Raw genomic sequence first — 72,089 nt, forward strand, 5'->3', positions numbered from 1 at the left:
TTGTGGCAAAATTCTTCTCACTTTGAGTTGGATCCTTTGGTAGCTACATGCTTGATAATTTAAGGTTCCTTTCCAAGCTTAGTATTCTCTAGCTAGTCTCTTGCGTGAAATATGAAGAGTCACACAGTTTTTAGTTCAATGAGAATATGTTCTCAAGTACTATTTTAACCTTCTCAACTTTCTTAGCTAGTTCCACTTGTGATAGTGCTATTTCACTAGATATATTCTCATTCACCTTCATTTGAAATTTCTTCTTAGACCATTCTAGTAATTTGACATTATTATTTAGGTCTTCATTTTGTACCTGGTCCATTATGTTGGACAATTGCTCCATAATGGGCTTCGTTTCATTAGGTACTAGCAGGCTGAATGCATCAAGAAAGATGTCTTTGATTTCTATTAATTCTTGCCTCTACCTATACTCATTCTTAAGTATTTCTTGCTTCTTCTTCCTCTCTAGTGTCACTTGCACTTCATTAATCTATGCTAAGTTCATTGTCTTGTAGTCATAACTTGGTATGACTATTTCTTCATCAAGTGTAGGGTCTCCATAATGAAGTACCCTTGCTACCTCGGTGGAGCTCGAGCCTAGTGTTGATATCTATAGTGGTACTGCATCAGTGCTCGACTGCTTAGTAGGAGTCCCTATAGTAGGAAAATTAACCAATGTTTGTATTGCCTCTTGCTCTCTCTCTCTAGGGGTTTTCTCCTCTTCCTTTTCTTCTTCTCTTACATCTTGATCAATTATGGTGATAAGAGGAGGTGCACCATGGCTTTGTGTTGTAGGATCAGAGGTATCCTTCTATCCTATCTTCTCCTCAACTTGCTCCTCGGTAGTTATTGTGAATGTAGTGTCAACCTTAGCAAATATGTCTTATGCTACTTTCTCTTGTGGTTGATCACTTGTAGCTGTAGGAGGTTGTGAAGGTGGTTCTTGTGTGTTCACCTTTTCCTTAGTATTTTTAGCTACGCCTTTTGAAGTTCCTCTACACTCACCAAAATAGGATTTGTACACAATTGTAATTGTAAAGTTATTTAATGAAGGATCTTTCTGAGATCCTCTACAATTAATGGATTGATGTTCTGACGTGAGGTATCAAGAACATCCTTCACAATTACCTTCTTTGTAGATGTAGGTGTAGCATGTGGAGGACCAGGTGGTTGTCATGTCCCCTTTTCAAATAATTAAAAATAATAAACTTTGCTAAGGTAGGCAGGCTCCAAAAAAGGTGAAGTTTTGGAAAAAGGGGCTAATCTTTGGAAACCAATGGAATAATAAATAAAAATTATTATTAAATTATATTTTATTAACCCCTCTTGGATGTGAGTTAGGGTTATGCCCTCTTTTAAGGGGTTTGGAGGCATTTTGGGCTCATTCCAGAACTTGATTTTTACTCATTTATTTGTTGTTCTTCAAAGGCTGCCAAACTTGTGGAGAAGGAGACCCAAGAATGGGAATTTGTAGGTTTTGAAGAAGGCTAAGGATGGGAGTTTGAATCCATTCCATGTGCATGCTCATACAAAGTTTTCCTTTGTGCTGAACAGTGTAGATTTGTGAGTTTTCGGGTTTGTTTTTTGTAAGAGTTTGGTGTTTCAAGTTGAGTATTTCATATCAGTTTGGGTTTTTGTTGTATTTTAGACTTTAAGATGTTAAAATAAAGCTAAATATATGTATGGGGATGTGGTTAAACTTTTGAGATAGATTATTAGTGTTTTTGTGGTGTTTCTAAGCATTTTTGTGCTAATTTCGGGAGCCTGATGAGCATGGTTTTTGTCCTACATTTGGGAGCTGTTGTGTAAATTCTATATAGATCTAGAAATTTAATTTTTTAGGCTGTTATGCTTCTAAAATTTCTGTAAAAATGTCCATTTTCAGATTTATTAATAATATGTGAAGTTGTGAAGTTTTTGGCACTATTTCGGACATACCCGATTTGGGGTTTATTGAGAAATTGGTAGATCTTTGTAATATTGGTTGTTTGATTTTGAAAATCTGATTAGAGGTTTGAAATATCATATAAAATCAGAGGAAGGAACATTTCATTGGTATCAGAGACATGATCTTGCTAGCTTGAGGGTTTGTAAAAGTTTGCATGTCAGTTTTGACAACTACCCAAATCTTGCATGTCATAATTTATGGTTGCATGTTGCTTCTGATCAGTTGCATGTCAAAATTTATGGTTGCATGCTACTTCTAATCATTTGCATATTTTTTCTTGGTGAATTTGGTGGTTTCATGTTGCTTCTAATCAGTTGCATGTCAAAATTTATGGTCGCATGCAACTAAGTGAAAGAGAAAAAAGATATTTGCAGCGAGAAAAGAATAAAGAAATTTTGATCAAACCTCCAGTTGAAAGTAAAAGTACAAAATCCAAGGAAGGGAAAAGTATGGGTGATCCAGATGAGATGGCAAAGAAATTCTTTCAAGACATCCAAAATACTCAGAAGCAAACAGTGGATAGTTTGGCAGAAACTAGAGAGGCTTTGCGAATATTGACAGAAAAACTACAGGGAGTTACATCTATTAATGAGAAAGGGAGCACTTAAGAGGAGTCAAGAAATCTGAAATCCACACCATCTAAATCAACCAAAACTATTTTCTTGCCTGCAGATGAGCCACCAGTACCGAATCCAACTATTAATCCCATAGAAGAGGTTACAGGTAACTTGATTGCATTAAGAGCTACTTACAATGGCTTAGATGATGACTTTCGTAGTTCAGTTCCTTTTAGAGAATATGTGGATATGATGAACACTTTGATGCCCAAAAAAGAGAACAGGAGGGAGCATGACATAAGTGGAAGAGAGCTCAAAAATAAAATAAGAAAGTTTACAGCACCTACTTTTGATGGAACAAATAAAATTTCAGCTAGAGCATGGCTACAAAAATTATAGACTTTCTTCACACTTAACCCCATGAAGGAGAGTGATGTTGTTCAATTTGCAAGTCTACACTTGGAAGATGTAGCCTATGATTGGTGGTATCATGGAATGACTACTCAAGGTCATGATCAGGTAACTACATTTGATGATTTCAATCAAAGAGTGATAGATAGATTTGACCTCAAGGATGATGAAGAGTACTTTAAAGAATTGTCAAAGTTGAAGCAAACCAAATCAGTTAATGAGTATATAGAAGAGTTTCAAAAAGTGGCTATTATGGTACTTGATATGAGTGAAAAGAGGATTGTTTATCTTTTTCTTGATGGTTTAGAAGATTCTGTTAAGGGTTTGGTTAAGGCTTTCTCACCCTCAACCTTACAGGAAGCTATCAAAAGAAGCTTGCAACTTGAAACTTGCGTGCCTATGAAACTAGTCACTAATCAAAAACTCCCAAATCTTTGGCAACATAAGGGAAATTTTTAGAAAAAGACTTTCCCAACACTACCACCAAAAGATGTGATAAATGTGGCAAAAAAGAAGGTAGATGAAGAGACTAGGAGTGAATTACGAAGGAAAAAGCTTTGTTTTACTTGTAGATAACCATGGGTTCTAGGACACAGATGTTTGGGGAAAGGTCAAGTGCACTATATTGAAGTTGCTTCAGAATCTGATTCAGATGAGCATGAGGAATTTCATGACACTAAGGAGGAAGTAGAAGAAGAGAAAGAAAAATAAATCAGCAAGGATGGCACTTTAGCAGCATTGTCAGGAGTCCCAAGATACCATCCCTTTCGAATTCGAGGGGTACTAGCAGGGAAAAGGTTGACAGTTCTTCTTGATAGTGGGGCAACTCACAATTTTATTGATGAGGGATTTGTCATGAAAAGAGGGCTTAAAGCAGAAGATTTTGAGGGATTCAATGTTACTGTAGCTGATGGATTCACTATGCCTTGCACACAGGTGGTGAAACAACTCAAGATGTCCTTAGAAGATTATGAGTTATGTGATGACTTCTATGTGGTTGGTATTGGGGAGACAGATCTAGTATTAGGTGTCTAATGGTTGCACTCTATTGGAGGCTATTACATGAACCATCAAACTATGGAGTTTAAATTTCATTCCAATGAGAAAGAAGTCATATTGAGAGGCTTATCGAATGGAGCACCTAAGGCGGTCTCTGCAAAGAGGATGGAGAGGACTTTTTGAAGACGACAAGTAGCATGGGTAGTAGGAGTCATAATATATCCAACAAGCTCTCCAAAGAATCAAGGTAATTTCCATTTTGAAATTCAAAATATTCTTGATAAGCATAGTATAGTTTTCAATGACTTGCCTCCAAGATTACCACCAGATAGAGGTTTTGAGCATGTTATAGAGTTAGAATAGGGTGCCAAACTAGTTATAACAACCCCATATCACCATCCAAGAGGTTATAAGGAAAAAATTGAAAAAACTATTAAAGAACTCCTAGACATGGGATTCATAAGGCCTAGCTCTAGTCCATTTGCATCATCTGTGGTACTTGTCAAGAAAAAGGATGGTACAATGAGAATGTGTATAGACTACAGGGCTCTAAACAAGAAGACCATAAAAAATAGGTATCCCATACCACGCATAGATGAACTCATTGATGAGTTACATGGTGTTGTATACTTCTCAAAAATTGACTTAAGATTAGGGTACCATCAAATCTGAATGAGGAGTGAAGATGTGGAAAAGACTGCTTTCAGATGTCACTATGGGCACTTTCAATTTCTTGTTATGCCATTTGGCCTCACTAATGCACTTGCAACATTCCAATCTTGTATGAATAAGGTATTCAACCAGCATCTTCAAAAAAAATTTTTGGTGTTTTTTGATGATATCTTGATTTATAGTAAAACATGGGAAGAGCATCTAAAGCACATAGACACTATTTTGGGAATCCTGGAGCAGCAATCCTTCTATGCTAAGATATCTAAATGTGAGTTTGGTTTGACAAAGATCCTATATTTGGGACATATTATAAGTTCTAAAGGAGTACAGTTTGATCAACAAAAAATTCAGGCAATTTTGGATTGGCCTCCACTCACTAATCTTACACAGTTGAGAGGTTTCTTCGGGTTGTGTAGCTACTATGGGAGATTTGCCAAGGGATTTTCTCAGCTTGCTGCCCCCTTGACTGATTTGACAAAGAAAGGAGCTTTCGTTTGGACATAAGAGGCACAAAAAATATTTGATAAGCTTAAGGAGGTAATGAGTTCATGCCCTGTGCTTGCAATTTCAGATTTCTCTTTACCTTTTGTTGTTGAATGTGATGCTTCTGGAGAAGGTATAGGGGCTGTCCTAACTCAAAGGGGACATCCAATAGAATTTGAGAGTAGAAAATTAAATCAATCAGAGAAAGGTTACTCCATCTATGATAAAGAAATGTTGGCAATCATGCATGCACTTCATAAGTTTAGGCAATATTTGGTATGTGGGAGATTCATTGTAAAGACAGACCATAATAGCCTCTGATTCTTCTTGAACCAAAGGGATTTGAATGATCATCAAAAAAAATGGGTAAGTAAATTTCAAGCTTATGATTTTGATATTGAATACATGAAAGGAAAGAATAATGTGGTTGTTGATGCTCTTTCAAGAAAGCCCACTTTGTGTTCCTTAACATCTATCTCTGCTAATTGGAAAGTCTCCATAATTTCAGAGTATGCTAAAGATTCCTTTGCCACCAAGATTTTGGATAAGTTAGTGGATGATAATAGGTACAAGGTTGTTGATGAATTGATTTATTACAAGAACAAGATCTTCTTAGTGCCAGGATCAAAAACTAAGGAGAGGATATTGAGGGCCTTTCATGACACACCTTTGGCTAGTCATCAGGGATACTTCAAGACATACAAGAAAATTCGAGAGAGGTTTTCATGAAAGCGTATGAAGGAGGATGTGCTTAAACACATTAAGGAATGTATGGTATGCCAACATAGCAAGAGTGAGCAAAATTTTTTTGTAGGGTTGTTGCAGCCACTTCCTATTCCTGAAAAAAATGGGAAATTATTTCCATGGACTTCATCACCGGGTTGCCCAAGGTTCAAGGTAAGGATTGCATATATGTGGTGGTAGATAGACTAACTAAGTATGCACATTTCTTTCCTATCACATCTGATTTCAAGGCATCACAAGTGGCCGAATTGTTCTTCAAGGAAATTTTTAGATTACATGGCTTGCCTAGAAACATTGTTAGTGACTGGGACAGTAGATTCCTCAGCTCTTTTTGGAAGGAGCTCTTTCATTTAGCAGGAACTGAACTCACTCCTAGTACTAGCTATCACCCTCAAACAGATGGACAAACAGAGATAGTTAACAAATGGATAGAGGGATATTTGAGGAACTATGTTTCAAATCAACAACATGCTTGAGTGAAATGGTTGCACCTAGGGGAGTATTGTTACAATACATCTCATCACATGTCTATTGGTATGCCTCCTTTTCATGCTCTTTATGGTTATGGTGCCCTTTCCTTTGTTGAACTAATACTTTCTGATAGCAGAGTACCTGCAGCAAGTGATTTTGTCAAGCAAAGCCAAGACATAATAAGGTCCCTCAAGGATAATATACAACATGCACAGAACCAACAAAAGTTATATGCTGATAGGAAAAGGATTGAAAGATCTTTTGAGGTGGGAGATTTGGTATTTGTTAGGTTGCAGCCATATAAGCAAAGCACCTTGAAGAGGAGTGGGGCAGAGAAACTCAAGCCAAGGTTCTATGGGCCTTATAAGATCATCAAGAAGGTAGGAGAGGTAGCTTGTGAATTGGAGCTCCCACCAAATAGAAAAATACATAATATTTTCCATGTATCTTGCCTGAAGAAGGTTCTAGGATAGAAAACCATAGTATCTACAAAATTACCACCTCTTGATGATGAAGGGAAATTAGTTTTGATACCAGAAGAGATTTTGGATACAAGAGAGAAAAGATTGAGAAACAGGAGCGTCATAGAGCATTTGGTCAAATGAAAAGGATTAACACTAGAGGATGCAACATGGGAAGGAGGACACGTTCTTGAGAATTCCAAATTTCATTTCTTGAGGACAAGCAATATTTGGGAGGGGAGGACTTGTCATGTCCCCTTTTCAAATAATTAAAAATAATAAACTTTGCTAAGGTAGGCAGGCTCCAAAAAAGGTGAAGTTTCAGCAAAAGGGGCTAATCTTTGGAAAACAATGGACTAATAAATACAAATTATTATTAAATTATATTTTATTAACCCCTCTTGGATGTGAGTTAGGGTTATGCCCTCTTTTAAGGGGTTTGGAGGCATTTTGGGCTCATTCCAGAACTTGGATTTTCCTCATTTCTTTGTTGTTCTTCAGAGGCTGCCAAATCTGTGGAGAAGGAGAATCAAGAACGAGAGTTTGCAAGTTTCTAGGAAGGATAAGTATGGGATTTTGAAGCCATTCCATGTGCATGCTCATACAGAGTTTGCCTTTATGCTGAACAGTGCAGATTTGTGGGTTTTCGGGTGTGTTTTTTGTAAGAGTTTGGTGTTTTAGGTTGAGTATTTCATATCAGTTTGGGTTGCTACTATATTTTAGAATTTAAGATGTTAAAATAAATTTGAATATATGTATGGGTATGTGGTTAAACTTCTGAGATAGATTATTAGTGTTTTTGTGGTGTTTTCGAGCATTTTTGTGCTAATTTCGGGAGCCCGATGAGCATGGTTTTTGTCCTACATTTGGGAGTTCTTGTGTAAATTATATATAGATCTATAAATTTCATTTTTTAGGCTGTTATGCTGCTGAAATTTCTGTAAAAATTTCCATTTTCAGATTTATTAATAATATGTGAAGTTGTGAAGTTTTTGGCACTATTTCGGACATACTCGATTTGGGGTTTATTGAGAAATTGGTAGATCTTTGTAATATTGGTTGTTTGATTTTGAAAATCTAATTAGAGGTTTGAAATATCATATAAAATCAGAGGAAGGAACATTTCAGTGGTGGCAATTGCCATGTCACCCTTCTATGTTTCCTTCTCGACTGTTACCTCTTCTCTTTCTCTCCTACTTCCTCCTTTTCATTTTCCTTTTCTTCTTCATTTTCATTTCTTCCGTCAAAGGGATCTTCTTGTCCTTATTTCATTTTATTTATCCCATAAATCAATTTCCACATTTTTGTGGATTTTTTCACAACATCTTCTATTTGTTTTGCAAAATACTAAAGGCTCTATATTTGGGTGCAAACTTTCTCCCATGTTTCTTACTAGCCTTACTTATTTGACCTTTTGTAAGGTCAAACATTACATGAGCCAATGTTGACTCCCTTATTTCCTTCTCCATTTTTAGGCAATAATGCCATTTATTTTCAACAATTAAACTTAGCTCCTTAGGCATAGAATTATCCAGTTCAAGTGAAGTAGTCTTGAACTTGGCCATCATAGTGTAGATAGATTCTTCCACTATGTTCTGCTCTTCTCTACTCAACCTATTAAAATCAATGGTCTTTAAACCTATTAAATTTTCATTATCCCTAATGTTATCACAAAAATTTTCAAGATTAGACTTGGTGGTGTGACTTACCACTCTAAATTGCTCATTGTCAGATTTTGTTCTCTCTTATTCTGACTCTGGGGATGCCACATATTTTCTTCTTTTCTTTTCTGCTAGCCCTCCTTGCTCTATGGCTTTTTTCTTATCTTGTTCCTTAACCACTTTTTTTGTTGCCCTTGTGTCTACCCTTGTGGTAGGCATTGTTGGGCTTGGCTTGGTTGCTTTCTTCTTGCCTTTTGGCTATGCTGCAAGCTATTTTTGTGTTTTCCTCTTTTTGGGTTTAGCCTTAGGAGCATCTTGCTCGACACCTTCTTCTTCTTCTACATCTTCATCCATCCCTTAGGCTAAATCTAATGGTCCTTGAACTTGTTCATCTTCATCATCATTAGCTTCTTCATCTTCTTCTACCTCATCTGCCTCTACTGTGCCTTCTCCAAATTTGGCCTTTAGCTTCTTCACTAGTTTTTCCTTTTTCTTCAATGTAGAAGCTATCTTTAACTCCATGTCTACTTTTTATCTTACCACATCATAAGTCCCAAAATGTGGTGCACTCTTATCCACTTCCTCTAGTAGTAATGTTGTTATAGCTGAAAATGCCTCATCTATGTTAATTTCATAGCCAAGAATTCTTAGCCATCTAACCCTTGGTATGGCTACTTGTATGTAAGTATAATCAATATCTACAAGAAAATGTACATCATTTACATGTTTCTCAACCAATGAAATAGGTATCCTTAGTCTCTATTTTATGGACTTCTTCAAATCTTCAAAATAGTTGGTCATAAGTGTCTCAAAATTAGCTCCCATTTGTTCAATATATTCATTAACCTGAGCTACAATGGACCTATTTGTTTTCTAGCTAACTTTAACAAAAGATGGAAATTTATTTTGTACATAGAAAAATATAAAAATCAAAATTGCACCAAATTTACATGGGGCTCCCTTGGTTCTCCTTATAGCTCCTAAATTTTAATTGATTTGTTGCAATTGCAATTTTGCAAGATCATAAGTATGATCCTTATAAACCAATTTATAACCAACATCTACTGCAATGCATGGAACACTATTGAGTCTACTAGATTGATAAAATTTGTGTGAAATGACTCTAACAAAAAATTCAACAAGAGGATCCTGTATAGTATCTATGGTCATGCCTCTCTTGTTTCATTTTTCTCCTGTATTTTTCTCAATTGCTTCCTTAGAGTCACTTCTGAGAGTCTTAGGCTGATCTAGGGTTGGATAACCTATTACTCTATGTACAATACTCTTTTTTATTTTCCCTTGTCCATCTTATAACCATAAACTTCAATCATGAATCCTACTGAGCAAATTTCTAAGCCATTCGGTCTTGAAGACGATGGGGAATTCTAGGGCATGAGTTAAACCCTTCTTCTCAATGATTTGGTATTCTTCCTTCACGACTCCATTTTCACACAACTTGTCATAAGCTTCCCTCATCTCCATGTCTCATATGGCTCCAATCTTACAGTTGTAACATCTCCTAATATCCTGGACCATAACTACCTTAGGAGGAATTATAGATAGGGCTTTGACTAGGTCATTTTATAAGTAACTTCAGGGATTGGCCAAAAATTTAGTTGTTTAACTTTGTTTGACATTAGTTGGACCTCAATTAGATCTTTCTCCCGAGGTTTCCTAGAACTAGAGGCCATTTGTGCAATCTAGGGTTTAAACATGAAGAAAATATAAGACTGCATAGCTTGGCACTAGTGTAAATATCTCAGAATCAATGAAACTATGTTGAATCATTGTTGAAATTGGGTCAAACACTAGATTCTTTGCTTGGAAATTGTTTTGCACTCTTCTTCATATTTTCTCTTTGTTTGTGATGAGAAAAAATGGTTCAAAATGCAATCATATACCCTTATTTTGTAGCATTAAATGCTTAGTGCATTTACAGCTATCCACTCAGCTTCTTAAGCATTTCTACATAACTTGGCTTCCATTTATTTTCAAACACTCAGCATCCACTGAAGTATTTTCTTACTCAGCTTCAACTAAAATTTCCATTTCCTTGACTTCCACTACCAACTTGGCTGCAACTAATCATTTGGCTTCTATTGATTTTGCCAATCAATTCGACATGTACTGGGATTTTACTCGACATCTAAAGGAAACTTTTCTCACTCAAAAATGCTAGTAAAAACTTGAAGTTCTAGCTTTGCATCTCTATTCATGTTGATCTATCCTCTTCAATATTTTCTTCTCTAGGAACTGATGTATGATAAAGCTTTGTATATCAGTTCCACATGTCTTCTTTTGCTTAGTTGGATGAAGTGTGACCACTTGACCTTTTAGGTGAAGTGATCCCTCCATTGGATGTACAACTTCCATCTTTCTTCTTCCATGTCTTATTCATTTCTCCTCTGATGTGTTCAACATCTACTATTCCTTTTCCTTTGTTGATCTTTGAGTTGGGTGCCTTTGACTTTGTTGGGCAATTTCTACTGATTTGACCAGTCTTTAAACAACCAAAGCATGTGGTTTGGCTCAACCATCTATTGTAGTTTCCACTAAAATGTGTTCTTATGAAATTTTTAGGGATGTGTCCATATTCTTGATAGTAGTGATAGTTATACTTGGTGTTGTAGTCCCAATTTTAGTGATGTCCATGATTATTTCCCCTTACTGGTTGATTAGGTGTCCACATAGGCTTTGATTTGCACTCAAAATCTCTATGTCCATACTTCTTGCAATTGTAGTAGTGACCTTCAAATCTTGGTGTCCTGATAGTCCCAATCCTATAGTTATGTGCTTGATGTCCTTGCTTGTTACACTTGTGATAGTGACCCATATTTTTAGGTTTGTCATGTTGATGGACATTTTTTCTCCTGCACACATTAGAGGTATGTCCTTTTTTACCACAAAAATAACAAGTAGGTTTAGTATTCTTACCTTTCTCACTTCTTTCTTCTATAGTCTTGGATGACTCTCCTCTTTTAGTGCTAGTGTATCCTAGTCTTGAAGTATTATTGTTGGCTCCTAGTGATTTTAGTAGCTGTTCAAAGTACTTGATGGCCTCATTGGGTTTGTTGAAGCTCTCTGCAATCTCTTTCTCTCTTTTTAGGTCATTTTACAGTTGTTCATTTTTCATCTTCAATGTGGAGATCTCGATGTCCTTCATATTTAGTTCATGATGTGCATTCATCATCTAACTTAGGGTGTCCAACTACATGTTGGAAATTCTTACAATCTCAATTGACTTTTTCTCCAATCTGTTGGCAAGGTTTCTCTTATCTTCTTCTAGCATAGCCTTATCTTCGGTGGCTCTTTTCTTCTATTCAGTCACTTCACAAATTATCATGGCTTGTGATTCTTGTTCAAGCTTGAGTGTTCTAATCTCTTCTGCTTGGGATCCATTCTTCTCCATTAGATCTACTATTTCTGCACCAAACTCCTTGTAATCTCCATTTTCAAACACTTTTGAGGTGTCAATCTCCTTGTGTTGTGTATCGTTCTCAGCTATGGCAATCTCTCTTCTTCTCTTTAAGAATTTCCTTAATTCTTCTCTGGCTTCTTCCAAAGTATGTAGAGTGAGTTGTATATCCATCACTTGATTTTCTATGAGCTTACCAAGTTTGTAGACTTCCATTTCTAGAGTTGTAAGGCTTCTCCTTATGAGAATTAGGCTCTAATACCAATTGTTGGAATTTTACAAGTGAGAAGATTTATTGCTTCTCCTTGTGAGAACTAGTCTCTGATACTAATGGTTGGAATTTTACAAGTGGGAAGATTTACTTCTAAGGGGGGGTGGGATGAATAAGAAGTAACTAACTTTAACCTCTAAAAATTTTAACTGAGATCATTCACATGCATCTACCTTATCTAATTAGCATTAAAGTAAAGACATGCATGAAAATAGATAACACAAGATTTGATCACCCAGAAACCCCCCAAAATGAGAAGGTAAAACTGGGTGGGGATGACACCCACAAATTATCACTATAGCAATATGTAATTATTTAAGGTTACAAAGTTTGACCACTTCCAATGGTTTTCCCTGTTAAAGGCTTTACACATTATTAAAAGTAACCTATTTAAAGGATTTACAAACACTTAGTTGGAATGTTACCCTATTAAACCAACCTATCTCTATAGAATTTTCATTCCTAATACAATGGCTAGAGAGTATTAGAATGGATTGACCTAATGACTTACAATCTTCAATTTTTGATTCCAGATCCTTATTTTTCTCAATTTGTTCTGATCCTTCTTGATTTGATATGTCTCTCGTCAAAGTTATGATGCTTTGTTCTGATCAATTAGATTTTGCAATGTTGCTCTTCCTTTTCTAAGTCCTTATACCCCTCTATATTTCACTAGCATTCTCCCATATAAATTTATTACTCACATAAATTATAGGGTTTTGATCTCCTTATAAAGGCTTTGAAGACTTAGGGTTAGGTATGAATCTACAATTAGTATTCATCCATCTTTTCCTACTCAATTCTTTCACTATTCCTATTGGGTGCATGCTTTCCCCATTTTTTTGATTGGCTACATGTTGATTATAGAGGGAATGTAAAATATTTGATCTTATCTTTAAGATCCTTTGAGATTCATCTTGAGCTAGCTCAAAAATGGTTTACATATGAGTTTGTGAAGGCACAAACTCATATGTTGATTTTGTGTTACTTAGAACTTACTGTTTGCTGATGCTCAACACATATAATATTTTTGTCTCGCTTGGCTTCTATAGTAACTCTATCTTTCTCAGCACCTATAGTGACTCGACATCACTTATCACTCAACAATTGATATTTACTCGATGCTTGAAGTTTACTCAACACCTGTTGTATTACTTTCTTGGTACTTACTATAGCTCAACATCTATATCATACTCGGCATCATCTTCGAAATTGGTTAAGTGTGTTGCCACTCAATTGTCAAAATCAATCTAAGACCAACATAAAAGGCCATAAAAATATTCAACACAAGTTTAACACTAGGATTTAACATGGAAACTCAATTTGGGAAAAATCACTAACAACATGTCACTACTTTTTCACTCTTCTGAAGTAAGCCCTATTAGGAGTCAATTGTGTTAAAGGTTATAATAAACACTGTTAAATATGACCTAGTTAGGATTTAATAACCCTATTAAGAGTGTCCTTGTCAAAGGACTTTAGAATATTCCATTAGAATGTCACCTAATCAAAGGATTTAGACAAACTATTAAGTCCTTAATGATTGTTAGGAAAACCTTGATTAAAAGGATTTCAATACAAACTATTTACAATGATCAGAAAGAAAACAATAGGGTTTTATCTGTATGATTACAACTCACTTTTTAATTTTAGATCTCTATTTAGTTCATGTGTTGATTCCTTGATAAGCCTTCTTTGTCATCTTTTTCCTTGATTTACTTGGTAACCCTTCAAAAAATCACCCTTTTGTTAAGTCATCATTTTGCACGATGCTAAACGATAGGAATCCTTTCAAATCCTTCTTTTGAAATTATAATCGATGATCAAATCCAAGGTTCTTGGTAGTCTTAAAACCTACCAAAATCTTCTCAATTGAAGATAAATGTTTATGTTCACGAGGAGGCCTTTGTTGGTTCAAACCAATTTCAAATAATATGTTTGATCTGTTGTTGTTTGAAAAGTAACCACAAAAGAAATATATTTGTTGGTATTTTCTATTTTTATGATGAATGCAATTTATTGATGAAACTATATGAATTCCTATTTAACCAAGTTTTATAAAAAAAGATAAGTTAATAAGCGTCTAAAGAAAATAACTAAAACAAAAATTCCTAAAGAACATAAACCATGACAACAACACATCTGCAAATTAAATCGTCAAAAGGATCGGGTAAGAAACCAATGAAATTAGAAGAAACTCTTCCTTAACTCCACTAATTCAATCTTTGATTGGAACTCAATATAAACTTAATGATGTATCACATTTCATCAAATCAAAAGGCCATGGAAAGTGTGCTAATGCGAGACAAGACACTGTGCAAGAACAAAGATTATCCTTTCTCCAATTTGTAATGTCAGTGGAATTCATTAACATAAGGAAAATACCAGAGCTAAAAGATCACAAAATCATAAAAATAAAATAAAACCTTTAGCTCTATTAGTATTCATGAACATGCATTCACAAAAATAACACACTCCAGCAAGAATAACTACCCTTAGAATGAAAGCACTGATAGCATATATTATTCCATCAAATTGATAGCTTGGAGTACATATTACATCCATGTATATATAAGAAAAAATATCCCCCCTTTGTGTTAGGAGTGAGAACTCTTAAAATGAAAACTCATGATAAAAACTAATAAAACAAATATACAAATTGAATCTCTAAATGGTGCTAAGTGTGCCTCCACCCTTGTTTATATCCATTAATGGGTGCATGAGGTGCATGAGGCTTTACATGAAAAAAATGAATGAAAGAATGAGAAGATAAGAAGAATGCAACTATAAGTTGATCTAGGAGTCTCTCAAAGCTCTAAAAATGGAAGCTTGACCTTCTCTAGGCCTTTCTAGAAGTTGAACTACCATTAAAATGTGTTTTTGGTGCATGAAATGCTCTAAAATAACAACTAACAATTAACTATTAGTGCACTATTTATTCTTTAAAACTATTGGCACACCTCTATAAAAAGAAAACCTATACACCTACACACCTTGGTAATAGGTTTTGAAAATCCAAAAAAATTTGAAGTGTCAAAACTTGATTTCTATCATTTGGTTTTTTTTCCCTCGTTACACCAAAATGATGTCTAGATGTTTATTCTTGAGCTTCTCTATTATCTTAGCCATGAAACTAGCTTCTAATAGATCCAAAGCATCACTTTTATTCTTTACTACTTGCCAATAATTACTAACTTCAATCCTTGTCTCTGAAAAATCTTCAAGCTTGGTGCCAAGTTCCAACAGTGCTTCTTCAATTTTGAAAGCTTGTCTAATGTCATCTTCTAATGAAGCATCTTCAAATGAACCTCTGAACTATTGGACTACTAATTGCACTACAAAGGCTTTATTTTAGACTCATCCTCAAAAATATCAAGGCAGGTGGTTTTATAATACCTTTCCACTTCCACAATCTACTCTTGTGCTTTATCCTTAATCTACTGGATCTCTTTGGGAAATCCCTTGATTACTTTATTACCTTTCAATATCTTCTCAATCCAATCATCAATATTATCTAACTTGTTCATAGCATATACCTCCATTAGCATTTTATACCTTTGGCCTTTTATTGATTTTAACACATGTAAGTCTTTATCATAGGTATATACTTCATCTATTAGCCCAGAATCTTGATTCATTATAGAAACCAACTTATTAAAACTTTATTGGATGTGGTGCAATAGACTCATATTTCATTGTATGACTACACTCCTTTCTCTTCAAACTATCATTCCATTGTTGACATGCTTCCAAAATTGGATCCAACTATGTTCCTATCCCTTTTTTCCTAGTGTCATTACAAGAGCGATCTTTGGTTTTCTAGGTCAATGGGACCCACTAGTTCATTCAAGTAGCCTCTCAGTAGCTCATTCTTCTTTTGCAATGTTATTAGCCCTGATTGGTCCCAATCCATGTGCCTAAGCACCTCTTCCATTCGTATGGTGATCATCACTTTAGTTGTGTCCTCCGTGGGCCTTCCCAACATGACACCCTTGATTTGATAATATTTTAGATTTAGTTCTTTTGCATAGTTCTTTAGCATCGGCATGAGGATGAGGAATAACAATATGTACAAGAAGGTTTTGATCTTTGTTCTTTATTATGAAGGCCAATATTCTCACATCACCCTTACATGCCTAAGGCCTCTTCACTAATTTAATTATTTCCTTTACTTCTTCCTCTACTATTAGGTCTAGCTATCTTTTTTGATGAAACATAACCTCTTTGTTCAACCATGGTGGTGTAGTGCCCATGGGTGACATGTACTTAGCTAAAGAGGTTGGTTTTCCAACAAGATCCTTACCCTTGTCACTTCTCTCTCGAGTCTTCTCATTTCAAAGATCTTTAGTAGGAGTCTTTGCACTCTATTGGGTTAAGAATCTAGCCTCTATATATTGAGGAGCTTGCTAAATTTCTTCGGGTATTTGTACCTCCTTAGATACTTCATAGACATGAAGCTATTGGAACTCCCCTTCCTTATTTTTTTGTTCTTCTACCTCTTCCTAAGTGTCTAGAGGAATTTGAGTTAATGAGACTTTGCCTAGAATGATCATATCCTATAGTGGGGGTAGTGGAATGCCCAAAGGTCCTTGAGGTAGATGAGGTGATTAATTCCAATCCTCTCCTAATGGTTCACTAGTGGGTTTGTCTCTAATATTCTCATCTACCAACTTAGTAACCATTGTTCATCTTTTGAAGTTGACACTTAGATAGGCTATCTTGGAGTAGATAGAGGTATCAATGGAGCTTATTCTCCTCTCTTCCTATATGGCTTTGGCCGACCGAGTTCTTTGGCTCAAGGAGAAAAATTCTATTTGTTCCCCTTCTTCTTCATCCTTAGCTTCTAGGATGGTCTCAAGAACCTATGAGAATATAGTTTTTTTCTTTAGACTCCTCCTCCATGTTCCCACCATAGTTATTTCAATTATTTCTTTCTTTGGAGCCAAGGGGGAGGCTACTCCCTCTACAATTATTACTAGTGAAACCCTCTACTCCTCTACTTGTTCCCGCTCTAGCTATTCTAACTGTACTTACTCTGGAGGCTCTTATGTAGGCTCTTGTGCTTGAGACTCAACTTGTGCCTATTTAGGTTTATCCTTTTGTGGAGGTGCTTGAGCTTGAGCTTCTTGTTTCTTTGCCCTAGGAGGTTCTGTCTTCCTTTCCATTCCTCTATCATCCTCAAACTACTCAACCTCCTACTGATGTTGATGAACCTTCCAACATTACTAGGGATATAGAGGGGTAGGTTGGCACTGTAACCTTAGTATCAGTTCCTTTGATTGGCTTGGTTGTGGCTTGTAGGGGTATGGCCCGAGGAACTGGATCCATTCTAAATGGCTTCTTGGTCCATTCCTTTTTCAATTCAACTACATGCCTAGCCCAATGAGCTATGTCATCATTTTCATCCTAACCTATCTCAACATTAATAATCAGCCAATCATGGATTTTATCTCTATTATATAAAGGATCCATGACTTCTTTGGCATCCTTTTCCATGACCTTCAGAGGAATCTTGATTTTCAACACATTCTCTTCTAAATATAGGCTCTTCCTACAATAATCTTTTTTTATGGATATTGTAGTCATCTATTACATTCATCCAATAATATTCTAAGGCATCAAAATGTACAAATTGTTTCCCTACTAAATGTTGCATCATCCCAATATTGTCAAAGAAAGGGTGAGGGGAGTTGTATTCTTCTAAGGGATATTCATCCCACTCAAAATATAAGGTGGAAATATCCTACTTCTACTTCATCTTGAAGGCACCAATTGTGATGGGCTAGACCCATATCTTCTTATGTTGTTTTCTCACTATGTCATATGCAAAAGTGGGTTGGTGGGCTATCTCTGGGAGTATCAATCTATCTGATGGGTATCTTGGGAGCTTCTTGGCAATTCAAGAGTACCAACTACCCAAAGATATGTGAAGGTTTTTAACTAAATGTAGTAAGCCCCAATCTCCTTGCTTCTAGAAATTACCTCTACTGATATTCTCTTTACATTGTCACCTTCAATAAACCTAATAATTGCAAAGATAGACCCTTCATTCACCACTCTATATTCCACACTTTGTAGTGGGAGATTCTTCTTGTTAAAAATAGACTGATACAAGTATGATAAATTTATTTTAATCATTTTTTTGTCAGTGATGTCAAACCTGCTATTTGGTGGTAAGAAAACTACTTATATGATTTAAGTACTATCATTTATTTTATTGATGAAGAGGTTTTGATCAAATGATATAACAATAACACCTAGAGGAAAGGTTGAGTTATGATATGGAAAAGGAGTACAAGAATCAGATAAGATAGTGATATCATAGTGCATTGATAATCTACTTAAGGTTGAAAAGGTTGGTTACACTAAGAAAGTTTAGAAGAACAAGTTAAACAAAGTTTGTTTGCCAAGCTTGACCGAGTGGAAAATAGGTGCCAAGTAGAAAATTAGTTGGAGCTAAGTAAAAGTCTATTTTAGTGTAAGCCGAGTGAAATAGTTGATGCTGAGTAAAGTTTAGTTGATGTTAAATACCAATAAACTTTAGTTCATGCTGAGTGATTTTACAGTGGATGTTGAGGAATGTAGTATGTGTCAAGCATTAGAAGCTAGTTAATGTTGAGTGTTAGCATTATTAAAAAGATCATGAGTTTGATGGATATTAGTTGTCAAAGTTGATTTCTTGGATTATGTGAACCATGTGAAAGATAAGATTGATGAGCTAATGGCACAAAATTCATGGTAAACCATTTTGAGGTGAATTCAAAGAGGATTGACGGATAATTTTCTAGAAGGGAATGAAATGAAATAAGGAGTCGATTTATTAAATCCTACCTAATATGTCCTAATCCTAAATTGGACGATGGAGGATGAATGTCAAAATATATTAATTCTTTATTTATAGATATGGCTAGTTAGAAGCAAAGGTTGTCATGTTTGAGAACATAAGGAAGACAAGGAGTCTAGGGTATTGCTTCATTTAGTGACCTAAGTAAAGAGTCTAGATTGACAAGTTAAGCAAGAAGGATTAAGGGTATGGATACTTGAAGGGTGAATAAGCTATCAGAGTTGAAGTGTGTGAAAGCCAAGAAGAATGGAGGACTAAAATAGAAATCTATAATCTGCAAATGAAGTTGTAAGTTGTTATTAGATCAAGCCTTACTATTACTCTCTAATAATTGTATCAATCTAGGGTAAATCCTTTGGATTAAGGTTGACCTAATAGTCATTTGTAAATTCTTTGACCAAGTGACATTCCAAGTGAATGGTCTAAAGTCCTCTAACAAGGCTCACTCCTAACAAGGAGATTGAAATCCTTTAATAGGGTCACATTTAACAATGTGTATTGTAACCTTTAACAGGGTTGGCTTTTCATAGGACATCACTTTAGATGAGTGACAAAGAGTAGCATGTTACTAGTGGTTTTTTCCAAATTGAGTTTCCATATAAATCATTGTGTCAAGTGTGTTATTGAATCTGTTATGTTTCATATTTACATTTTTGAGAATTGATTTGATAGTAACCTACAAGTTTAAAGTGATTGCATAATCTTATGGATGCATGCATGATGATAAATGTTTTATGGGTTCACTAAGCTATGAAAATTTTTAATAGTACATCTCAACCTTGGATAACTAATTCACCCCCCACTCTCAGTTATTCTAAAGAATTTCAACAATTGGTATTAGAGCCATCTACTTAAGAGGACTAGTTTGAAGGTACTAGAAGCACAAAGATCAAGATGTCAAAAAGAGAAGTACCCAAGCTTAATAGAGATAATTTTCCTGCATGGAAAAGTCTGGTGAAGCTACACCTTGGAGGACTTGGAGATCATGCACAATATACCATTTCTATTGGGCATGTTGATCCTATTGGAGCCCTAACTACTAAAGAACTAAAAAAGAAGAAATAACACAACCAGACAATGTTGGAGATTGCAACTTCCCTAAGCTATTCTAAGTTTGATGATATCAAAGGATGTGATAATGCAAAGAGAATATGGGATGCTCTACACACCCTCTATGGAGGTGACAAGAATGTTTTAAGAGCCAAAGCTGAAAGTCTTAGAGGTAGGTTCAATGATATGGGAATGCAAGAAGGTTAGAATGTTGCTCAATATTGCTCAAGGATAAAAGATGTTATTAATCCAATAAGAGGAGCTACTAGTAAAATAGATGATGATATTCTACTAAGAAAAGTTTTGAGAACACTGCTACCCATCTATGCTATTAGAGTTTTTACAATACAAGAACTAAGATGTGTACTAGGGAATGTTCTAACTCTTGAAGGTCTGGTAGGTAGGCTGACTAATTTTGAGCAATCTAATTTTGATAATTACAAACCTAAAAATATTGAACCTTCTTTCAAAGCTAAGCTATCTTTGAAGGAACCTAATGAGAAGAAGAAGAAAAAGACAAAATATGTGTCCAGTGACAGTGAGATAGATGAGGAGGATGTAGATCAACTTGAAGCACTTTTAGCAAGGAGATTTCACAAAGGTAAAAACAAGTTTAAAGGTAAACTACCTATCATTTGTTTCAACTGCAATGAGGTTGGTCATATTGTTGCTAGATGTCTATAGAAGAAGAATTATAGAGGTGTTGACAAGTATAAAAGTATAAAAGATGAAGATAGAAAAGATTACAAAGACAAAGGCAAGAAGTCTTACTACATTTTTGAAGAGGAAACAAGAGATGAATTTGATGATCATGATGATGAAGTGGTGTATGTTGCAATAAAGGAAAAATATGATGAAGATGAGGAAACTACACTTGTGTCTTGTGTGAACAAGAATGATAGATGTATCATTGATGGTGGGTGTTCACATCATATGACTATAGATAAAAGTAATTTGATTACCTTGAATTATTATGATGGAAATAGTGAAAGATTTGGCAATGATACACCATGTTTGATAAAAGGAAAAATTCCTATCAAACTCATAGAAAATATTTTATGTGACAATGCTTACTATGTTGAAGGACTTAACTATAATCTATTGAGTGTGTCACAACTGAATAATTCAGGATGCAAGGTTGAGTTTGAAAACAATATTGCTAAGATATATGATACTAATGGAAAATTGATTGGAAAGGGTGATCAAACTTGAAGTAATCTATTCTACCTTGATATAGAGGATGCTACATGTTTAGTTGTAGAATTTGATGATGTGTGGCTATGACACAAGAGGTTATGTGATGTTAATTTTGATAACTTGGTTAGTATCAATAACATGAGAAAAGTTAGAGATTTGGCTAAGTTGAAGAAGCCTGACAATATAATGTACAAATAATGTTAGTTAGGCAAAATGACAAAGTCAAGTTTTAAAAGTAAGACTAATACCTCTAAAGGAATACTAGAGATTGTTCATACTGACTTGTGTGGACCAATTGAAGTGCAAAGGTACAAAAGAGATAAGTACATTATGTTGTTTTTTGATAATTATTTTAGAATTATGATAGTTATGTTCTGAAATAAAAATCTGATGCTTTCCAAATGTTTAAGTGGTACTTAGAAAGAGTTGAGAAAGAAATAGGTAGAAGTCTAAAATGTTTGAGATTCGACAGAGGAGGAGAATTTACATCAAATGAGTTTGAGATGTTCTAACATGACAAAGGAATCAAAAGATAGACATCTGCTCCTAGAACCCCTCCACAAAACGGAATTGCTAAAAGGAGGAACAACTCTATAATAGACTGTGCTAGGAAACTCATGATGGATAAAATGTTACTTTAAAATACTAGAGAGAAGCTATAACCATAGCTATCTATACCTTGAATCATGTGCAAATTACGAAAGGTACTCATTCAACATCTTTTAAACTATGGTATGGATACTCACCCAATGTAAAATATTTTAAGGTATTTGGAAGCAAATGCTATATTCTTAAAGATTTTAGGAATGGTAAACTAGATGCAAAAAGTGAAGAAGGTATATTTCTAGGTTATACCATAAGAAGTAAAGCTTATAAGTGTTTAAATACTAACACTAACAAAGTTGTGGAAAGTGCAAATGTGAAATTTGATGAATATATAGAAGTATATAAGGATGAACCTATGAAGGAAGTAGAAGAATACAAATCATTTGTATACTTTTGTGAAGGTATGCCTACTAAAGAAGATGTTGCAAATCAAGTTACAAACCAACAATAAATTTTAGTGACTACTAAGTCACATACTATGAATGTTAAGCTGCATTCAAGAACTGAATTACATTCAATTGTTGAGTTTTAGAATGAATTTTAGACACATTCTTATTATGAAATTAGTGTACATAAAAGAGATGTTGAACTACCTAACAGAGAATCACATAGTGATTTAAAAATTGAAGGACAAAATAAAAAAATGAGAGTTAAACCAAGATTGTCTAAATATGTCAAGAGACATCATCCTGCTGCACAAATCATTGGAGATAAAGATGACAGACAGATGACAAGGAAAAAATTGAGAAATTATACATGTTTTCTAAGCATGAAAGATCCCAAAATAGTGAAAGATGCCTTAGAAGATTTGGACTAGAGTAAAGCCATGGAAGAAGAGATTGAACAAATTGAGAAAAACAAATCATGGACTCTAGTTCCTAGACCAAAAGACAAAAATGTGATTGGTACAAGTGGGTATATAGAAGTCACAAGGAACAAGGAAAGATTAGTTTTCAAAGGATATGCACAAGAAGAAGGGATTGAATATGGAGAAACATTTTCCCTTGTTGCTAGATTGGAAAGAGTAAGAACTCTGTTTGCTTCTTCTACATACAAAGGTTTCAAAGTTTATCAAAAGGATAATAAGTCTACATTTATTAATGGTATATTAGAGGAAGAATTTTATATAGAACATACAAAGCTTTCAAAGTTTATCAAATGGATGTTAAGTCTACATTTCTAAATGGTATCTTAGAGGAAGAAGTTTATATAGAATAGCCAGAAGGATTTGTTGATGTTAACAATAAAAATATGAAATGTGGATTACACCAAGCTTTATATGGTTTGAAGAAAGCACCAAGAACATGGTATGAGAGAATTCATAATTATCTTGTGAAGATTGGATTTGAAAGGATTGATGATAAGAACAATCTGTACTTGAAGATAGAGAAAGACAAAGGTATTTTGTTATTTAAATTTTTTGTTGATAATATCATATTTGGAGGTCAAGATACTTTATTCAAGGCTTTTGCAAATCAAATGAAGCAAGAATTTGAGATGTCTATTTTTGGAGAGATCAATTTCTCTATGGGTTTTCAAGTACACCAAATGAAATATGGTATATACATTACTCAGTCAAAGTATGTTAAGGAGATACTGAAAACTTTTGGATTGGAAGATTCTAAAACCAATGAGTATACCTATGGTGATAGGACATAAATTGTCAAAGAATGATGATTCAACAAAGGTGAATCAAACATTATATAGGTCTATGATTGAGAAATTACAATATGTAGTACATAGCAGACCTGATATATCATTATCTGTAGGGATAGTTACAAGATTCTCTACTAATCCCAAGGAGAATCATTTGATGGTTGTAAAGAGAATAATGAGATATCTACAAGGAACAGAGGACTATGGTCTATACTACAAGAAAAATGGAAAATTTGAATTAAGAGCCTATACTGATGTTGATTGGGATGGAAATATTGATGATAGAAAGAGGACCAGTGGAGGAGCATTTTTCTTAGGTAAGAGTCTGGTTACATGGACTAGTAAGAAATAGAACTACACTTCTCAATCTACTATTGAAGTTGAATATGTTGTTGCTATAGTAAATTGTACAAACATTGTATGGATCAAAAAACTACTCAAAGGTATGAAGGAAGAGATCAATAAACTAATGATACCTTATTGTGATAATACAAATGCTATAAATATATCAAAGAATCCTATGATGCCTACAAAGCCTAAGCACATTGCAATCAAGTATCATTACTTGAGGTAATTAGTTCAAGATAAAGAGGTGAAGATGGAATATGTTAACACAAAAAAGAAAATTGCTGATATCTTCACAAAAGGATTACCCAAGGATGCTCATTAGTATCTAGGAGGTAAACAAGGGGTGTTACCCCTATCATAGGATATCTAAAGAAACAAGAGGAGTGCATTGCATCAAACAAGTTGATTGCCATATGTCAATAGATCATACTTTAGGAGCTACCTAAAGTAATCAAAGAGCCAAAACTACAAATCAATCACAAGCAAGGTGATAGAGGGAGAAAATGAAGATGTTTATATTTGCATATTAAGATGATGAGTCTTTGGCATTTTTGTCAAAGATGGAGATAGTAAGGAAATTGATGAAAGGAGATATTGAAGAAAGAGGAAAATCCCATGAGGGAGATAGATATTGTTAACAACACTTAAAGGAATTGAACAAAGAGGGAGAAATCTTAACACATGGTATGAGGGAGAAATTTTGACTACTAAGAGAGAAAGTGTATCTTTTGATTACATCTACCTAGTAAGAGGAAGATAATGTAGAGGGAAATATAAGAAGTAATTCAAAGGGAGTCATAAGGATGAGTTGAGAGTCTGTTTATTAGAATTGAAGAAAATTTTGTAACCTATTTAGAAGATGAAAGTTGTTGGTAGAGGAAAATATTTCAATACAAGGATTTTTCTTTTTTTGGTATTTTGTTGGTCTTACTATTTAAACCTAGTCAGTTTGGTTTACCATGAATGCTATAGAGGGAAATTCATGAAAATAGATTGATACAAGTATGATAAATGTGTTTTAATCATTGTTTTGTCACTAATGTAAAAGCTACTATTCGCTAGTAAAAAAATTTCTTATATGATTTAAGTACTATCATTTATTTGATTGGTGAAGAGGATTTGGTCAAATGATGTAACAATAGCGCCTAGAAGAAAGGTTGAGTTATGATATGGAAAAGGACTACAAGAATCAACTAAGATAATGATATCATAGTGCATTGATAATCTACTTAAGGTTGCAAAGGTTTTTTATACTAAGCAAGTTTAGAAGAACAAGTTAAACAAAGTTTTTCTATCAAGCTTGATCGAGTGGATGGTGCTGAGCAATGTCTATTTTAGTTTAAGACAAGTGAAACAATTGATGCCTTGTAAAGTTTAATTGATTCCAAGCACCAGTAAACTTTAGTTTGTGCCAAGTGATTTTATAGTGGATGTTTAAGAACGTAATATGTGTCGAGCATCTAAATCTAGTTAATGTTTAGTGTCAACATTATTAGAAAGATCATGAATTCAATGGATCTAAGTTGTCAAAGTTGATTTCTTGGATTATGTGAACCATGTGGAAGATAAGACTAATGAGATAGTGGTATAGAATTCATGGTAAACCATTTTGAGGTGAATTCAAAGAGGATTAAAGGAGAAGTTTCTAGAAGGGAATGAAATGAAATAGGATGTAGATTCATTGAATCCTGCCTAATATGTCCTAACCCTAAATTGGATAATGGAGGATAAACAAAGAAAGATCTTAATTAAGTATTTATAGAGATGTCTTGTTAGAAGAAAATGTTTTCATGTTTGAGAATCTAAGGAAGACAAGGAGTCTAGCATATTGCTTCATTTAGTGACCTAAGTGAAGAGTCTACATTGGCAAGTTAAGTAAGAAGGCTTAAGGGTATGGATGCTTGAAGGGTGAAGAAGTTATCAGATTTGAAGAATTTAAAAGCCAAGAAAAATGGAAGACTGAAATAGACATCTATAATTTAAAAATGGAGTTGTAAGTTGTTATCAAATCAAGCATTACTATCACTCTCTAATAATTGTATTAGTCTAGGGTAAATACTTTGAATTAAGGTTGACCAAATAGTCATTTGTAAATCCTTTAACTGAGTGACATTCTGAGTGAATGGTCTAAAATCCTCTAACAAGGCTCACTCTGAATAGGTGTTAAGAATAAGGTGTCTCAACCTTGGATAATTCCTATTCTTATTATTTGTTTTGTAAATGTATTGTTTGGAAAATAATGCAATTAAGTGTGAGTGTACATGTCTAATTGGCATGTTGATGTGTCACTCCACTTGCATGTGTCGACATCTTGAATTTTGTGTAAGGAGATCATGACTAGAATAGTTATGACAGATTCCTATGATGTGTAAGAGCTATCTTTGGAAGATTTGATGATGGGTGAAGATGTGAAGAGGTGTGGCAATTGATAATTGAGTACTATATACTTGAGTCTCCATCTAATGCACGAAGTTTGGGGCATCACCTTGAAAAAAATTTGGGTTACTACTTTTCTAGAGAATGGTAAAACCCTAATATGGTTGTTCTTTGAAAGTTGCCTTGAAATGGAAAGCGCATGATATAAGCATTTTTTAGGGTTGCAAATAGGAGAGAGTAAAAAGTGGATTTTTGATTGCTATTGGATAAGTCTTCCATGTCCTTAAAGAACTTGCATTATAAGTGTGTTATAACCTTTGTATTGAAGATAATACATTGTGTAGGTTTTGGAGGAGTGGGGTTGTTTTATCAAAAGGTTTTCCCCCATCGACATATCTTTGTGTTTATGTATTTTCTTTCTCTGTCTATTTTTTATATTCTTGGTTGACTGCAATATTACTATTTACATAATATCAAATCTAAAATTTTAAGGATTTAATAGAAATTTGCACAATACTTTCCTTAAGGGATTAGTGTAGGAAGTTATTTTGGCACCTGAGTTTCCTTAAAACAGGGTGATTGAAATGCTTTAATAGGGTCAGATATAATAGTGTGTATTATAACCTTTAGTAAGGTTGGCCTTTCACATGGCATCACTTTAGAAGAGTGAGAATGAGTAGCATGTTACTAGCGGTTTTTTCTAAATTGGGATTCCACATAAATCATTGTGTCAAGTGTGTTATTGAATCTATTATGTTTCATGTTTACATTTTTATGAATTGATTTGATAGTAACCTACAAGTTTTAAGTGATTACATAATCCTATGAATACATGCATGATGATAAATGTTTTATGGGTTCACTATGCTGTGAAAAGTCTTAATAGTACATTTGGACCTTGGATAACTGATTCACCCCCCTCTTAGTTATTCTAAAGAATTACAAAACTTCTTTACCAATTATGGGTATACCAAGTAGGGCCAAGAAATTTGCATCCTGCATGCTTTCTTTTCTATAAAGGCCTGGGTAAAGTATGGTTCTTGTTGCCAGTAAGTACACCATATATGATGTCATGTAGAATTGTGGATCTTCTTTGATGGCTACTAGTTGCTCATCCAAGTTGTCACTTTGGATGGTAGCCCAATAAATTAGCATCTTTTCCATTCTAATGGTCTCAATGAAATGAACCATCCAAATCTGAAGGTGGCCTGTCATTTGGAGACCCATGACTCTACTCAATAGGATCATTCATGTTTCCCCTTTTCATAACAAATTTTTCCACTGTATGACCCATGGATGTTCTATTAATCAAAAAAGAGGATTGCACTATTTCCTTTGCCTATTTCTCATTCTCCATGTACCATCTCTCTGATCCATCATACAAGATTTGTAAGAATTAATCCACCCTTGGGAGGTGAAATACCTTTTCTAAGCTCTAGGGTTGGAGGTCTAGGACTATCTCTCTTGTGATACTCTTTACGACCTTATCTTCGGTCACATTGTGCTCAACTAAGGTCATTATCATTTTTGAGGATTGAACTGACATTGGGTGAGATGTTGTATTCACAAGCCTAGATCAAATGTGTGCAAAAGCCATTGCCAACATTTCCTTTAGTTTATTGTAGATTGTGAGGAATGCATTCTAGTTTGTGTCCCAGCTCTATGTCTCTAATCTCTGTGTGTCCATCTTGGAATTGAGATTTCTTCGAGACTCCTTGATACTTGAATGTGACATGTTTTGGAGCCATTTTCTCTATCATGGAAGAGGATGAGGATGCCATCTAATCTACACAAGAGAGGAAAACATTAATCAATAGGTTATCAAAATGAAAAACTAGGACTATATGGTACATAAAATACTATCAAAAAAACTAATCAAAATCAGTGAAAACAAGTCAAAACTTAATAAAAAAGAAAACCTACCCAAAAGGCCTTGATATGCATTTTGGCACACCCTTATAGGTGTGTTAGTGTACTAGATTAGCCTTGAAAAGGGCTAAGTGTGTAGTTGTGCACATTCACACATGCACACATAGGCAAGGTGCACACATGTGTGGTGCATTTTTCCTTGGTGCAAAATGTTGGGAGGGTGTGTGGGTGGGGGGTGCAGGTCTAAGCTTAGCCTCTTTTTAAATTCATTTTAAAGTGTGGAGGTGTGCATGTGTGGACCTCTCATGGGGTCTCTTAATCTTGTTAAGTTTTGTCACATTTGTAGTTTGAATTTTTCGTGAAAGGTGCAAGGGTGCGCACTTGTGCACTACTTAGGGGTGCGAATGTGTGCAACCTTAGTCTAACCTTAGCACTTATGTTGGGTGTAGGTGACCAAGAAAATGAAGTTTCCAGAGGAGTGGAGTGTGGAGATGCATGATTGGAGGAGGTGTGGAAACAAGTGAATAGACAAAGGGGAGTTTGAGGTCTTATATAGACCCTAGGTTCCAAGTACACATCCTACAGGTATGCACCTATTAAGTTGTGTACCCTCCAAGGGTGTGCACATACATAGGTGCACATGTATGTATCCCTAAAGTGGGGTGTAGTTCGCAGAAGTGCACTAAGTGCACATGTGCATGTGTGTAAGTGTGCACTTAAAGCCAATGAGAGCCCAAAACATAGCTTTTTCCTCTTCTCTAGTTTCTTGACTCTCCCTGGTCAGAGATTGGGATTTGACCTAGACCTAGGGTAGTGTCCAAAATGACTAGGACTCTAGACTAGGAGCATGGTACATAAATTTCAACTAGGGGGTCCCCATTTCTATGAGAAATAGGGCATGCATTGTGAAACCACATAAAATAACCCCAACAAAATGGGAAGAAATGACAAAGGCATTTCATCATTAATAATTCCTTTGACATGCGTCAAATGATAACTAGATTCCAAACATTTCAAGAAGCTTTCAAGTCCCTTAGTAATCAAAACTTCATAATCTTGAATCTTCAAGCCCAATGTGGGTTCACTGTATTCATTTCCTTTAATGTCTCATGGTGTAGTCTATCATGAGTATCTAACAACTTAGAGAGAATCTTTTTCTCCACTAGTTCATTCATTGAGAATCCTCATAAAACCTATTTATCAATCACTGTCTAACTAGATGAGAGAATCCATTCTAAGGGCTCTTTGATGAGTCATCAATTATTTCATCTTAAGTCTTTGGTAATCTCTTTTGATTTTTGTGTTTCCATTTGATTCTTCCTTGAAGCATTTTTGCATAGAATAAGATAGCCATTTTGGAGTGCATATCCCTTTTTATCTAACTACCCTTTTGAATTATCTGAAATCTTTAGATTCAACACCACTTGTAATTAAACATTTGTTTCTTTTGTACCCTAAACTATGTGGAAAAGCTATTGGTGTTGTTTTCTAGTTCTGTTCTTTATTTTGATAACTATTGTATTCCTCTTTTAATGAGATTTTGGGAAACTCTCACACCAAATAATGATCTTAGTAGTTCATTTGAAGAGATCCTTTGTCTAAAGTAGCAAGTTTTGGATTATCCCTTTCTACTCATGCCAACCTAGATTCAAAAATCACCCAGATAGTCAATTCTTAAATTTATAAAATGTTGAGAGTTATCAATTTGAGATTCTAATTTTAAGACTAGAAGTCCTCTATAACTGCAAACAACATCTATTTTCTATTGGTACAAAAAACAAAATAATCTGAATCCTTTGACAAAGAAATATCTATTCTCTAAAGTCAAAACCAAAAGGAGTGATCTATTGAATGCATCAAGAAAGATTCTTGATTTTACCTAACCCCCAGATTGATAAGAAAAGATAGACACAAGCTTTGAAGAAATTACACAACTGAAAAAAAAGACACAATTGAAAGCAAACATACTTGCATGAAATAAACACATGACTAAAAGTAAAAACACATGTAGAAAGTAATTTATTGATTTATTTTAAAAAAAATTTCCACTTTTTGGCCTTGAAATAAAGTTTTAGAAACTAGCCATTGAATTCCAATGGGACCAATTCCCCTTGTACAAAACTTAACCTAAAAGTATTTCTCCCAAAATTTTCACAATCTAATAATGACCAAGCTACAAGAGTTTAAACTTTGTGTGATTGACTGGCTTTTCTTTTAGCTTGCCCCACAAGAGGACAAGGTTAGAGATTCTGAAAGATTTGATAGTGGCTCACTTGTCAAACCAACATTTTATAACAACCTAATGTTTCTCCACATGATCTAAAGTAGGTGTTCTTTTCTTATCCAATTCCAAGAGATTCATTAATTTTATATGAACTTTGTCAACATCCTTAATATACCCTCTCATGAATTTGAAAACTAGAATCCTAAGATTGAGTGGGAATACTAGTTCCTATTTGTGGATGAATAGATATGGAGATGTTCCCAAAGAATTTTTTATCCTAACTATGTCCATCCATAATGCATATTTTAGCTAAGTGTGCCAATCCTTTGTGTTTTTGTTTATCAAACACTTTATTACTGTGATTAAGTTCTTATTAGTGGACTCAACCACACCATTCCCTTGGGGATTGTAATTAGATGAGAATATGATTATAACTCAATTTTCTAATTCTCATTAAGTAAGGAAGATTAACACAAAAGATGACCCATTATCACATACCAAGAAGAATGGCATTCCAAACCTAGTGATTCTTGACATTTCAATCATGTTTGTTATTAGTGACATACATTTATTTAGATTGTGTCTACCAAGAACATTGTATAGTTAACAATGTTAACAAAGCATTTCAATATCTACCGAGTTCTACAGTTGCTATGGATTCCAAGGGATAGTATTCAGTTTGTGTTGAGCAATAACTACAAAGGTGTTGATTGGTAGTATAAATTGAGCATCTTAGTTTATGTCAAGTTTATTAGTGCAAACTAAGTTGTGAAGTGCTTACCTAGTTTGCAATTAATGTGATGTGAGTAGTGTTAACTAATCTACTCAGTGTTAACCAAGTGACTCAGTTTATACTGAGCTCATAGTGATAGAATTGATAGAGCTATGTAGTGTGAATCAAGTGATTTAGTTTATATGCCAAGTTTCACAATATTCATTGAGTCACTAGTGTAGATTGAGATCAAGACTACTTGGAAGTGATCACTATGGACCGAGCTTCTATGTCTATTGAGTGCAAGATGATGCAAAGCATTGATAGTGGATGTCGAGTATCAAAACCTCATTGAGCCAGTCTTCAAAACTCGAGTTCCTATAGTTGGGCCAACTTTGTGGTTTTTGTGTAAACTTGTATTGTGACCAACTTTGTAATTTTTAAATTGGATTGGTATACATGTAATGTATTGTTTCACATCCAATGAGTGATATATGAAGGTAATATAATAAGTAGAGAAGAGCAAAAGTGTAGTGCCTCTCCCATTTGACTTCTGTAAGTCATCCTGATGGATGCAACCTTGCTGATTTTTTTTGTGATGGGAATCATGATTGTGACCCTGAGTGGTCTACACCATTGAGGTGTTTGGATTTATGTTTCTTTATCAGTTGCTTTGATTATGCTTTGTGATTTTTGGTTCACTAAGGTTTGTGCCAGTGGTTACCAAGATCAATGTGGTATCATGAGGTTGTTCCATGATTACCCTGAGATGTGTGTAGAGATTACACTATGTTCTATTACCATGCTACATTGGACTAGGTTCCTGTAGCAGTGGTTAGTCATGTTTATGACTGCATTTGCTTATGTGTTTTAAGTGCCTTTTTTATGCAGAGTAATCAATCATTATTAAATGCGTAAGTAATTAAATGGATTGTTCATGTAAGATTATTTGATTATGTGCTGCAGACATTACCTTGTTATATTTCTGATTAGAGAGATAATTGTTACTCATGTTATGTTTACATTTGAGAGAACCTGAGGGTCAGATGTTACACCTTGATTCCAGTATCATAGATTTTAGACTACTATGCTGTGCAGTTGATCATATTGCATGACAATGCTTTTTTTTGAGATGACAGTGTGTTTTATGATGATATCTGGTTATCTGGTATTTGGACATACCTCTGATTTTGTTATGTGATGGAATTAATGCTATGGTTATTTACTTCATTCTTATGTTGTTATGCTTTATGTGAACGTAAGTGATGTAAATAGATTATTTAATATAATTAAATAAATGGTTAAATTCAGTGATTTAACACATTATTGCTTCGGCTATGTTATTATATGCAATTGCACTTGATCGTGTTGTTTAGTGTGCAAGATTTATATCCCTGGCAGTGGCACATGGAGTTAGTGACTCATCCTTTCATATTTTACTAATGTCATCTTGGTATGGTTGACATATCCTTAATTAAGTGTTTAAATTAAACCTTTTGGTGATTATTAAATCCGAACTCATTTGCATTATGTGATTAGACCAGTAAGCATGTCTATGCATTTAGAGGTTCGCATTGTCGCAAAAGTTATTAAGGACATTTATGTGTTTTTGGGTTTTTGAGCTTTCTAATTAATTTATTTTAATTTCTGGCAGCTTTTCCATAGATGAATTCCTATTCATAGGAATAGACTATTTTCGTTTGGGTCGATTCAGAGTTTAACTAGGTTGGCTGGTTATTTGTCCTAATCGATTATTCACTTGAAAAGTGAATAAGTATCCAAAGAGGAATTAAATTCCTCACTTCTCACTTTCAAAATGGAAAGTTGGAGAGTAAAACCCAAAATCCTCTTCATAAGGATTTACTATTTTGTTCATTTTGGGAGCTATGCTCATGGGATTGTCACGAGGTTGGGCTCGTTGGATCCAACTCGGGGAAACCTTGGATTGCCGCGATTTTTAGCTACTTCTACGAGATATTTATTTTATGATTCAGATTCTCATTTTGCCCTTTTGGCTCTGAGGTAGGGCTTTCTTGTTTTATTGTTTCTACTCTGTTTCTGCTTTTTTTTGGGTAGCCATTTGTTTGGAGGCTGAGAACTAGTGTTCCACTCTATTTCTGCATGCTAGTTCTACCCGGTTGGGCAGGTATGAACATTTCCCTATTTTTTGGGATGAGGGTTTGGGATTTTACGCTGTTATGCTAGCCATTTTTGCATATGGTGTCTGATTCCATTTATTTTTAAATTTTTGGGGTTTTTGAACCCAAAGGTCAAATGGGTTTTAATTTTGGAATTTTTCTAAATTTTAGAATTTTTACCTCATTTTGCGTGTCGCCCTATTTTCTCAAGTTTTCTTAGCACAATGTGGGTCATGGACTTGGATGATCCATTTGGATATCAGTCAGACCACTTCTGTACTTTTATGTTGCATTGGGATGCGTGTTGCATCTGTACCCCCCGACATTGTGTTCAGTTGAGTGATTTTTTACTTGTTATTGTTTCTTTTGGACCTTTGCTTTTGTTTTGTGAACGCTAGGATTCATGTAGAATCCATACTCTCAGATTGAGGTCGATTGAGTGGGTTCATGATGTTTGGTCTCGTTACATCATTGAGATTCGTGTAGAATCCAAACTCTCGAATTGAGGCGAGTTGAGTGTGTATATGAGCAATGTTAGTATGCTAATAGAAACCAAATTTAAATAAAGCTTCTACAAACTAAAAAAAATTCATAAACTTCAAGATAGACTAAGATGAACTCTCAATTGAGAATATGAGCCATTAATGGGCTCTCTCAATGAGAAGCTCTCTTGTTTTGTAGCTTTGTCTAAATAGATAGGATGTATGCTCAAGCTTATGCTTCAAAAAGGGCTTCAAATGGAGTTGGAATTTGGGTGTGAGTGTATGATTTTGATGTAAAATGGCTTCTCAAAATGGCATTATGACTTTACTTCATGGATTGTGTTAAAATGGCTTGGGAGAGGATTCCTTAAATAGGCAAAGGGCTTGAGGGATCAAGGGCTAGGATGCAAGGATGGGAAAAAGCTCATGGAGGGCTTAGATTGCATGAGAGGAGAGCACATGGATTGTGCTTCCTTACAACCAATCAGGGAGTGACACATGTCACAGGGTGAGAGGATGGAGGAAAGGGCAAGGATGAGTCAACAAAGGAGGCTCAAGAGATAAAATCTTCATAAAGACCCTTCATAAGTGCTTTGTAAGAACATTTATGACTTTGTGGGCTTTATAAAGTTTTGTGGTTGACGATATTTGTGAGAGATACCATGAAATTCAAATTTGAGGGTTTAGGGAGGTTTTAAGCTTGCTTAGGGTTGAAAAAATGATTAGAGGAAGGGTTAGAGATGGCTTAGGACTAGGCAAGTGGATGGCAAGTGGATTGCAATTAATGAGGGTGGGTGAAGGAGGAGATATTTGTTAACTTTGCCTTGAGTTAGCAAGTCTTAACCCATGTTTAGGGAATGTGACAAGGTTAGGAGGGGATTAGGATTAAGGTTAAAGACATCTTCTAGAAGAGTCTAGGCTTTGGATGAGGATGAAGACTTTCTAGAAGAGTCTAGAACTTCCTAGGATAAGATTTTATGAAATAAATAAAGTTTTATTTATTTCAAGGGTTTGGGTTGAGGAGATATTTATTAAAATATTTTTAATAAACATGAGGATTAATATTTAATCTTGATTAAATATTTTGAGTTGGGATTAGGGGTAGGAAATGATGGGATTAGCCTTTAATTAAAATTAAAGAAGGATTAGAAGATTTTGGAAGAGGTTAGTGGTCTTCAGGAAATTGGCCAAGTTTTGGGCAAAAATTTTTTTTTTTATTTATTTTGGGTTTTTTGGTCAATTTATTAATTAAATAATTAATAAATAAGGAAATAATGTTTAAATAAGATCTAAACATTTTTGGGAGGGATTCCTTAATTAAATATTTTTAATTAAGATAAAGGGATTTAATGGCATAAAAATAAATAAATTAATTAATTAATAAATGATGATGTCATTAGGACTTTTTCAGAAAATAAAAATACTTTATTTTCGAAAGGATTTTTGGTCAATTTATTAATTAAATAATTAATAAATAAGGAAATAATGTTTAAATAAGATTTAAACATTTTTGGGAGGGATTCCTTAATTAAATATTTTTAATTAAGATAAAAGGATTTAATGGCATAAAAATCAATTAATTAATTAATAAATGATGATGTCATCAAGACTTTTTCATAAAATAAAAATACTTTATTTTCTAAAGGATTTTTAGGTGTCTACATTTTGCCCCTCTTTGATGTGATGCCGCAAGTGGCATGGCATCAAAGATAAGAAAATAAGATGCCCAAGGCTAGAGCAGAAGAGGAGAGAATGGACTGTGAGATGCCCCCTCAAGAAGGCGGTGGGGAGAGAAAGCGAGGCTCGATGACTTCTTCAAAAGTACAAGAATCTGAGATGAGCAAGAAGACTCAGATTTGCTTAAGAGAAGAGGTTTGGTTAGCTCAAACTCTCACTACGGGAGAATAATAAAGGGAGAATCAAAGGCACAAGAGGAAGCAATCTTAAGATCTCAGGGATTGCAGAGGATGAAGGAGCAGAGCACTATAAAAGGAATCTAGGATGGGGAGATGGATGAGGGGATTAAAAAAGATGATGCAACAGGATTTCAAAGAGTCAGATTGGCGGAAGATGGGTTTCGGAGATCCCTAGGACTAGGATTGTGGATCTCGAAAGATGAGGCTTGGTGGATTGATTTAGATTAGTGGATCCCTAAGACTAGGATTGTGGATCCCTAAAGCTAAAGGTGAGGAGTGATTCAAAGAGATACTGATGCATAAGGTGGGGTAGGAGAGACAGATGCTGGATATGGATGGGGGATAATGGAGATGAAGGAAAACCATTGAAGCTTTTTGAGCAGGGGGGATACTTCAAAGAGAAGTACCACCACGTAGTTGAGCACTAGATTTTCTATAGGACTGTTGGTTAATTGCCAAGGTTACCAAGAACATCAAGGCCTTTTCACCAACTGTCCAAAGGACTGACAGACTGACTCAAAACAAACATGCAAGGATTGTCCTAGTATCACACATGAATCCCAGAGGAAGCAGTGTGGAAACGACACTGGGTAACCCACAAGCAAAAAAGAAAACAAGCAAAAGACATGATCAAGACCTTACGCTCTGATTGCCCCATTCACAGTATACCATGATATGGAAGATCGTGGCAACCTTGAGGAGGGAACAAGGAGATTGCTTGGAAAAGATACTTCAAGACCCAAAAGGGAAGATCCCGAATCAAAAGAAATTGAAAATCCAAAAGAGAGCCGTAGGCCAACGAGATGGGTAGGACAAGGTACTAATGGACCAAGATCAAACATGAGGAAAGCTATATCCTGCAAGGACCTATCGAAGAGCACCGAAGCTGGTGGATTTGGATGAGTGATGCATCTGGAAAGCTAAACTAAGAAAGATAACACTTTGGTGATAGGAAATCTAGCTAAAGGATGTGTTGGAATAGCTAACCAAGATGTGCGATGGGTGCAAGATGCTGATCAAGGATGAATTGACATGAACACTGGATAGATGCAATGGTACTAAGCTAAAGAGGATGTACAAGCTGACAGACCAAGATATTTACAAGTGAGCTAATCAAGATATGGTACAAGCTAACAGACCAAGATAGTTACAAGCAGGGAAAAGCTTAGGATGATAGGATAGCGGGATGGTTCGATGTTGTGCAAGATGCGAAAGCTAAGGGTGGGGTGATAGTGAAAGATATGGATTTGGCAGGATGCATCCAATGACGATGAGAGATTTTGTGACCAAGGATAGCTAGAGGAGTAGGATGAGATGGCTGGATAGGATGGTAGATAGCTAGGATTATGATGGATATAAAGAGATGACATTGGGTTTGCATGAGGATAGCCTAGAGCTAGATACCAATGACAAGGGAGGATGGAAAAGACAAGATCTCCAAGGAATATAGTGCCCCCAATCAGAAGATAACATGCAGAAGGAGGTCTTATGATGGATGTGATAGGATTGAAGCTAGGATGGAAAAAGCTGAAGGGGCTAGGGAGATGGATGATAGCTAAGATGATTGGCTGAAGCTGCATAAGATTAGTGGATGGTGTGAGATGGAAGCTGGAGGATGGAGGATAGGTGGATAGATTGGAAGATGGAGGTTGATGTCAAGAGATGACCAAAAGCATGAGGGTGATAGGCTAAGCTGGGGATGGTGGGATTACGCATGACGCTTGTTTGCCAAGTTTTCATCATGGTACTTGTCCAAGGTGCTTGAATTGCCAAGTTTTCACCAGTGGACGCTTTATTTTTCTTTTCTTTTTTGACTTTTTGACTTTGGACTTAGTTGGAATGATTTTGGCTTTCTTTAGCTATTTTGGCTTTTTTGGGATTTTTCACTGGTTGTTGGAATGTTCAATTTTGTTGCTAGCTGTTGGTACACTGGATGTGTGATTTATGCAATAGATCGGATTAGATGGGATTGATGGTAGGACATGGAGGGATGAAAATTCTGGAAAGGAGCATGAGATGGGGATGCTTGCAAGAGCAACATTGGCACATGTTGGAACGGGTGTGAAAAGAGCATATGGGGGATAGATGGTAGATGCAGGTGTGATGGAGGATTTGTGGAAGCGTGCTTGGGGATATAGGCACCCAAGATGGAGTTAGGAGATGGGGGACATGAGTCACTAGATGGGGGATTAGCAATGGTGGATGCCATTATGCATTGGGTTTCAACTTTTTTCTTGGGGATCCACATGGTTTTGGATTTTCTTTTCATAGGCTTTTGCATTGTTTTGCATTCTTTGATTGGATTTTGCCTTTTTGGAGTATGTCTTTTAGAATAGACATATGATTGCCTAGGATGTGAATTTTTAGCTTTATGCATTTTGAAGTTGGCATTCACATTGCTGTGGTAAGCTTTGGGAAGATGGTTAGGAGAAGCTTTGTGAGATGGAGAGGATATGAAAGAGCATGTAGGGGGATGATGATGGATGATGTGCCCTGATATGTGCCTTTGTTGATCTTGCATAGGAATGGATGGAATAGGATTTTTATGATGGCTGATAGGAGGATGGAGGATGGTAGATTTTGGGACATAGGGACCCAAAATGGATTTAGCAGATGAAGGGGGGATATGGTAGGTTGTTTTGGGTTGCAAAGATGGTGGAGGGGGGATGACATAAGATTTCTTGAAGGAGTGATGGGAGGCTGGCATGGTGGGCTTAGAGATAGGCTTGGTTTGGGGGTGTGGTGTACCAACACCTTTAGATGGCGAGCCTTTGGATACATATCCAAGACCATGAAATCCTAGATTTTTTTGTGCAATAATAGGCTCTCTGATTCCTTGCTCTTGTGGTCCTAAACCTTGACCTTGATAATGCCATCAATTGACCATTTGAACAAGCTGAGGAAAATTTTTGCTTGCAAAAAATGGTAGAAGTGATTTATTAGGTGTATTGCAATGGGGAGATACTGTTCTTAATTCTTCTGCTGAGAGAGGGCCACCGTGGATGAATGTAAGTAAACCAAGAGGGTAGATTATAGATGGTGGAATAGCTTGGATAGGTGGTAAGATGGAATCATGGAGCAGGGGAGATGGAAGGATAGGATCTTGATGTAGCTGGTGGGATGACAAGATATCTTGTAGTGGAGGAGATATGGCTTGAGGTTTTGGAGATGGAGGAGATGGTGACTGCACTATGGATGGAAGACATGGTACAATGATATCTTCATTTATGCTTTGGGGGATGTCAACATGCTTTTTTGCAGGATCTTGATAGGATTGGTTTGTAGTGGATGGTGCGATAGGAGGTGAAGGGATGGATTCTTCAAAGGCAGCAGATGGATAGATGGGAGATTCAGTAGTGGAGATGGGTGAGTAGAAGATGGATGCATAAGGGTCATTATGAGAGATTTTGGAAATGCTTGGAGGCGATGTGGATAGGATTTGGAGGGATTTGATAGGTGGTGGGATTTTGATGCTTGTGGGAAGTGGAAGGATTTTAAGCAATTTGATGGATGGTATGGGAATGATAGCTATGGGAGATGGAGGTGATATTATAGATGGGGAAGCTTCATCACTGACTACTTCACATGGTTGGATTAGATGACATGGCTTATCGACTATTGGAGGCGACTTTTCTTGTATTTCCTCTAGGAGATTCCTTTGAGACTCGTGTGTCGAAGGTGGAGGTGGATTGACAGGAATAGCTAGTGTGATGGGGGTGGAAGATTGGAAGCTTGGTTGATGGGGTAATGGAGGGGAAGCTGGAATATCAGATGGCATGACTAGATAGTTTGGAATAACTCTTGGATTTTGGGGGATGCTTGGGAGAATGTTTCTAAGGCTTTCAATATACCCGTCATAGTCAACAAGATTTTCATCATCATTGGAATAGGAGGTGGCAAGAGCAAGGACAATGCGACCAAACACATCATGATAGGATTGGTACTTCATGCTTTGATGATGAGTTTGATGGGGATGGGGTCTTGCATATGGATGAACACGGAAGCTCATGGTTGGATTTGGGTTAAGCATAGATTTTGGATTGGCTGATGAAAGATTTCCTAGGGAGATTCAAAGTTGCATGACAGACCTAAGGAGGATTGGCTGGAGATTTTTGGCTTTCCTGTGGATGGAAGACTTCAAGGGCATGCTGTCAAAAATTGAGAGTTTTGCTTTCCTATGCACTAGATTGGTGGAGATTGTGTCAACCTAAGAATAGACTAATGATCCTATGGGCATGACACGAGATTGATCACTTGTGGATCCTAACCTTTAGCTCAAGGTGATGAGGGATAACAAGTGACAAAGCTAGATTACCCTAGACAAAGCTCTGTCAGAGGGATAACCTTGGTGAGATTGGTTGATTGGTAGGATTGATTGGATAGCAAATTCTAGCAGAATGACAACAACTCTCTAAAGGCTTGGGTGTGATTTTGGATTGGGTTTCTAGCTGGCTAGGGGGGGATGATTTGGAGAGACTTTGGATTTGGGATTGTTCTAAAGCAAGGAACTAGATAGATTTGGTTGCAACGGGGGAGCTTGGATGATTTTCTGATGAGGCAGTGACTACGCTAAGTATGCCTTGAGCTGGGAGATTTTTTCTTTTTTGGGATTTTGACCAAAGTTGGCAAACATTCATTCAAAAGCTATGAACAAATAAGCAGACAAAAGTTTTGAGCAAGCACGTCAAACACACCAACATCCTAGGAAGCTTTCTACAAGGATGAAATTTGTTATAGCTAGGGAGTCCTTGATATACGCAAGGTACATGAGGCCCAAATCCGTAGATGAAACCAAAAAGATGTCACACAGCCGAGAGGAGCGGTAACCCACTTCTCCTCTTTCACTTCTCAAGGGTATAAAGTTCCTTGAGGCTTAGCCCGAGTGAAAAAAATTTGATCCCAAGAGAGGTGTCTTTGGATTCACCTCTTGATCTTTATACTCTGCCGGAATGCTGGAGTTGAGGTCATCCCAAGGGGTGATGAAATCCCCAAGAAGGCCCCCTAAAAAGTGTATAACAAGACCACATACATGATCTTGGGCTTTAAAAGACACGCGTTCATTCCAATTGATGATTTAAATTTTGTAAGCTATGATTGAAGACACTTGTGATTATGGCATACAATGTTCATTCCAATTTGACAACATCATTAGCATAATGAAAGTTGAGAGATCGTCAACATAAGAAATGCGAGCACCATTGAAAATGCATCAAAACCATGCGATGTTCATTGATTTTTAGGCATTCAAGATTGAGTGTGAGTTTATTTTAAGCCCAAAACAAAGATGTGTGAAACTCGATTGCCAAGCGCGCGCCCGAAGGCCCTCCACATCAATAGTTGTTCAATTTTAGTGCCCAAACTTGAAGTGTGAGCGAGATTAATGCGCATTAAAGGAATTTTCTAACTTAGAAAAACCACTAAAAACCCAAGTGAGTGGAGTTTGATTTGTGTGGAGCACTTAACACCCTCTTAGGTGGACCCATCCCCATAGATGGCACTGAGATTGCAACCAAAGGTTAAATTGATGGGTAATTAAAGAGGGTGAGTCCAACGAGAAACTCACTCAAAGCATTTTTATTTGTTTTTATAACTTAAAATATTACAAAAATGTAGATTCTTTTTATGCTCCAAAAGATGATTATTTGATCTATGGCATTCAAGATTGGATTTTTTGTTTTAATCATGCATTCATAAAAAAACAAACTTTGATTTTAATCCATGGCACTCAAGAGTGATTTTAGCAACATGCATTCAAAGACAAGTGATTAAACATTCAAGTTTTTTCCTTTGAGCATTCAAGATTGAGATTTTGTGTGTTGTTTTAAGAACTTTGAAGTGCTTTGTTTTAACCTTAGATCATTCAAGATTGTTTTGGACTCAAAAGTGAAAATGACTCTTTGGACTTTGCTTTTCATTCAAGATTTTGTGTTCTAGTTTGCATGTTTTAAGCCCAAAAATGATATTCCTAGATTGTTTTGATGCATGAAAAACCTAAGAAACATTCAAGATTTTGCAACAAGACATTTGTTTGGAACAAATAACAAAGCTTTTAGGAAAATTTTGGCAACCATTTAGGACTCTTAGTTTTCATGAGATTTTTAAAAGAACTTTAACATATTTGCAAATGAGGTTATGATCATTGGGTTTGGGATGGGAGTATGCATGCCCATGGGTACTTGTCATAGGATGAGCATGGGTAGGGTAGGGTAGCATATGGAGGGGCTTCTATCCTACAACCTGGTGACTATTCCCCAGTTGGCAGAAGAAGTTTTATATAAGTGATAATTAAATTAAAACATTGCATGGTGATAAATACAAGATAATAAAATGTGTGGGTCGTGTGCCTTCTCTTGAGAAGAGTAGCTACCCTGGGTTGTGCACCTTCCGTCGTGAATAGTTGCTGCCCTAGGTTGTGCGCCTTCTGTCGAGAAGAGTAGCTGCCTATACTAGCTTGGGCTTTTGGATGCCAAGTGACTCTCCATGATGTCAGCCCCTACTTAGTAGCCTATTGAGTGTCTAACTAGGACCTGTACTCCTTGCATTGTCTTAGGTTCTTGGTTGCAGCCATCATACTGTCTAGCATGAGTGTTAGCCTTGGATGTTGTGCTTTATGTGTGTTTGTGGTTGGATCTTTATCTCCATCAGCATGGTGGGTGTGGACCTATGGGTGCCACATGGTTGGGAGGCATAGCTACCTTCACCACTGCTAGAGATCAGTGTACAGAGATGATCTTTTGTCCTAGTGTGACCATTGCTGGATGTCTTCACTTGGTACTTCAGGTTTCAGAGTATGCTTTCTTGTGATTTATGATTTCATTGGGATGCTTGTATATCATCTTTAGATGATGTTATTTTATTTGACGCATTCCCTTATTATGATGTTTAGCATATGATTAGATGCTGTGAATTGTTGTATTAGCATATCTGTTGCTTATTGCTATTTAGCATGTGATAGGTGATGTTATCTACTATAGGATTATCTTATACTTATATTGTTGCATGTTTTTAGTAGTGACGTCCCTATTATGATAGTACCAACGATCTGGTTGGTGGCTTGGGATGTTACGCACAGGGGATGGCTAGGACCCACGATGGTCTTATGATGCTATTGACGGATGGGAGGAACCGCGCACTTAGTTTGGTTGTTCAGTTCACTGCGATGTTTATTTCAGTGTGTTCTTTGCTGTTATAGTTTAGATGGATAGATGTTCTTCTTTCTATGTTATTCTTGTACTCGAGTATTCATTCCTTGAGCCTTTGTGGATTCGGTACTCCTTGGTGTGGAGGTTCTTTGCTCTATTTTTGGTCCTTTTTTCTTCTGGGAGTGTTTTCGTGTTTCTATGGGCGACATTTTGTCGGCATTGTGCAACATAAAAAATGTATCACATGCCCATACAAACTGTATCATACGATACCGTAAAGTATCGCGCGCCTTCTTGAGAAATGTTGTACAAAACTGGAAGAGTGTCGCATGCCTTCTTGAGAAGTGTCGTATGATCCTATAAAGTATCACACGCCTTCTTGAGAAATGTTGTATGACACTAGAAGAGTGTTGCATGCCTTAAGGAGAAGTGTCGCCCTCCCTTAGTAAAAAGTATCACACGATTTTTGTAAAAAACCTGCGCATGCCGTCAGCGAGCACTTTTCTTCGTGATCCAAACTTTTTGAGAGTTGATTTCGATACCCTTTTGGGTGTTCTTCGATCCTATGTTGTTGCATTTTGAATTTTGTCAGTTTCTCTTGAAATCCAATTTTCGTGTTTCTATTTATGTCTCTTGGGGTTTAAAATATATCATTTAAGTATAAGTTTACTTATACTTAAGATATATTTTAATATATGCGACGAATCTTTTGAGATAGGAATCAGACCTCTCAGAGATAAGTTATGGATTCTAAGAAATTTCAAGGCTTCAGAAATCCAAACTTAGCCAATTTTTAGGGCTTCTAGATTTTAGGCTTAGCCAAATTTCAGGTTTCTGCATTTTACCCCAGCTTGGTGTTTTGTTGATGAGTGGTTGTTTCTTGTGCCCTCATCATGTGCGTTGTCGTTGTTGGCTTTGTTTGTGTGTGTCAGTTTGGTAGTGGCATTTGGAGATTCATTGGTTGTCGGGATGGTGGTGAAGTCTTCCATTGCAATCGTTATGATCCCTATATGATGTTGTCATGTTCATTCATACTTTTAAAAAAAAATTCTTGGCTTGTATTTTATCCTTGTTTCCAAGGATCTCCGGGCGGGGCATTACAAGAAGAGTGAATTAAAAAGGCTACAACAGTATAAGGAGAAACAAAGATTTATCTCTCATGGCAAGGAGATTATTATACTCAATGAAATCTCATTCAACAAACCAAGTTACAAATTAGAGATTAGCCATTGTTTCATCCTAATAGGTGGATAATCAAATAATTTCACAATGTAAATAGTCTTATGTAAATCTCTTTACTGAGTGCATACTTCATTGTATGTTTGTAAATCCTTTTGCAAGGTGGACCTAGCAGTCCTTATTTCTTGTAATAGGGAAAATCATTAAAAATGATAATTGTAAGCCTTAATAGGCCAACTTTATACTACAATACTAAACCTTGTGGGTATCATCACCACCCTAGTTTTACTTTCTATTTGGGAGGTTTTTGGGTCACCAAATTGTTTGTCAAAGTGTTATAAATGCTTTAATGTTTTTAGTTTCTTGTGAATGCAATTAGATCAAAATACACATGAAGGATTAATTGCTAATTAAGGATTAAGTTTTTAAATTACTAATTCACCCCTCCCCTCTCAATAACTTATCCTATCATAATATTTCCAACAATTGTTATTAGAGCTTTGTGGTTCTCAAGCAAGAAGTTTAACAGTTTGAGCAAAGATCAAAGGCTATGGAGGTATTTAGATTTGACAAGGATATTGACAATAAGAAGCTAGATTTGGAATTAGCTATTGGATAACTCAAGAAAGCAAAAGAGAAACTCTCACAATCCTTGAAAAGAAGAAAATAATTTTCAATCCATATGAATGACCAACTCTACATTGAAGAGAGAGAATTGAATACATCCATTCATGAAATTTAGATGAAGTTGATGAAGCAATCAAAGAACTATTTGAAAAGAATATTACTCTTCAAGAAGAAGTAAGAAAACTAAGAAGAGAGCAAGAAATTTAGTCAGTAAGATTATGTGAAGTCATGGAAGAGAAAAACAAGATAAAAGAAGAGATGGAAGAAAAGAAAAATGAAATTCAGCACCTATCCCTTCAGTAGATAGAATTCATTGATTAGCTCACCAATGAAAATGAAGAAATCATGAATCTAAGATTAGAGAATGAAAGATTGCAAAATGATCTAAACACTAAAAGGAAAAAAAATGAGAGGATGATGAAATATAAAGCATACATGAATCAATTGAATAAGAAAAGTCATTATAGACAAAAAGGAAAAGGAAGAATTGGATATACAGAAGAAGGTGATTCATTGAAGCAAGGAGCTCAAAAGAATAAAAAATATACTTGTAGTCACTATGGTAAGATAGGCCATACATCAAACAAATTTTGGAGCAATGGAAAAGGTAAATTCAATGGAAAGTGCTACAATTGCAATCAACATGGTCATAGGGAAAATGAATGCAAAGAGAAACCATAGTTTGAAGGAAAATCTCATAAATGTAAGAAGCATGGGTAGAAATCCTCAGAATGCTAAACTAAGATATTGAATCTAGCAGAATAGATTGTGAAAGCTATATTTGGTAACACTTGGTGCTGATATCATTACTATGGAGAATTTGGACACATTAGAATGAATTGTGTGAAACATCATATGAGGACTAGAGACACTACTAAAAGATGTTTCATTTGTATAGAACTTGGTCATCTTGCCAAGAGCTGTATGAATACTCGAAGAATTGAAGATGAAAAGAAGGAAAAAGATAATAACATTAGAAATTAGATGAGATAGCAATGAGTTCCAAAATATTTTGAAAATACAAGTTTGAGGAATAATGATAATGTCACTCAAAAATTTGCTAACTCCACCATTTCCACTTGATCTCTAATAGGAGAATTGGAACTAGGATTTTGAAGAAGATATCTCACATCAATTACAATTAGGAGAATGAAAGATCCATATCAACATACAAGATGCAAAGGGATCACCAAGTAAATAGATGCTAGTCTTCACTGAGCATGGTTGGGTTTAAGACTTTACTAAGCAAGGTTGGGTTGTAGACCTTACCAAGCAAAGTCGGGTGTAACTAAGTTCTATGTGGTTATCGAGTCATGGAAGACTCTATTGAACATTCAATGCAAGTGAAGTGGATGATAATTTTTCATTTGAGTGAACAATCATACTAGGAATTTATGGAAAAATTTAATGAAAAAGGGAGAAATTGAAGTCATTTCTCATTGTGAATTTTTGAGAACTATCTATGCAAGGTTATCATTAGAGCTTTCAAGTGATTTGAGTGAATTGTCTTTTCTATTCTCTCAAACCCTACAAAGAAAAGATGGCATCCACCAATAGAAAATCAAAGAAAGGTTTAGACATGTTAATTCAAGGCATGGAGTGGAAGGCACCAGATTTTAAGCTGAATCCTGCCATTGCTGAAACCCTAGATCCAAGCGAAGTGTAGTTACAAATTCCACCAAAGGTACTATTGATCAATGATATTGATTCTCATTTTAAATCTGCTATTCAAGATATTGGAATATTGGAGGTGGATGAATCATTTAAGGAACTATGTGTTAATGGTGTGTTGAAACCTGAACATCAACATCTTGAAACTAAATATTTAACTCACATTCCACATATGACACAAGATTTTCAAATAAAATGGATAAGATATATTATCAGTCATGTGCATAATGGTCAACTATGGTTGGAACAACCTCTTTTGATAACCAAGAAGATGATCCACAAGATCATTGGTCTTCCCATGTTGACAAAAGTGAAAATGATCAAAACCCTAATTCAAGTTGAACTGGAGAAGAAAACCCTTGCCAAGTGGGATGGAAGGGGAATAAAGATCAGCTATGTTACTAACATGGAACTCAAGTTTAGGATACATTTTATTGCTCACAAAATTTACAACTCAAATAGATTAAATAGTGTCATGTGAAGTAGTGGATTTGGCATATAAAGTGGTTGAGAATAATCTATCACTTGACCTTGCCGAGTTGATGCTAAACTAATTCAATAAAAACATGAAAAGTATAAGAACTTCCAAGAAAAATCCTTGTAAGTTCGATTCACTTTTGACTTTTTTATTTTTCTATGTGAAAAAGTTTTGCCCATCTAAATGTACAGTAGTTTGGAGGAAGGATGTACCTATTCTTTATTAGATTAATGAGTATATAGCTGAAATGGGAGAGAACTATGCAAGCATTATGGACAACTAATCTAATGCATTCAAAGAGAAGATGAATAATAGATTAAAGATTCCTAAGAATAGTTGATGATTACAAATATTATGTTTTTTTCATGGTTGATAGTGACAAGGTATATATTTAGGTAGTTAGACTAAGGATAGTATTGGTAAAACCTCTTGTTTATGAGGTAAACATAGATGAAACCAAAGACATTATTGAGGCATTGATTAATGAGCCTATTGATGTTAAAGCTACATAGTTTGGCACTTATGATAAGGCAAAGGCTAGGATTGAACTTGAAATCAAACTCCCTTAGGTAGTCAACAAGGGAAAGAAGAGAATTGCCAAAGTAAAAACCAGCTCTACTCTTTTGTTGAATGGAGGCAAAGGAGATGATATTGAGGATGAAAAAGCAGAAGATGAAGAGAAATTAGAGGATGAAGAGCCACTGAAGAAGAAAGGTAAGGTAATTATTACCAAGCCTGCCAAATCATCTACTACTATGTTTACAAGAAGATCATCTAGGAAGAAAGTGGATAAAGAAGGAGGAGATGTAATCTTTAAGAAGCCTCCACCTACTTTTGAGGAAAGGATAAAAGATTTAGAATTGTAAGAATTTGTCTTAGGCTATAATTCACCTAAGACCAAGGAACTTAGACATAACCACAATAGTAGACCAAATGGAGAGAGTATGATTAGAATGATGATATATTCATTCAATATGCCATACAACCATGCTAGAGAGTACACTAGGAGTGCATGTATATGGAGAGCTTCTAGAATGCATAGAAGTTAGCACTACTATAAGTCATAAAACTAGGAACATGTCCACTAGATATGGGTTATCCTCCATTGAGCATAGGATTAAGTGCGATGATGTGAGGATAATCCTAGAATGGTGTATCACACAAATTAGTGGTGTAGACAACATGTGCTAAATTAGGAGTGAAGATAACTATGTTGTCTACATGATAACTCAATGAATGATGCAAACTCTTGTGTTGTAGATACCATGTACATAATTAGAGTTGTGCACTTCTGTAAGAGTACACAAACTCCTAAGTGTCTCACCTAAATAAATAATAGAATAATGTATTAACCTAAGTAAACTTAAGTAAGTGTAATAAGTAAATGGTTATTTACACCAACACCCCCCTTAAGTGCAACTTGGGGGAATGCTCTTAAGTTCACAAAATCTAGGATGCAATGCAAGATGGGTCCCTGCTACTAGGCCATGTTAGATACCCATGTACATAATGATATGCAATCTCTCATAAAGAAAAGAAAGAGGGAAAACCTCATGGGAAAAACCCTCCCCTAAAAGGAGAGATGAATAGGGATGCACGAATGGATGGAGAAAGAAAAACCCCCCATTACGACATACATCTAGCATATACATAAGAGAATGATGAGAAGAGGAAGAGAGATAGGATAGGCTCCCCCCCCCCCCCCCCAAAGAAGAATTCCTACTAGTGACTTCTCCGATGAAGAAGTTGATCCAAGACTACATAATGGTGTTCCTCCCCTTAGGAAGAAACAATGCCAAGGGTACAAATGAGATGCTTCCACTATGTGTGGAAAGAATCCCATGGATAAGTGATGTCTCTGAAACCTGCTCAATTGGATGAAGAACCTATCTCAAAGAACTATCTATCTTTGTAACTAATGAAGAATCCTACTGCAACTTCTGATCATAAGTATCCACAATCACTTCAACTTGTGAGGATCAATCATGTAGAGAATGAACAAGAGAGTCAAATGGATCCCTCATGACAACTAAAGGAGATTTTGCATCAAGAAGAAGAGGCAGATCATCAATATTGTCCCCCAAATCTATCTCTGAACCTAGACCTAGAAGACTGGATGTACCCTACTATTTTGGACCTATCACTGTGGTGATATATGCATGTAGACTAAACTAATGTAGGGACCTCTCATTGCAACTGTGAATAGAACTCCACATGTCTGAATCTGTTGAAGTACTATCACTGGTGTCACTATCAGTTTCCACATGGTATGATGTGCAGAGAGGAGTAGAGGACAAGCTAGGTAAACTTTCCTCAAAGTATACATCCTTCTCCACAAATATCTCATGTGTCTCAAGATCCAATAGTCTATATGCCTTCACACTATCTTCATAACCAATGAAAGTACAAGGCTGAGGTGATTGTGCCTTGCATCCCCTGGAAGATATATTTGCCCATGCAAAACAACTGAAGACTTTGAAGTGTGTCACAATAGGTTTTTTGCTGCACCATGCCTCAAAAGGAGTTATTCCATCTAAGGCTAGATGAGGAGAATGATTAAGAATGTGAGTGGCACTATTGATTGCTTTGACTTCAAGTGATGGATCTAGAGACTTGGCTTGTATCATGCAACTTGCCATAGACTTAAGAGTTCAAATCCTTAATGTTGCAACATCTATCTTATGTAGACTGAATGCTAGCAAATTCTAAAGATTAATTCCCTCGAGTCCACAAAGGTTTGTAAGTCTTCTATTTACATACATGCTTCCATTGTCCATTTGAAGAACTTTGATGGCTTTTCTAGATTTCTATTCTAAGAAAATACAAATGTGGAATACTTTGATGGCAGCTTGTTATGTATGAGATAGATCGGTCTATCATCTTTGATAGAACTCCCACAATTAGTAAGCTTTTGTCCTTAATTCATTCACCTTGATGATGAAATCCTATATTAAATCATATGACTTAGGATCTAAGGAGACAAGCTCATCCTCAATTTTGAACACATCCTCTTTAGACACTTTATAATAAAGGTTTTCAAGGGTATCCCAAACTTCCTTGGATGTAGAACACTTCTTGATTTGATACATGATCTTATCATCAACCCCCAAACATATATCACCTAGGGCTTTCCTATCCATTGCTACCCAAGCTAAACTATCACTTGCTAATACTTTATCACCTACTAGTTTAGGAAGAGTACCATCTACATATTGTGAAAATCTATTATGCATTAAGTGATACCACATTTTTATGGACCATGTAGCATAGTTATGAGGAGTTAATTTTGGAAACTTAAAATTTCCCATAATGTAGAAATGAAAGAAAAGTGCAAAAAAGAGAGAACACAACATCAAGAACACCCCCCCCTTTTCACTAAATCAAGAAACCCCCCCAAAATAGATGCTTTGGGCACTTTATCAGTAGTGCAATTAAAATGGGCCACTTGCCAATTTTGGCCTTTGTGGACTTCTAATTTTTCTTGTTACAACCTCTTAATAGATTAAAAATCTAGAATTTTACAATGTGCTACAATTCTAAAACATTACAAAGAAAAGAAAGTCCCTATTGCTAAAAGTGACACTTTTGTCCACACAACCCTACAATATGACTATAGATCTAGAAAGTAGATGTAAGACACTTTCAAAAAAAATAGAACTTGTTTTTGACTCTAGATGTACCCGTACAGAGTGTTTGAAGTTGTAAAATGTAGGATTATATAGGTATAGTCACCAAAAAATGCAATTTTTGAACAATCCGTGCTTCAAAACTAGAAAAGAGCTACACCACTAAAAATTTTAGGAAATTCTACCCAATTTCAAAAAAAAAATTGCACCTAATTTGGAGTTTGGATGTCTGAGTTATGGCCTCCCAAAGTCAGACTCCAAAAACCAAAATCAATCTAGAGAGGGGTTGCATCAACAAAGGATGGGGTTAAATTTGACAGTCATATGACCATCATAGAAGTTAAATTTTTTCCAATAATGATGATTAGATGGCCATCAATTTTAATCCAATGATCTTGATGATGTCAGCGACTCCAATGCCTATGATGATGTTAGCATGATGTCAACATTGTATGGATTTGTACCACACTGTACAAAAAAGTTGCCATGCCTGCTGACTATATGTACAATCTACTAACATGGCCTTCTGAGTGGAGTATATGACTAGCTAAGTATTCTACCACATAGGTGCTTAGTCAACAGTGATTAGACTGTACAATCACCTGTTAAGGGGCAAGTGACATGGCATCTTGGACCTGTGAGTGTGCAACATGTCACAAATGTGTCTGTTCGCATGTCATAGGATTCAATTGACAAGGCACAAGCAGGTTAGTACTGACTGAGATTTGTAATTTGCGTGGAGGAAAAAAATTCAACCGTGTGTCCTATTTCGAAAGTGACACATGTCGAGGCTTGCAACAATGGCCGAAATATTTCTACAAATGAAATATGCACTAGGCTTGACATTGCAACACTAGATTTTCTTTGAACGATGCCAGGTTCTTTGCTAATATTCCACATTTGTGGGTTGAGGAGTCTATGGGTGTTTTAAATAGAAGGGCTAAAAGACTTATGGTAAGGAAAGCCCCACCAGTGAAGGAAATGGGGTTTTCGGTTGGATGGAAAAGGTGCCAAATTTTTAATTAACTCACCGCTCGCTAGAAAATTTGTGGTTTGGTTGTTGGTTTATATGCCAGATTTTATAGAGGTGTACAACCCAAATTTGTAGAGGTGCTCACAAAATAAAAATTGAAATCAAATAATTACAAAATATTCCACCAAAATTACAAAGCCGAGCCAGGGTGTCACTACCCAGTTTGGCTAAAAGAATTTTCTCTACCTTTGCAACTAATAAATCCGAAAATACCAGTTCAAAAAATAAAATGTAGAGTAAAAATAATAATGTAGATTCAAAACACAAATAATTAGATCAATAAAATGACCATACCCAAATTGCAAATTGGGGCCTCTGGGTTTCAATTTGCAAATTTTTTTTGCCTCTCGATCAACTTTCACCCAACATAGGAAAATTTATAGTTGATCTTTACCAAATCGACACTCCGGATGCAATGGTAAGGTCAGATCTGGCTCTAGACACTCCCAATTTTTGTGGATCCTTTGGATTCGGGTCGAGGTGCTGAAGCATGAACAGTCTCGAATGGCTATGTGTAGGGAATCTCCCTAAGCTCTAATACCATGTAAGAATTTGGCTTAGGCTAGATTTCACCCAAGACCAAGGAACTTAGACACAAGCACAATAGTAGACCAAATGGAGAGAGTATGATCAGAATGATGATATATTCATTCAATACACCATACAACCATGTTAAAGAGTACACTAGGAGTGCCTATATATAAAGGCCTCTAGAGAGCTTCTAGAATGCATAGAAGTCAGCACTATGATAAGTCATACAACCAGGCACATGTCCACTAGATATGGGTTATCCTCCATTGAGCACGAGATTAAGTGTAATGATGTGAGGATATGCCTAGAATGATGCATCATGCAAATTAGTTGTGTAGACAACATGTGCTAAATTAGGAGTGTGGATAACTATGTTGTCTACATGACAACTTAATTAATGATGCAAACTCATGTGTTGTAGACACCATGTGCATAATTAGAGTTGTGCACTTCTATAAGAGTACACAAACTCCTAAGTATCTCACCTAAATAAATAATAAAATAATGCAAAATAATAAAATAATGTATTAACCTAAGTAAACTTAAGTAAGTGTAATAAGTATATACTTATTTACACCAACAAGAATTAAGATCTGGCATAACAAATTTCAAGGCACTAAAGTATGAAACTAGGATTGCAGAAGAGAAAAAACAAATGGAAGATGTATTAGTATCTAAAATGGATAAATGGAAGTATTCTCCAAACTAGCTTGTTCAATAGATTTTGAGTGATATAATGGAGAAGATCAAGCCAAGATGGGATAATGCCATGAAAACTATAATAGACATATATGAGCAAACCCTGAGGCAACTCATGACAAGTTTGGATGACAAGGAGGTAAAGGAATCTTTGAACAGAAGCTTACTTTGAGATTCAACACTTTTCTTATATTGTTGAATGACATTGAACATGTGGTAAGGAATGCTATAAACACATGGAAGAACATTTATCTTCTTCACAAGCTTAGTGATTTTGTTGTCAATGTTAATGACAAGGATGAAGGTGATGATGAACAAGAAAAGGATGAGGAAATTGATAATGAAGAAGTTACTCATTTTGACAATGTAGATGATGATGAAGAGGAACAGGGGTAGGAAGCTATTGAGGAAGATCTACCAAATATAGAAGATACTGAGGAGACTAACCTAGTAAAAATTGCTATAGTGGTCATAGCCTCACTTCCTCATTCTCCAAGAAAAACACTGAAAACATCAAGCCTAGAGAAAGCTTTAGTAGGATTGATTGTGATAAATAGTAAAATAACAAGTACTCAGTCAATTTCTACACCCATCCAGCTCAATACTTCATTGACTAAAGTGACAAGCACTTCATCTACCAAGCAACCAACACTTCCCTCTACATCAATTTTGGTAAATTTGGGTATTTCTACTATAGGTATTGTTGGTGTTTGAAAATGTTACCTATTTCCAATTACCCTGATGAGAACAAGATGCATCTAGGGGCAGCTAACTCCCATTATCAACACATCCATTCAGACACCAGGCCAACTATAAGGCTATACTCCTTCTGCACTTTAGGCTCTGCAAAACCTAGGCGGGTGGACCTATAGATTCTTTATATGGTACCAGTTGTCAAAGCATACACTGAATCTAATGCAAAGCAGATAGAAACCCTTATTTCCCCTAATAACTTATGAAATAACGTATATCTGCAGTAGCTAGATGCAAAACAATGAAATTCATAAGCTGAGTGAGGGCATTCTGTTTAGAGCTCTTCAACATGAAAGGGAAATTCATTTGATTAAAGATGTTGATTCAACAAAACTTCAAAAATGCAACAGTATAACTAGTGATCCTATAACTGATCAGTGCCTACTCCATTGGGCAATTCCATGAATTCAAAACATACATCTGTGACATCAGGGCGTATCTCATATACCTAGACATCAGATCTATCCAACCACCTTGTGATTCAGACATCAGTGTTCATTTAGGTCTCATTCTCACAAAATATCCTTCTCAAACAACCAGTAACCTTGTTTAAACATATTGAGCATTTACTTGGCCCTTTGGTCCAATAGCAAAATACATCAAACATACAACCTGAAAGGGATGCAAATGGGTCTCAAATCTTTGTTCCAAAACCACATAAGACTTACAGATTGCTGAGACAGGAGACAAGAACCAAAACAAAACTAGTAAAATTGTTGCTCATATGTATTCCTTTCCTTGAAACTATACATTCAGATGCATAAAATTAAAACATGAAACAACCTAATATCTCAGAACTATCTATATTATCTCTACAATGCTGTTCACATGAGAGTTCTGCTGAAGAAAATGGTGTCACAGTCATGGAAACATGTCAAAATACTGGAACCAATGGTCTCACAGTGCAAAAACTGGAATCCCCAATGGTATCACAGCAATGAACTTTTTCTTCCCAAAAACTGGAACCCCTAAAAAGTGAAGAAAGAAAGAAAGATATAGCAAGAAATGAATTCTCGGATCTGATATGCAATTGCCAGGTGTCCACTTGAAATCCAATCCTCTATAACTGAAAAACCTCTTTCTTCCCTCTCTCTATCAACTGGCAGATCAAATCTTCATCATTATACCTCTCAAAGGCATCAAAATATCTGAAAAAGTAATAATGAAAAGATGCAACTGATTCTTGATGCATTCACGGTAAGAAGTGAAAAACTAGTTACAATGTGATTTCAAGAAGCCAAGGAAACAACCTCAAATTGATTTTCTTCACCTTAAGATTGCAACTAACCCCTAAAACCATCCTCTAACCAACCTTAATTATCACTGAAGAACTCAGCCTGTTCTGTCGCCAATGCCTTTGATTTCACAAATTGTCCTATAACTTGAACCAAGAAGCACCTGTGCAAAAACAAACTCTAGATTTGGAAAGTTCAGGTTCTCCCGGTTCCAACAGTATATTGGAGTGCCTAATTCTGTTAAAAATTTCCCCAGATATGGCCGTTTGAAAATTAGGCCTCTGTTTATGTCTCTATGACAATATTTCACAAATATATGAACTTTCAAAAGTTAAAACTATATCAGAAGTTCAAACTTTATTTTAAAAAAAAAAAGTCCATGTCAGTTTCTTGGCAAAATAATTTTAAAATGAAAATTTTAAAATCATTTTATTTTTTTTAGCCTCTTTAATTTCGGGTCAACTCCAAGTTTGACCAATGCCACATGTCACTTTCTGATTGGTTGTTGACTCTTGCCGGATTCCTGAGTTTTTCGGCGACCTCGCTATGTCGCTAGCCGGATTTTTCAAAATTTTCCGGAAAGCGACATAGCGACCTGCTGGATTTTTGACTTTTCCGGCCGCCTATAAGCTACTGACATCATCATTTGGGCATGCATTTTCTTTCAAAATTTACTTCACTCCTTCTAGCTGACTGGGACCCACGTGCACCTACCTTGCCTTTTCAAAATGCTTTGTCTTGTTGACACTATATGTTTGGGTGCAAAAGCATATAAAGACTAAAAATACTTCCCACTTGCTCAATGTGGGATAATGTTCTTCAATGGTTTTTGCTTTTTGTGTTTGCTATGATTGCTAAATGCATGAGTTTTCTTATTCCAAACATGAAACTCCATCTTGCTGGTCGTTTTTGCTATGAATCTACAGACTTTTCATTGTAATGGTCATTTCTTATGCACATGGTCATTTAAAATGCTACTACTCCCTTCAAAAATGTGGTTGCACCTTTAGAGAAGCCATGGGCTTGAAAAATGGGGGTTTTTTGCTTCCTTTTTTATGCACATATGGTCTTTTATTGATTGCTTGCTACAAAAACGTGAATCACATGCTACCTTGAGCTTTGTTTTACCAACAAATTTGTCCATTTCTCTAAAAAACGTGGATGCTTCTTCCTATGTGGATGTTTGCTGCTGTCCTCTTTGTTTTCTCTAGACATGGAGCACATCTTCTATGTTGAAAACTACCTCTCAGCTGCAACTTTCAAATTGAGACTACAATGTGGGAGAGAGCAACCTTTATGCAATCTTTTCCTTAATTCAATGTGCAAACTCACAACAAAAAGCTTCATTGTGCTCGTGGATTTTAATTGATGTGGAAATTTCTTGATTAATACTATCTTTTGAAATTGCCGGCAAATCAGCATCATATTGTGATCCTCTAAACCTCTTTAATGGAACACTTTCCAAATTCTCTCTTTCTTGAATCTTCACATGCTCCTTGTATTTTGCTTTTAAGAAACCATTTCCACCATTTACTTTGTCATAAGATTGAATCATATGCATAATGATCATCAATTCATTATTTTAAACTCACTTTTAATCAATTATACAAATTGTGAATTAGTGTCTGGAGGCCTGTCGGTTGTAATTAAAACTTGATCCAATCAAGTTACCAAGCCACGAAAATCGGCATGAGTGTTCAATCCTGCATACTCTATCACACTGCAAATTTTCAACCCATGATGGATTCCCAGTCAAGAGATTTTAATTGCCGAACATCCATACTTCAATTACTCTGCAGGCAAACGATGTTAAAAAACATAAACTGGGCTCGGGTTTGGCATTATAAACTGGGTTATTGATCACTTGGGGTTTTGAAAACTAGGATATAAGTTGTTTGCCATGAAGAGAATATAATTCCATGTTTTGGGCTCATGAAGAATCACAGGGCACATTTGGCGAATTTCCGAAAACAGGCACTTGGAAATTTTAACTGGCAAATGTGTCCAAAAGTGATTTTTGGCAAATGTACGGACATAAGAAAGTATCCAAATGGATTCATCATGACTTAAGAACTGGCATACTTCAAGGATTTCTAGGACACAACACAATGGTACAATCCATTTAGGCTAGCCAATCACACGATCAAAGTTATAACATGCCGAACAGGGGTATGGATCAATCTGGATACCGTAGCCGTAACAAAACAATGCAAACTGGGTTTTTGATCATGTTAGCAAACTGATCAAATGGATTCGACATGATCTCAAAATTGGAACATATGAAGTGTCTTACCCCTAGAACACAATGCAAAAAGGATTTTTTCATTTGGGTCAACTGGGTCAAAGATATGATTGGTCGAACATGGCTTCCCAGAATTGTGATCAACTAGTTAAATGCACAAAACAGTAAATGACCAACTTTGCGGGGTGCAAAACCTAGTCAAACGGATTCGAAAAGACTTGAAAATTGAAACATAGGTTATTTGTTATACACACTAAACATCCCCAAAGTGACTAGTCATGAAACAATCCTGGGTAAAAGATATTTAGATGCAAACTAGGCCTCTAATCGCTATTTGACACTTGGTAGAATTGCAAATTTTGACACTAGCTCAAAATGGGACTTCACAGAATGATTCGGGATGGCAAAATAACATTGTGGATCATATGCATATGTCAAATGAAAGGTGTTAAGCCACTCAAACACCATCTAGGCCTCAAGCTACCAACTGACCACATGCATAAAAGGCACTTTAGGACATGATTTTCCAAAATTTTCAAAATGTGACTAAAAATGAAGCATGCAATTTTTAGTCCCAACAGGTATTTTGAAAATAAGTACAATATCTACTGGTAGTCCTACTATTTCTACAATTGTTTTGATTCCTGGCATGCAATTAATAAGTGTAAAGAAAGTTGAGACCAAGTCTCAATTGAGTACAAGATTTTTGGGTTAAAAAAAAGGGAAAGAAGAAGACATAGATCTTGGTGAGGAGATTGTAATTCCAAATTGGGACATCTCAAATATCAATCCTTATCAAATGCATATTTTTGGAGAAATTCTTCAGAAGAAAGCCAAGCAACAAAGGCTAAGAGAAGAAAGGAAAAAGGAATTCCAAATAATAGAAGATGCAAAGAATATCCTTACAAAAGCATTAAATATAGAGGTTGATACTTCTCAACCAATTTTGAAGCAATTAGTAGAGGTAGTCCAAAAGTTCAATAATGATTTGAGTGGACAAGAGAAATTGTTGTAGAGAGCTAAGAAGAAGTTTGAGAATAAAGTTTTGGAACTTATTGCTCAACAAATTGCTATCCATCAAGTAGAATTATCTACTATGGCTCACTAGAGAGCTCTTGCAAAAATGTGTCTTCTCTATTTGGTAATCTCTATGATATCTCAAATTTTAGTAAGGAAATAAAAGATACAATGTCAAAGATTTATGAAGATCTAAAGGAAATGCACGATAGTTATAACTTGTAGGAGCTACAACTCTACCCATTACACCAAGATCAAATTCTTGACTAATATGAGGGAAAAATTGCTAAAAGAAGAGGCAAGAATAAGAGCTACATTGATAGATATATAGGGAATGATTTTCCCAAACATGGATGCATTGTAGAAATACATTTCACATACTAAAATTCTCATCTATGGCAACAACTTCTCCATTGTAGACCACATGATATAACTATCAGTAGAAGTGAAAATTGCATTGCACACATGTAAGCTATAGCAAGAGAATTAGGACAAGACATTGGCGTTAATTTTGAAGGTACATTTAGATTTCTTGTCACATTTTGGCATTACTATATAGTCTATATATCATACATCTTTGGCATTAATGTCAAAATGGGGGAGAAGATGTATATTGTAAAGAAGATGTATATTGTGTAAAGGGGAGAAGATGTACAAAAAAGTGGAGAAAATGTATAGTATACTATATGGGGGAGCATTATAATATTATTCATGTATAGATACTAAGAGGTACATCTCTTACAAAACCAATTTTGGAAAAAATATCAAAAATAGTATACTCTACCGAGTTAGAGACATAAGGTGATGGATACAAGATGTTCTTCAACATTTTGAATTCAGTTTTCACTAAGAAGTGTTTTTGTCACCAATATCAAAGGGGGAGATTTTTGACATTTCAATCATGTTTTATATTAGTGATATACACTTATTCAAATTGTAAGTATCTATCGAGCACATTGTATAGTTAATAGTGTTAATCAAGCATTTCAATATCTACCAAGTTCTACAATTGCTACCAAGTCCAAGGGAAAGTATTCAGTTTGTGTCAAGCAATTACTACCAAGGTGTTGATTAGTAGTATAAAATAAGCATATCAATGTATGCCAATTTTATCAGTGCAAACCAAGTTGTTCAGTGCTTATCTAGTTTGTAGTTGATGTGATGTGATTCTAGTGTTAACTGAGCTACTTAGTGTTAACCAAGTGACTCAACTTATACCAAGCTCATAGTGATAGCATTAACCGAGCTATGGAGTGTGAATCAAGTGATTCAATTATATATTGAGTTTCATAGTATTTGCAAGGTGATTACTATACTCAAAGGAATCTCATTCAGAAAACCAAGTTATAGATTAGAGATTAGCTACTGAACATTTCATCCTAACAAGTGGACCAATCAAATCCTTTCACAAGATAGACTTAATAGTCTTATGTAAATCTCTTTAAAAAATGCATACTTTATATTTGTAAATCCTTTTGCAAGGTGGATCTAGTAGTCCTTATTGCTCCTAATAGGGAAAATCATCAGAAGTGGTCATTGTAAGCCTTAATAGGCCAAATTTATACTGCAGTACTAAAGCTTATGGGTATCATCCCCACCCCATTTTTACTTTCTATTTGGAAGGTTTCTGGGTCACCAAATTGTGTGTCAAAGTGTTATGAATAATTTAATGTTTTCAGTTTGTCATGCATGCAATTAGATCGGAATACACATGAAGGATTAATTGCTAATTAAGGATTAAGTTTTATAAGTTATTGATTCATCCCTCTCCTCTTAGTAACTTAGCCTATCATAATACTTCCAACAAGTACTCTATTATTGTGATTAGGTTCTTATTGGTGGACTCAACCATACCATTCCTTTAGGGATAGTAATTAGATGAGAATTTGATTATAACCTGATTGTTTAATTCCCATTAAGCAAGGAAGATTGACACTAAAGATGACCCATTGTTACATAGTAAGAAGAATGACATTCCAAACCTAGTGACAATGTGCTCTTCCAAGAAATCCGTAACAACTTTTGCTATGTAATTTCTAAAAGTCTAAGCTTCTATCCAATGTGCACAATAGTCTATAGTTGTAAGGACAAACATATGTCCTGTAGATGATGGTGGATAATTTAATGGTTCAATAAAGTCCACCCCCCACTTAGAAAAAGGGTATACCTCAAATATTAGTTATAATGGCATAGCTATATGTCTTTCCCTATTAGCACTTGTCTAACAAATGTGGCAAGAATGTACATGTTTGAATGTATCTGTGAAGATTGTAGGCCAAAAGTAACCTAATCTCAAAATCATATGAGACGTAGCCTTAGCTAATCCATGTCCCATGCCATACTTATCATGATACTACTCCAATACCTCCTTCACTTCTTCACATCCCAAAAACTTCAAATAAATTCCCTTGTAGTTCTTTTATAAATTTTCCTATCTTGAAGCATATAGGATTCACATTTCATCTTGATTTTGACGCATTGAGAGCTATTCATCTAATTAGGGTATTTGATTCTATAAAAGATAGTAGACAATATCTTGATACCAAACATCTATGATTATTCCTTGATCAATATCTACTTGAGACACTATGATCTTTTATTCATGGTCAATGTTGATTCTGTCATCAAATATGATTTCATTGCTAGTACCAATCTCATTATTAGCTACAATCTTAGTGATATTTTATCCTCTCACCAACTTCATTGGTTGAATCTCCAAATTGAACTCTTGTAATATAACCATCCATTTTCCTCATCTTTCCCATAATTCATTCTGCATTAGTAATGATTTGACTATAGGATCTGACACAATAGCATTTACCTTACTCTTGAATATGTAATGGAAAAAAATTTTGGTTTCCTTTATTAGGGTGAAAGATTATTTGTTAAGATTGGAGTAGTTATATTCAACATTATTTAGTGGACAACTCATGAATGTGATGTGTCTCTCTTCTTCTTTGTCTTTCTTCTATATAAGAATCTTGACACATGAATGTTCTAAAGAAAACAAATAAATTTTGAAGAGAAACTCATAATTTGGACTTACAAGTACATGAGACATAGAGATAGCTACTTTGATGTCTTTGAAAGATTCTTTTATTTCTGGAACCCATTTCATTTTTCGCTCCCTTTTTTAGCAAGTCATTGAGGGGGCATATTGTCTCAATAAATCCGCTAATGAACTTATGCACAAAATTAATCTTACCAAAAAAATATTTGATCTCTTTACAACTATGAGGAGTTGAAAACTTTAGAATATATTGTACCCTTTTAGTATCGATGGATATCTAGACTTCAAAAATAAGATGCCCCAAAAGCTTTCCTTTGGTAACCTCAAATGAACATTTCTTAGGATTAAGAGATATGCCATATCTTCAGCATTTGTTGAAAACTTGTCTTAAATCAGCAATATGGGTACTTTGCTATTTTGAAAAGATGGTTAGGTCATCCATATAGATAACTATACATTTAATGCTCAACCTTTGAATGCTTTGTTGATGGATTTTTGAAAGGTGGCTCATGCGTCAATCAATCCAAAAGGCATTCTTCTATATGCAAAAGTTCCCCATTTTGTTGTAAATGTAGTCTTTAACTTGTCTTCTTCATCAACCATCACCTAGTTGTATCTTGAATATCCATCTAGAAAAGACATCATCTTAGACCCATTTACAAATTGTAATACTTAATCAAGTGAGGGAAAAGGGTACTTATCCTTATGGGATGCTAGGTTCAATTTGTGAAAATCCACACAAAGGAAAATTTCTCTAGTCTTTTTCCTTACTAGAACCAAGTTAGCAACCCATGTCAAATTTTAGATTGGAAAGATAATTTTAGCATCCAGCATCTTCAAGACCTCTTTCATTATTAGTGGTTTAATAATGGGATTTATCAGTATCTATCTTTGATGAAAAGGTTTGGCATTAGGCTTTGACAAAATGTCATGAGTGATGATTTTGAGATCATACATTTTGAATTCTTTGCAATGCCCTAAATACTGAATCTCTGATTTGAAGAATTCACACTTAGTTGTATTGGCATGCTGATTGTCTCTCAAGCACTATAAAACCAATCGCAGGTGTTCCTCATGCTCCTTTTGAGACTTAGAATATATCAATATATCATCAAGAATCACTACTCATGAAACATGGGTCATCGAGTTTGACTCAAAATCACACAGTTAAATCCTAATATTCACATCACAATTTGACTAGCTGTGGAAATCATCTCCTACTTATCAATTGATGAGCTTAAGGGGCTTTCTAATGAATGGTTCATAAGGCACAACACTTGGTGAAGGTTTTGCAAATGGGGTTGCAAGCTTTGGGTTTAACTGTGGAGGAAACTCTGTAGTTAAGCGCGCTCAGGCTGGAGTAGTACTGGGATGGGTGACCTCCCGGGAAGTCTCGGTGCTTCACCCCTGTGAGCATCACCTATTTCTAATGAGTGCTAAGTGTTCCATTTATTCTCATGAGAGATGGATTCATGTTGAATCACTACTCATGAAACATGGGTCATCGAGTTTGACTCAAAATCACACAGTTAAATCCTGATATTCACATCACAAAGTACAAACCTATCAAGATGAGATCGAAACACCCCATTCATCAAACTCATGAAAACTAATGGAGCATTATTCAACCCAAAAGGTACCACTGTGAACTCATAATGCCCATAGTGAGTTTGAAAGGTAGTCTTGTGAATGTCAACTTCATTAATGCAAAGCTGGTGGTATCCTAACTTAAGATTCATCTTGGAGAATATTGTAGCTGCCTTGATCTGATCAAATAAGTCATCGATCCTAGGTAGAGGATACCTATTCTTTATTGTCACCTTATTCAATTGTCTGTAATCAATACAAAGGCACAGAGAACTGTCTTTCTTTTTCACAAAGTGCACTGGAGCTCCCCATGGTGACACACTAGGTTGAATGCTCCCTTTGGCCAAAAGTTCCTCTAGTTGAAGATGTAACTCACCCAATTCCTATGTAGTCATATGATAAGGAGCTTTAGAGATAGGATCTGCTCTAGGAATCAAATCAAGGGAGCTACAGTATTCTCCAAACAATTACATGGGTTAGGTAAAAATGTACAAAATTGCTCCACTCAATATCTAAATTTGAAAACAAAAAACTGAGACCTCCACACTTTATTCAACTATGTAATTTTAGCAAAACCAAAACATGTGCTTACAATTTATGTTCTCTTTATGCTTCTTGTTTTGGGTTTTTTTGGGTTGACTAGTTTGGTGACCAATTTTAGGAAATCTACCAAAAGCTCAGGGGGGGGCGTGTTCTCGATCTTTTAAACTCAACCATGGTTATGTGATGGCATGATGATTGATATTGTTTTCAGTCTTCTTGTTTAAGCTATGATTTATGTAACCTTTTTATGAGTTATCAATCAGTTGTATTAGATTACTTTCCAGTTACTTTGATGGGATTGAATTGTTATCTAATCTTGATGATGTCATGTTGTGACATGTTTTGACTCAACCATTTTGGAGTCTTCGATCAGTATTACTTTGAGATACTTTTTGGTTGCTTGTTAAGAACCAATGATTGTTGTGATTATCAGTGATACCTTCAGTTGCCAATAGAGAACTGTTATGGTCATGATTATCTATGGATGCTTTTATTTTGCTCATGGAGACTTGATGCTCTTATTATGGATTATTCTTTGGTATTTTTCCAGTCGCTTTGTATAGGACTATGGTGATTTGTGATTTATTATTCCATGAGCTTAGGGTAGGTTATCTACTAATAGTTTTGGGAAGTGGCTTGTAATGAGGACTGATGCCCTAAGAGGCTTCCAAGGTAACTCATTGTAAGTTGTTTTAATAAGTGAAAACATTACACCTAATACTAACTTATGAACCTAATAAGATAATTGTTTGTTCTCGCCCATGCCTTGAGTGCTAGTATAGACTAGGATGGGAGTAGAGAGAATGCTTGGTTGTGACCTTGCATTTTGTAGTATGCCTCGTCAGTATGAGAGGATACTAGTGGCTGCATAGGGATCACTAGGGGGCTAGGGTCTATTGGGAGACTACCAAGGTAACTCTAGCATGATCTGTGCGATGACACTTTCCCACTTGCATAGTAGGTTTCCTACATGTCTTTGTTTGCCTCTGGGATTAGATGTCATTTTGAGATTGGAACCTTTGAGTTAGTATACTTTTAGGATTCCTAGACTTAGAAGGTGTTTGTGCTATGTGATTTGATAACCTGTTTGGGACTTGAGATTATCTCCTCAGCGTGGTGGGAGTGGACCATTTAGGTTTCACATGATCGGGTGGTAGTGCTTCTTCACTCTTACCATATGAGATTTGTCTAAGACATTGTGGCTAAAGAATTCTTGGATTATGATGGTGGACACGTATCCTTACATTGATGATTTGCATATGTTAGATGATGTTATTTTAAGCTTTATCTTGCATGTTAGATATCTTTTTTGCATATGATGTAGTATGATTTAGGAGTGACATTCCTACTATGTTAATACCGATGATCTCTTCGATGATTTGGGATGTTACACACGGAGGGATGGCTAGGGCCCACGATGGTCTAATGATGTTATTTATGGTTGGGAGGAACCATGCACTTAGTTAATTATGTTTGTGATAAATGGTTATCCTTTATGATGGATGTTTATATATTTTATGATGATGTATCATGTATGTCATGTGATTACATTTACTTTATTGCATCATGGACTAGAATAAGGTTGATGATATACTTTATTTTCACACATGTATATTCTTTTTAGGCTTTCATACCCTGTGGCATGTATAGTGGATGATCGAGCAATCAAAAATGTAATTTAAGAATGTTGGACTTTTCATTATTATTTTATGTGGATGTAGTATTAGATGGAAACTAATATTAGTTGATTTAGATGTGATTCAACATTAAGGGATCCATAAAGAATGTAACCTATTATGTATGTTTATGTTTACTTTAAGTTGAATGATGTTATTGCTTTCGTTACTATGTTATGAATGGTTTTTACTTTCATGTTTCAAAAAAAAAAAGTGCTACCAAACTTAGTGAAACTTTAGATTAATTCTTTGGATCCCTTGGCAGGGTGTTACATTCTTCATAACTCCATGCTATGACATCTTTTCATTCCATAAGAAATTGAAGCATATTTTCTCATTCATGAGGGTTGCATGCCTTTCCAATTCTCACCATCTTAGGATCTTCTTCCATACCCAGATTACATGAATCACATTCTTCAATCTGCTTTTCTTCAATAGTTCTTTTACTACGTGTTGATTCATCTTGATCAAACATAAATTCCAACTCTAAAATCCCCTTAGGAATGGTATTGATCTTCAAATTTATAATCAAATCTTCATCTTCTAGTTCATTGTCCTTAGGTTTACCATTGGGAGTATCATCAATCTCTTGTCCTTTCAAAAGACCATTGTACATAATGTAATCAAGAATATGTTGGTCATCCTGGAAGACTCACAAGTTCATAATGTTGTCCAAAATAGATAGGGCATAAACTAATTCAATTGAAAACATTTTAATTTTTGTTCTTTCAATTCTTGGGATGGACCTTATGTTTAGGGCTTCAAAATATTTAAACAAGTCCCCTACTCTTTTCTAGTAAGAAAGTAGTCTTCTATCATTACAAGAGTATATTTATTTAACCTATCTAGTAACTAGTTGAGAATCTCCTTCCATTATGAGAGCTTTTATGTCTTTCTCTAATGCAAAGATAAGTTTGTGAATCAAGTCTTCATACTGTGCAACATTGTTAGTACATCTAAATTGTAAACAATATGAAACATAAAAAAACCTATCCTTTGGATTAATTAATTCAACATCTACACTAGCTCCTAATTTTCATTTAGAGCCCTCAAACCTGAGTGTCCAAATTGGTTATTCTTTGGAATTTTTTGACTTGTGTTTATTTGTTCAAAGCTTTTATTTCACTTGAACTTTGAAGGACTATTTCTTTGGGACCCATTGTAATTTTTGACTTGGTGGGCTTGGAGAGTTTTTTTTATTTACCTTTGATAAGGGGGTTGTCTATTTCATTTTTTGATCTTGAATCTCCCCAATCAATTCTATAATTTTATCAATTTATGGTTTGGGATGAAGCACTATAGAGTGCTAACATTGACCTTTTACAAAATGTCCTCTCCTAAGTACTTTGATCATCCCTGGTGGGAGACAGGATAAACCCCCACCATCTAAAGAGGTATCACTTATGGCACATTAAGATCTTCTTTTTCCTCTTCAACATTATTCATGACTTCAAATATGCATGTGGAACTTGAATTTTCTTCTTATATCTCACTTGGAATTTGAGCATTTTTAAGGAGCGTTATCTGAGTTAGTACCTGAGTGATTTATTCTTCAAAATGTGAGCACTTGAATTCTAAATGACTTACTTTGTGCAACCTACAAAATTCTAGAAGCAAAACATTAGGGTCTTCTTCTTCACCTAAGCATTCTAAGTTCACAATCATGATGTCTATGAATTGAGTCACAACCTCTCCTTTTGAGGTAGGGATTATGGATTCTTTATTCAAATTATATGGCTTCTTGGCTGAAGTTATGTCAAGAGCCATCACATTTTAAGAACCTAAATATGCTTGGAAAAATGCTACCTCATTTTGTGTATTGTATTCTATGATCATTGTCTTTAGTTCTGGATCAGTGTCAACCTTGATCTAATTATTCAATCATTTCCAAGGCAGCCATAGTTGAGTAAAATCAATTGAGAAACATCCTCTTAATCACTTTGTCCATTCTCTACTTAGTAACAATCTATATACTTCCAAAATTTCTACCATATGTATATTTATGATATCTTGAATTTTGGGGTATGTAGTCAACTATATCAGAACATCTTTTAATGCTCAAAAAACTTTTACTTCAATCTTGTTGAGTTGAATCACTATTTAGTTCATAGGTTGAGGAGTGACTCCCAACCTTTGACCTATCGAAAGTAGCATAAAATTACAAGAAGCTCCTAAATATTTGAGATAATTATGAAGGTTTCTTTCAAATATTCTAATACTGAGAAAGAAACAGGGTACTTTCACATTGTCTTTATACATGGTTGGCATAGCCTTAGAAGTGTTGACTTGTTGTGATATTGTCTTTTGAGGACCCATATTAGGCATTTCCTTTGTATGAATAAGAATATTTATCAATGCTTCTCTCTAATTAGGACACGTTTGTAGCATATCAAAAAAAGATATATTATCTTTTGTCCTTTTTAAATCTTCCACAACACTATATTTTTCAGTTGACCATGTAGGATTCTTCAATATTGTAGGTATGTTTCCTTGGTTTTGATTTTGTTGTCCAACATAGGGTGCTATAATAGGTACTAGATTGTTTTTATCCCTTGGATCTAGAGGTGTTGGTTACAAAGTGGGAGGAATCCCATCAGTCATGGGTTCCCTTCGATTCCATATAATTTAGATAAATTTGGATTGCAGCTTCAACCGATATGGTGTCGGGTGTTTCCAACTTGCAGTAGGCCATGCGAAAGAAATGTGAAATGGTTTTTGTTTGCTCTCTCTTGATTGATATAAATTGATGATGTAATACAACTGGGTTGATAGATGTTTTAAATTGTTCTAGAAATAATTTTTCAAAGGTGGCCTAATTCTAGATACATCCTAGTGGAAAATTCACGTACTAGTTAAAAACAACTTCTCCCAATGAGTATGGAATAAAATGAGGACCACATTCTCTTTTTAAATCTATTTGTGATTGAACATTTCTTTGAATACCTTGATATGGTCCTCAACTATTTGTGTTTCTCCGTAGATGAACCTTGGCCAAATTTTCTCAAGATTCTTAGGAAGGTCATTGAGTGCACCTTGTAAGTTCATTGGTAAATCTATTATGTTATTAAAGAAGGCCATCAATGGAGGATTTAGTGGAATGATAGGTCGAGGTTGATTTGGAGGTAGAGTTGAAGATGATGAAATCTAGAATTGAATAGGAAGAATTTTTGGTAATCCTTTATCACTATGAGCCTTGCAAAAATGACCAAGTTTTAGAAACTTGTGTCCACCAACTGAAGACCATAAATCTCACTAAAATGGAGATGGTGCAACAAGATATTCTAGTTTGCATCAATTCTAGAAAAGTGCACCTTTGAGAAGGACACCTCTTCAAAATAGTGCACCTGCACACCTTCTGAAAGTGTCAAAAAGATATTTGTTAGAACTTCCAAAAACTATAGAATTTTTAAACAAGTTGTTTTTCTTATCTGAGTAGTTTGTGGCCCTTCTTCTAGTGCCACTTTTTTTGAGTTATTCTTTTTCATGGTCCTAAATGACAGGGATACTTTCAAATCCTCTCTTGAAAAGCCAATTGAGGATCAACTCTAAGGTTTTGGGTGGTCTTACAACCTACTAGAATCTTCTCAATTAAAGATAAATATGTATTTTCATGAGGAGGCTTTTACTAGTTCAAACAAATTTCAAATAATTTGTTTGATCTATTACTATTTGAAAAGTAACCACAAAATAAAAATATCTTTTGTATTTTCTATTTTTATGATGAATGCAATTTATCAATGTATATTTGAATTCCTATTTAACCAAGTGTTAGAAAAGTAAATAACAAAGATAAGGTAACGAGAGAAATTCTTAACGAATATAAACTACACTAACATGTCTACAAATTAAATTGTTAAAAGGATCAGGTAAGAAACCAATGAAATTAGGAGTAGTGCTTCCTTAACTCCACTAATGAAATTGTCAATGGGAACTCAATATAAACCAAAAGATGTTTCACATTTCCTCAAATTGCAAGACCACAGAAAGTGCACTCATGTGAGACAAGAAGCTATGCAAGAACATAGATGTTCCTTTCTATAATTTGTTATGTCAATGGAATTCATTAGCATGAAGAAAATACAAGAAATAAAATATTGCACAATCATGACAATACAATAAAACCATTGGCTCCATTATTATTCATGAACATGCATTCACAAAAATAACACACTGTGGCAAGAATAACTACACTTAGAATGAAAGCATTGATAGCATATATTATTCCATCAAAATAATGGCATGGAGTATGTATGACATCCATGTATTCATAAGAAAAAAATCTTCTCCCTTTGTGTTAGGAGTGAGAACTCTTAAAATGCAAACTCGTGCTAAAAACTAATGAAAAAATCTAATTATATACAAACTGACTCTCTAAATAGTGCTAAGTAGGTCTTCACCCTTGTTTATACCCCTTAATGGGTGCATGAGCCTTTACATGATACAAAAGAATGAGAAGATAAGAATAATGAAGCTATAAGATGATCTAGTAGTCTTTGGAAACTCTAAAAATAGAAGCTCAACCTTCTCTAGGCATTTTTGGGAGATGAACTACCATCAAAATGTGTTTCTAGTGCATAGAATGCTCTAAAATAGAAACTGTCAGTTAACTTTTGGTGCAATGCTTCTTTTTTAAAACTATCAACACACCTCTATGAAAAGTGTACCTATGCACCTTGGTGACAGGTTCCAAAACTTCAAAAGTTTCCTAAGTGTCAAAACTTGATTTTCAACAATCTGGGTTTTTTCTCTCTTTACACCAAAATGATGCCTAAATGTTTATTCTTGAACTTCTCTATTGTATTATCCATAAGGCTAGGTTCTAGTAGATCCAAAGCCTCATGATTATTCTTTACCACTTGTCAGTAATTACTAGCTTCAATCCTTGTCTCTGCAAAATCTTCAAGCTTGGTGTCCAATTCCAACAATGCTTCTTCAGTTTTGAAGGCTTGTTTGATGTCATCTTCTAATGAAGCTTCTTCAAATGTCCCTCTCAATTTTTGGACTACTAATTGCACCACAAAAATCTTGGTCTTAGACTCATCCTAAAAAAATTCAAGGTAGGTGGCATTATAATACCTCTCTGCTTCCAGAAAATCCTCTTGATCTTTATCCTTAATCTGTTGGATCTCTTTGGACAATCCCTTCCTTACTTTATTACCTACTGATATCTTCTCATTATAACCATTGAGCTTACATAACTCATTTGCATAATACACCTCCATTAGAATTTGACACCTTTGGCCTTTTATTGATTTTAACACCTATAAGTCTTTAGCCTAGGTATGTACTTCATTCATTAGACCAAAATCTTGGTTCACCATAGAAACCAACTTGTTGACACTTGATTGGATGTTGTGCAACAGGCTCAAATTTCCCTATATAATTTGTACTTCTTTCTCTTCAAAATTTTCATGTCATTGCTAACATGCTTCCAAAAATGGATCCAACTATGTTCCTATCCCTTTTCTTCCTAGTTCCATTGCAAGAGCAATCTCTAGCTTCTCTAGGTCAATGGGGCCCATTACTTCATTCAAGAAGCCTCTTGGTAGCTAATTATTCTTTTGCAATGTTATTAGCTTTGGTTTATCTTGATCGATGTGCCTGAACACTTGTTTTATGCCTTTGTTGATTATCACTTTAGTCGTGTCCACTATGGGCCTTCCCAACATGACTTCCTTGATTTGATAATCTTTTAGAGCTTTTTCTTCAGTGTTGGTGTGAGGATGAGTGGAAATATGTGCAAGCAGGTCTTGATTTTGGTTCTTCATTATGCAAACCAATGTTCTCACATCACCCTTAGGTGGCTCAAGCCTATTCACTTCTTTAATCAATTCCTTCATTCCTTCCTCTACTATCAGGTCCAACTTCCTTTTTTGATGAAACATAACCTCCCTCTTCAGCCATGCTAGTGTAGTGCCCATGGGTGACATGTACTTGGTTAAAGAGGTTGGTTCTCCATCAAGCTCCTTACCCTTATCACTTCTCTTTGAGTCTTTTCATGTCAAGTATTTTTAGTAGGAGTCTCTCCACTCTGTTGGGTTAAGGATCTAGCCTCTATATCTTTAGGAGCTTGTTGAATTTCTTTTGGTATTTGTCCTATTAGAAATAATAGTCCACCAAGATAATGTGTGGGAGGGGTGCGGTGGGGATGAATCAGTTATCCAATTAAAACATTTATCAACCTTAATTAATCTTAACCATTCAATCAATGTAAACATCAACCATAACAAGATGCACATACACAATTACACTAGATTTGTTAACTAGGGAATCCCTTGATCAAAGGGAAAACCCTAGTGGAAATGATGCCCACAAAGATATACTGATATTAGGAGTCTATAAACACATTCAGTGCGTAAAAGTCCCTATTAGGAAACTTTGAATATTTGGTAGGAGATTCCAACCCTGTTAGGAGTTTTAGAAGGTAGAAGGATCCACTATCCAAATAGATTCTAGGGAAAGACCATTGAACTCACTATCTAATTGATCTCTTAACTATTCCTTGAAAAATAATTGTTCATATTGTGCTTTATCCTCTTTCCTCTCTCTTGTCAATTGGACTAATCATTGTCAAACCTTATAGACTAGGACATGAACCTTGGATTCAAGTATCAAACTTCATATCACCAAATAAAACCTTGGCAACAAAGTTGTCTTCAACTTCGCTTAGCTTTGTTTATCTTTAGATTCTATCTTTTTTCTTCTTGTAATCATTCATGCACTGACATCCAATCAAAGGAAAATTTCCTTCCTTCATACTAAATTCATAAAAAAAATCCCTAAGTTAGCTATTACACCTTCTAAATTAATTATTATAGGATGTCATTAAGAACACATTACATTTAGTGACAACAATGATCAGTCACCTTGCAACTTGGATAACTTTTTGTAAATGTAATATTAGGATGAGAAAGCTTAGCCACATCAATGACAAACACAGTCATGAATGTAATATATCATCATGATAAAGATCTAATAATGTTTGTATAATACTCTCCAATAAAATTATCATCAACATTCATGTTTCCAACAATCTCCCCCTTTGGCATTGATGGCAACATAGATGAAAAACATCTAGTTCCAAAAATACCAATTGTAAAAGACTGTTACCCTTTATTTTCAAATCCTCTTCATCAATCATTCTCCCCCATCAATATACCTCAATGAACTTTATATAAAATTGTTTTTCGTGCTATAATCTCTCCCTTCAATGTACTCTAGCTATTTTTTGTGCTATAATCTCTCTCCCATTGACATCAATGTAAAAGGTTTCAACAACCACCTATCACTGTAACAACTTTCTCTAACTTGCTCAAGTGTCCAAAGACAATATTCAAAACAACATCCATAAAGAGTCTTAGATGAATCTATCCAGATCATAGATGCTCCTCCATATAGAAAATATTAACATTCAGTCCAGACAAACAATAGTGCTCTATAACACTGGACTGATGCACTCTTACATCATCTATTCTAATGTAGGTAGGGATATAACCCCTAGCATACCTCACAAATACTCAAAAGTCTCTTTGGGAAGA

This window comes from Cupressus sempervirens, chromosome 5, assembly GCF_028749045.1.
Source record: "Cupressus sempervirens isolate cs-2001-9-10 chromosome 5, ASM2874904v1, whole genome shotgun sequence".
Classification (NCBI taxonomy): domain Eukaryota; kingdom Viridiplantae; phylum Streptophyta; class Pinopsida; order Cupressales; family Cupressaceae; genus Cupressus; species Cupressus sempervirens.